Source organism: Amblyraja radiata, chromosome 1 (genome assembly GCF_010909765.2).
Source record: "Amblyraja radiata isolate CabotCenter1 chromosome 1, sAmbRad1.1.pri, whole genome shotgun sequence".
Classification (NCBI taxonomy): domain Eukaryota; kingdom Metazoa; phylum Chordata; class Chondrichthyes; order Rajiformes; family Rajidae; genus Amblyraja; species Amblyraja radiata.
This window is the reverse complement of record NC_045956.1, coordinates 167,611,330-167,676,329: the sequence shown is the minus strand read 5'-3', so window position 1 is coordinate 167,676,329 and position 65,000 is coordinate 167,611,330. Positions and strand designations below refer to the sequence as shown.

General features: G+C 45.8%; 1 long non-coding RNA gene across 1 annotated transcript; it reads left to right on the top strand.

The window, feature by feature from the left end:
- Positions 1-42,826: 42,826 nt before the first annotated feature.
- Positions 42,827-61,515, top strand: LOC116976756. The gene is made up of 3 exons (XR_004413050.1): positions 42,827-42,862; positions 54,812-54,816; positions 61,434-61,515. It is a non-coding gene; the product is annotated as an uncharacterized LOC116976756 (long non-coding RNA).
- The last annotated feature ends 3,485 nt before the right edge of the window (positions 61,516-65,000 follow it).

Here is a 65,000-nt window from a genome sequence, read left to right as displayed (position 1 = left end):
GTCATTCTTCTTATGAAAGTCCTGCCATCCCAGGAATCAGTCTGGTGAACCTTCTCTGTACTCCCTGGATGTCCTTCCTCAGATTAGGAGACCAAAACTGCTCCAGGTGTGGTCTCACCAAGACCATGTACAACTGCAGTAGAACCTCCCTGCTCTTATACTCAAATCCTTTTGATGTCTTGAAACATATCTACATTACAAAAGTAATGTTGTAAAGCTCATACAGGTGAATAAATCCATGGGTCCTGATCAGGTTTATCCTAGGATATTGTGGGAAGTCAGGGATGAAATAGTTGGGAGACTAGCAGAGACTTTTCTGTCACTGTTAGCCATGTTCAATTGTTCAACAATGCTTTATTGTCACCTGTGCACAGACCAGTGCAATTCCTTTTACATAAATCATGCATGCACAAGTCATCACAGTCTGAAGAAGGGTCTCAACCCGAAACGTCACCTATTCCTTCCATCCAGAGATGCCGCTTGTCCAGCTGAGTTACTCCAGCATTTTGTGTCTATCTTATCTTTGGTCATATTTTGGCTGCATTTACAAAAATTCCAAAGTCCGGCATACTTGCTCGACGTACTGACGTGGCTCCCGACCCAGGGAAGAAGCCCCAGGCTGATGCAGGGTCTCGTCCGAGACCCTCGACCGGCTCAGCCCGCGAACCGACGTCCCTCTCCTCGCCTGACCGCCTCTGTGTCCCAGGGGCCGCCTCCTGCAGCCAACCTTGAAGGCGCTGGAGGCAATAACCCGGTCTGTCCCTCTCTTGTCTGCCCACCCCACGCGTCTGTTGTCGCCAGCAGACCCCTACTGCTCAGTTCTCTGGTCTTTGGCGCCGAGCTTGGTGGCTTCCGAGCTTCTCCCCACAAGCCACGGCCCGCCGAGCCCTCCTTGTATGGTAAGACACCCAATGACCTCAATGGTGTGTCTTTGTATAAGAAGAGCTGCAAGGAATAGGCAGGGATTTACTGCCCGGTAAGCCTAACATCGCTGACGGGAAAGTCACTGCAGGGAAGGAAGTCTGAGGGACTGGTTCGAGTTGCATTTGGAAAGGCAAGAACTGATGAGGATAGTCAGCATGGCTTTGTGCGCGGCAAATCATTGCTCAGGATTGAGCTTTTTTTGTAGAGGCAACCAAGAAGATTCATGAAAGACTGATAGATTTTGCCTACATGGATTTTAGCAAGGCCTTAGACAGTCCTGCATAGTAGTCTGGTCCAGAAGGTTAGATCTCATTCGATCAGTTTGTGCTAACCAAATAAATAAAAAATTGAAGATAGACACAAAAAGCTGGAATAACTCAGTGGGACAGGCAGTATCTCTGGAGGTGATGTTTCGGCTGAGAAACTCATCCGGAGTAAGTAAGTAAGTTTATTGGTCAAGTATTCACATACAAGGAATTTGCCTTGATGCTCCACCCACAAGTAACAACATGACATACAGTGACAGTAGTCAGGGAAAAGGGAAATGAGAGACTAGTGGGGCACCGCAAGGCTCGGTGCTGGGACCGCAGATATTTACAATATACATTAATGATTTAGAATGATGAAGGGATTAAAAGTAACATTAGCAAATTTGCAGATGACACAAAGCTGGGTGGCAATTTGAACTGTGAGAAGGATGCTATGAGGATGCAGGGTGATTGGACAGGTTGGGTGAGTGGGCAGATGCATGGTAGATGCAGTTTACTGTGGATAAATGTGAGGTTATCCGCTTTGCTGGCAAGAACAGGAAAGCAGATTATTATCTGAATGGTGTCAAGTTGGGAAAAGGGGAAATACAACAAGATCTGGTTATCCTTGTACATCAGTCACTGAAAGTAAGCATGCAGGTACAGCAGGCAGTGAAGAAAGCTAATGGCATGTTGGCTTTCATAACAAGAGGAGTTGAGTATAGGAGCAAAGAGGTCCTTCTGCAGTTGTACAGGGCCCTAGTGAGACCACACCTAGAGTATTGTGTACAGTTTTAGTCTCCAAATTTGAGGAAGAACATTCTTGCTATTGAGGGAGTGCAGCTAGATTGTCATATGTTGAAAGAATGGAGTGGCTGGGCTTGTATACACTGGAATTTAGAAGGATGAGAGGAGATCTTATTAAAACATATAAGATTATTAAGGGATTGGACACGCTAGAGGCAGGAAACATGTTCCCGATGTTGGGGGAGTGCAGAACCAGGGGCCACAGTTTAAGAATAAGGGGTAGGCCATTTCGAACGGAGATGAGCAAAAACATTGTCACCCAGAGAGTGCACCTCAGAGGGCGGTGGAGGCTGGTTCTCTGGATGCTTTCAAGAACGAGTTAGATAGAGCTCTTAAAGATAGCAGAGTCAAGGGATATGGGGAGAAGGCAGGAATGGGGTACTGATTGTGGATGATCTGCCATGATCACAGTGAATGGCGGTGCTGGCTCGAAGGGCCGAATGGCCTACTCCTGCACCAATTGTCTATTGTCTATTGAGATATAGACGATGATGTAGAGAGATAAAGAACAATTAATGAAAGATATGCAAAAAAGTAACGATGATAAAGGAAACAGTAAGCGGTTTGTTGGGTGAGAACGAGAAGCTGGTGCGACTTGGGTGGGGGAAGGATAGTGAGAGAGGGAATGCCGGGGCTACCTGAAGTGAGAGAAATCAATATTCGTACCACTGAGCTGTACGCTGCCCAAGCAAAGTATGAGATGCTGTTCCTCAAATTTGCGTTTAGCCTCACTCCGACAATGGAGGAGACTTAGGACAGAACGGTCAGTTTGGGAATGGGAAGGAGAACTAAAGTGTTTAGCAACCACCTAGGTTCAGGCGGACTGAGCGAAGCTGTTTAATGAAACGATCGCCCAGTCTACGTTTGATCCCGCCTATGTATGATGTTGTATTTCCGGTGGCGCTGGTGCCAGCTGCCTCCACCTTCATCTTTTTGTTTTTTTATTTTTTTTTGTTATGTTGAAGTGTGTTTTTTATGTTTTTTTTAATGTTTTAATGTGGGGGAAGAGGGTACGGTAAGGGGGATACCGTCCTTCAGTCGCTTCCTGGAGAGGACGCGACTATTATTCGAGTCGCGTCCTCGCCCCCCCCAGCGGCCTACCTACTGGATTGGCGCGGCCTTTCCTGCCTGGACCGACCAGAGCTCCAGCAGCGGCGGGACAGCGCTGATACATCGCGGGGCTGGCAATGCCTTATCGGGGATCGCCGTCTGGAGCCCGGAGTGCTGGGCCTGCGGCACCGACATCATGGAGCTGTGGTTCGCGGAGCTCCCAACGCGGGCAGCGCTGACAAACATCGTGGGGTCCTGCGACTCTGCCCGGCTCGGCCTGCGGACTCGGGAGCTGCAGACTCCGGTGGGAGGCGGCTGATCGGGGGGGGTCCGGGCCGCTGAGGAGGATTTTCACCGTCGGGGTTCGGCGTCGGCGTTCCATCAGCCCGGCGAGAGGGCCTGAGCATCGGGCCGCCCGGGGTGGCGACTGCGGGTGCTCGGAAGGCCCCCACCACGGGTGAACATCTGGGAAGATCGGAGGGGAGGCTGGCTGGACTATGGTGCCTTCCTTACCTTGGTGCCATTGTGTTATGTTATGTCGTGGACTTTCTGTGTTTGTGCTTTTTTAAAAATTCTATTTTATTTTTAATATGTTTTATTATTTATTATTTATTTATTTTTATGATACTGACTGTAAAGGGAAATTAATTTTGTTGTCTCTAGTTGAGACAATGACAATAAATTTGAATACAATACAATACAAATGTTTGTGCCCTTGGGAGCATGGCTCTACAAGGGTCTCTTGGGTCCAACCATCTACTGTATAAATCTTATCCTGGTTGAAACCTTACTCAAATACAACACTTTACACTTGTCCAAGTCAGCCCCTGCTACACATTGATGATTGCATGCCTCCAATTTGAAAAAACACCCCTCTTCCACCATTCTCCTACTACCCAGTACATTTTTTAATTTATGTGTAAGAAGGAACTGCAGATGCTGGTTTGCACCGAAGATAGACACAAAAACCTGGAGTAACTCGGCGGGTCAGGCAGCATCTTTGGAGACAAGGACTAGGTAGCATTTCGGGTCGAGACCCTTCATCAGACCGGGAATCATACCTTGAGGAGATTTCACAATGGAGCAGACAAAAAGGTTAAGAAGGAACTGCAGATGCTGGTTTACATCGAAGAGACACAAAATGCTGGGAAAGCACACCTTGAGGAGATTTTGCAGTAATGTCTTTCGCAGTCTGATGAAGGATCTCGACCCGAAACATCAGCTATTCCTATTCTCTTCGACACAAGCACATAGCTTGCTGAAAGTGGTGAGACAGGTAGATCGGATGGTGAAGAAGGTGTTGGGTATGCTTCCCTTCATCATTAAGGGCAATGAGTAAAAAAGTTGGGACCTGTTGTTAAGACTGTACAAGATGCCAATGACGTAAAACATGAATATTGTGTGCATTTCTGGGCCCGAGCTGTAGGAGAGACTAGACTAAGTGAGACCCGTTGGGTCCCAGCATAACACGGGAGGGCTGGTCACCCAATGCAATATTCCACCTCTCCAATATTGCTGGCCCGTGGGAGTGGGGGGGGGGGGGGGTGTTCTGTTGCGCTAGTATGGGTGTTGTGGGCCGAAGATACTGGTTTCCAGAGGGCTAGTATAGACATCATGGGCCGAATGGATTATTGGGCTGGCAGCTCAGTCACTTGGACCTGGCAGGCTGGCAGCTGAGAATGACAGAAATTCTTCCCAAAACAGGTGACAGACTGAGAGAGAAGGGGGAGAGGGTGGACTGAATGACACACACACACACACACACACACACACACACACACACACACACACACACACACACACACACACACACACACACACACACACACACACACACACACACACACACACACACACACACTCACACTCACACACCCAATACTAAAATGCCAAGTAAGTTCAGAACGTGTTGAGTATACAGTGTGAAAAACGATTGTTTAAAGCCTCCTGTAGAGGCTGCTGCTGCTGAAGCAAAAACGTGCTTTAATTAACATCCAACAAACACACTCACCATAGCCAGAGCAGTCAGCTCTCTTTAATTATTCAACGGCGCCTGCACTCGGTGGCATCTTGATGTCACCCTCGCGCTTCTTGCCACGAACCGGAAATGACGCGCTCAGCGCCAGCATGTCGCTAACCGGAAATGATGTCATCGGTGATATCTTGCAACTAAGCGAAAATCACAGAATGAGCGCCAATTTTGAAATTAAAGACAGTCCTGATCTAATAAAATGTTTATTCACGCTTTATCCAAAACTGTTGCAAGCATGCCCTTTAAAAGCCAAGCCAATTGGACAAAAACACTTTGCAAGCCAACAAAACACATTTGCTGAAAGCCCTTTAAAAAGCCAACCTAATTGGGTAAACACTTTGCAAACAACAAACACATTTGCTGAAAACCACATCCCGGGGACTCACCGTGGAGTAGACGTGCGTTCAGTGTTCTTCGCAGTTCAGAGAGCCGTGACCTTCTCGCTTCCTCCGTCAGGCAGAGACTGAGTGAGCCACAACACTTCCGGGTTTTATACTCCCTCCCCCCTGCCGCCAGCGGGGGCAGCGGGGAGAATGGCAAATTAAAAAAAAACATTAATATCTCTCCGATTTTTCATCGATGGGAAAAATCCTCCTGTCCAGTCCGGCGGAGGGGGGCTCTGAGCGAGGTGGCCAAAAATGACAGCCGTAAGTGGCGGTGTTCTCTCGGATATCACATCGCAGTGAGTCAAATGCGGTCAAGATCTTACTTTTAGTAATATAGATGTCATTAAGCTGGTAGAGGTGCAGGGTGCTATTGGGACTTGACGGCTTGAGTTATGAGGAAAGTTGGGAGATTTGTTTTATTCCCCCTGGAGCAGAGTAAGCTGAGAGATGACCTTATAGAGGTATATAAAATCTCGAGGGGCATTGATATGGCCACAGCATTTTTTTAAAGGATAAGGGAGTCGAAAACTAGAAGGCATAATGTAAGTTCAGAGGGTAAAGATTGAAAGTTGATCTGAGGGACAATCTTTCACACAGAGGGTGGTGGATATGTAGAACTGCCAGAGGGAATGATAGCGGCAGTACAATTAGAACATTTAAAAAAACATTTGACAGGAAGGCTTTGGACTGATATGGGCCAAATGCAGACAAATTGGACTGCTCTGGTAGACAATTTGGTTGGCATGGATGTATTAGGCCAAAGGGCCTGCTTCAGCATTGTATGACTCCATGACTGCATCTGCTTCTCCCACTCCCCCCAGCAGCACGTTCCAGGCACTTACCACTTTTTTAAAAAGTTTAGTTTTAGTTTAGGGATACAGTGCAGAAACAGGCTCTTCGGCCCACCGAGTCAGCGCCAACCAGCGATCCCCGCACATTAATACTACCCTACACACACTAGGGACAATTTACACTTGTACCGAACCAATTAACCGACAAACGTGTACATCTTTGGAGTGTGGGAGGGAACTGAAGATCTCGGAGAAAAACCCACACAGTCATACAAACTCCATAAATACAGCACCCGCAGTCAAGCCTAGGTCTCCGGCGCTGCAAGCGTTGTAAGGCCGCAACTCTATCGCTACACCACTGTGACGCCCTCTCCGAGTTAAAAAAACCCGTCTCACAAATCTCCTCTAAATCTCCCCCCCGCTCACCTTTGCACTTTGGTATTTGACATTTCTACAAGGGGAATAAGTATCGCACAATCTACCTCTCGTCATTTTATACATTTCTATCAAGTCTCCCCTCAACCTAGCGTTACGGTGAGGGCATACCTGCAATGTGATCGGGGTGGGGGTTGGGTAAAATTTAAAAGAGATGCGCGGGGAACGTTTTTTTTACACAGAAGGTGGTGAGTGGCTGGAACCCCGCTGCCAGGGTTGGTGGGTGAGGCAGATATCATAGTGGCATTTAAGAGGCTTTTGGATAGGCATTTAGACATGCAGGGAATGGAGGGATATGGATACACACAGGTAGATAAGAGATGTTCGGCACAGTACTTTGTGGGCTGAGGGACCTGTTCTTGTGCTTTACTGTTCTATGTTTTATGTTCTATGTTCTAACCTCCAGAGAAAACAATACATGTTTCTCTAAATGAGTATGAAGGAACTGCAGATGCTGGTTTAAACCGTAGACACAATATGCTGGACTGGAGTAACTCAGCAGGACAAGCAGCATCTCTGGGGAGAAGGAATGGGTGACGTTTCGGGTCGAGACCCTTCTTCAGACTAATGTCAGGGGAGAGTTCCTCAAGTGCTAGCCTATCTTGCATCAATCAGAGTATTGAGTATAGAAGCTGGGAGGTCATGTTTCAGTTACATAAAATTTGGTCTTGACCCGAAACGTCACCCATTCCTCCTCTACAGAGATGCTGTCTGTCCTGCTGATCTACCCCAGCATTTTATGTCTATCCATGTTTCTCTTACTTCTTCTTATGGCTAATATGCTCCATTCCAGGCACCATCCAGGTAAACTTTGTTAGTCCTAGTCGTGGAAACAGGCCCTTCAGCCCAACTCCTCCAGGCTGGCCACGTTGCCTCACTAGGTTCAGCCTGTTTGCTTACATCTAGCAGCCCGCAAGTCTTCCCACCCCGTTGAAATAGACTTTGATTATTCATCTTTTCCATGCCTCATGATTTGAGGTCTTCAGGGCAAAAAAGTCCTAGCCTATTCAGTCTCTCCATATAACTGAAATCCTCTAAACCAGCGTTTCTTAACCTTTTTACCCTTGTGGAACCCTTGAAATAATTTTCATGTCTCAGGGAACCCCTAGATAAAAATTATTATATATCTTTATTAATCTCTTTCTTTCTCTTTCATAAACTTAGGAACTAATTGTCAGCTGTTAATTGGATAATAATAATAAAATGTCCTGATTTTGTCCAATTAACAGCTGACAATTATCCCATTCCTTAGCTTGCATCTGAGTAAAATTCATTTCAAAACACATTTATGGTTTACAATTATTTAAATGGTAAATGTAGCTTCAGAAGCATTTTCTTTTTGCATGTTAAAACCCACCTGAGAACCATGGAAGATTTTGCAATTTTAATGATGGATTTTTCACTTTAAAAACTTTTTATATAACAAATGAATAAAGATAAAACATAATGCCTTACTTTTGATGAAATGCAGTGAGCAAACGCGATAATTCCCGATATTTTCTATCTTTATATCTCCACGGCCAATGTTTGCTAACCACTTCCGCTGTTGTTGCCACTTCAGCGCTCTCTTGTCTTTACCTTCGTTTTTCTTTATCTTCTGGACTCTAAAGTAAGATAACTGTGCCTCACGGTCACCCCGACTGGCACAGTTATTTACAGCTCAAAAACGGGCCGTTTTCGCGGTTTTTAACAGGTGTGAAAGTCCACGTTTCCAGCATCAATAACATGTACCGGAAGTGACGTTTGTACCCCAGTTAAATTTTGCGTCCACGTGGGTGAGGATCTATGATCCAGTGACCTTTCGTGAAATCACCCTATAGTTGAGGCTCTCGCTAGGGTCTCCTCGATATCCCGCAGCTCTGCTCTTGCTCCCCCTCCCCCCATTCGTAACTAGGACAGAGTCCCCTTTGTCCTCACCTTCCACCCTATCAGCTGTCGCATACAGCATATAATCCTCCAACATTTTCCCCACCTCCAATGGGATCCCACTACTGGCCACATCTTCCCATCTCCACCCCTTTCTGCTTTCCGCAGAGACCGTTCCCTCTGCAACTCCCTGGCCAACTCGTCTCTTCCCACCCAAACCACCTCCTCCCTAGGTACTTTCTCATGTCCCTTTACCTCCCCCCTCAACTCCATGCAAGGACCCCGACAATCGTTTCAGGTGAGGCAGAGGTTCACTTGAACCTCCTCCAACTCAAATACTATATCCTCTGTTCCAGGTGTCAGTTCCTGTATATCGGCGAGACCAAGCGCTGGCTCGGCGATCGTTTCGCTGAACACCTCCGCTCAGTCTGCCTAAACCTACCTGATCCGGTTGCCCAGCACTTTAACTCCTCCTGCCATTCCCAATCTGACCTTTCTGTCCTAGGCCTCCTCCTTTGTCAGAGTGAGGCACAACGCAAATTGGAAAACTAGCACCTCATATTTCACTTGGGTAGCTTACACCCCAGCGGTATGAACATTGACTTCTCTAACTTCAAGTAGCCCTTGCTTTCCCTCTCTCTCCATCCCCTCCCCTTCTCAGTTCTCCCACCAGTCTTACTATCTCTGACTACATTCTATCTCTGTCCCGCCCAACAATACAATACAATTTATTGTCATTTGAGCCTCAGTGAGGCTCAAACGAAATTCTGTTTCCACAGCCATACAAACAAGACAATTTCCTACAGACATACACACAATTTAATTCACACAAACACCATCACAGTGAACCCACTGTGATGGAAGGCAAAGTCTTTTCTCTCCCCTGTTCTCCATTTCTCTCCCGATGTCCAAGCCCCAGGCGGGCGATGCTAAGTCCCACGGCCATTTTAGGCCGTGCCGGGCGATGTACGGCCCCGCTCCCGGTCTAAATGTCACAAAGTTGGAGCCCCCGGCGGGCGCTGTAATGTCCCACGGCCATGAAGCCGTGCTGGGCGATGTACAACCCCGCTCCAGGTCGTTCCAACCCCGCGACACGGGCTGGAGAAGTCGCGTTGCGGGAGCTCCGGGAAGCGGTCTCTCTCTCCCCCCGGACCCGCGAGCTCCCGATGTCCCAGTCCACCGGACCTGCGGCTGCGTTGCTGGAGCCTCCGAGCCCCAGGAGTCGAGTCGCAGCAGCGAGTCACCACCACTCCCCACGCTCCGAGGCCGGCCAGCCCCACGATGGTGAGTAGTCCGCAGCTCCGCAGCTCCGCAGCTCCGCAGCTCCGCAGCTCCGCAGCTCCGCAGTCTCTCGAGCCCCCGGGTCGTTCAGGTTGGAGGCCGCTCCACGGTGTTAGGCCCCAACGACAACGGAGACACGACAGGGGAAAGGTCAGGTCTCCCGGACAGGGAAGCGATTTTAAACGGTTTCCCCCTCCCCCCCCCCCCCCCGCCCCCCACATATACACATTTAAAACTAGTATTAAAAAAACACCAACACTACATTTAACTAGACAAAAAATAAAAAAAGACAGACAGGCTGTAGGGGCCGCTGCAACGGGTGAGTCACTCTGCCACTCCCCTGACATCAGTCTGAAGAAGGGTCTCGACCCGAAACGTCACCCATTCCTTCTCTCCAGAGATGCTGCCTGTCCCACTGAGTTATTCCAGCATTTTGTGTCTACCTTGTGTCAAATGCTTTCTTTACCAACCCATCTACCTGTGTCGCCACTTTCATTTAACTTTCATAATGAGGCTATCTGTTCTAAAGGGTCCTACCATTACTGTATGTCTTGCCCTGGTTTGTCTTAAATGCAACACCTCACATTTACCTGAATTAAACTCCATCATTGGAGACTTCAGGGACATTAGATAAGGAATGAACATTTAGCGGAGAAAGAGACATCATTGCTTCTTTTTGTGGAGATGATCAGGTTGTCCATAGTCCTTTGCCCTTACTTCACCAGTTCCGATTGTTTCTCTGAGCTGAAGCACCCTGCTTGCAAAAGTACCAACTGCAGTATATGTGTGCGGCTTCTCCATCTGGTCTCTTGATAAGAGTCAGGGGATATGGTGAGAAGGCAGGAACGGGGTACTGAATGGGGATGATCACAGTGAATGACGGTGATGGCTCGAAAGGCCGAATGGCCTACTCCTGCACCTATTGTCTAGTGTCTATTATCCATTGAAGCAAGAGTGTTTTATCGTCATACAGTATGTCTTGAAACTGCACAATGTAATTCTTACTAACAGCAGCATCTAAACAGGTTTGTAAACACGGTACTATATAATAATGTAAAGTAACAAAATGGCAAGTTCAATGAATGAAACTCCCAATATAGAGCGAAAAAAACAATACAAAGCCCAAGGTACTTTGTGCAACCCAGGAATTCATAGTTCAGAAGGTTCACATAAAAGCTGGAGAAACTCAGCGGGTGCAACAGCATCTATGGAGCAAAGGAAATAGGCAACGTTTCGGGACGAAACCCTTCTTCAGACGGTTTCTTTTTCTTTTTCTTTTTCTTTTTCTTTTTTTTTTTCTTTTTTTTTTTTTTTTCTCCTTCTCCTTCTCCTTCTCCTTCTTCTTCTTCTTCTTCTTCTTCTTCTTCTTCTTCTTCTTCTTCTTCTTCTTCTTCTTCTTCTTCTTCTTCTTCTTCTTCTTCTTCTTCTTCTTCTTCTTCTTCTTCTTCTTCTTCTTCTCCTTCTTCTCCTTCTTCTCCTTCTTCTCCTTCTTCTCCGTCTTCTCCGTCCCTCCCGCAACCTAATTCCCTGACTAGTTTCACTGTCCTCCTGATTAATTTTACTGTTTGTATCCCTCCTTGTCACCTCCCGCACCGCCACCGATGAACCATTCTACATTTCCTTGATCATCGTCTGCTTTGATCTGTTGTTTTCACACCTTATCCTTCCACATCTCTAGTTTTCCTCTCTCCTGACTCTCAGTCTGAAGAAGGCTCTCAACCCGAAACGTTTCCCATTCCTTCCCTCCAGAGACACTGCCTGTCCTGCTGAGTTACTCCAGCATTTTGTGTCTATCTTTGGTGTAAACCAGCATCTGCAGTTCCTTCCTACACATTATATATTTCCAAGTTCAGCTTCCCTCTAAAACCTCAGTCTATAATCCCCTATGGTACTTATTGTGAAGTTATGCAAGGTTTGCCATTAATAAAGGTAATTATGAATATTATCTAGGGAAAGCATGTTGGGGGATTAATATTTTTTTGAGATTTCCTTTCAGTTTCACTTGCCTGAACCCTCCTCATTTGGCTGATGCACTGTTTGGATGCTGGTCTGCTTCTCGCTATCTATAACAGCCTCCAGATCCACAGCAGGTCTACATGTGCCATATACAAGACCCTTCCTCACACCTGGGTCTTACCCATTTCATTGTTTTAACTGACAAAGGGATAATAAAGTCCAATTCATATACACAGTAAATAGGGGCACGGTGGAGTCTGTACTCACATACTGCATTAACATGTGGTACTCCAACTGTAACTGCTCAGACAGGAAGGATCTGCAGAGGGTAGTGAGGGGTGCAGAGAGGATCATTGGTGTCTCCCTACCCTCAGTACAAGAACTGTTCCAGAGCCGCTGCCTGAAAAAAGCACTGAGCATAGCTAAGGACAGACTGCACCCCCTCCACACACATCTGGATCTCCTGCCATCAGGCAAGAGATACCGTAGCATCAAAGCCCGGACTACCAGACTGCTAAACAGCTTCCTGCCACAGGCTGTGAGGCTGCTAAACAGTCACCCCACCTGATTCTGCTGCTTTTTTGCACTGACAATTTAGTACCAACTCTGGCACTGGCCACTTAAATCAGCTGCCCTGGACAATTTATGGCTGTTTTTACTTGTATTTGAATGTTGCTGTTTTTTACCTGCACTTTTTAACTATTCGTATTGTTTTTATCAGGGACTGGATTGTTTTTATTGTTTTTATTTATGTGTGAAATGTTTAAGTTTTATTTGCGATGCTCTGGTATTCCCTGGGAAACGTCTTCTCATTTTGCACTGTACAATTGTTGCTTTGCAAGATGACAATAAAGGTTGATTGATTGATTGATTGATATGACCAACAGAACAAACAATATCAGCCCTGCACGAGAAGCAGCAACAAGGAACACAAAAAAACTAGTTAATGACTTGACATAGGAAATTGGAAATTCACAAACATTCTGCAATAAAGAAAACAATTTTATTACACACGGTTTGACTTTGTAGTTTATGGTAGCCTGTTACTTGGTCGCTATTATTTACATTTTACATGGAAACAGAGAGGGAGAGACAGAGAGAGACAGAGAGAGGGAGGGGGAGAGGGAGAAGGAAAGGGAGAGGGAGAGGGAGAGGGAAGGACAAGGAAAGGGCGGGAGAGGGAGAGGGAAAGAGAAAGGGAGACGGCACAAAAGAGAGAGAGAGAGACACACAGACAGAGTGAGAAAGAGAGAGATATATATATAGAGAGAGTGAGAGAGAGAGATAAAGAGTTCATTAACTGCTAATTTGCTTTTCATGCAAAATTGCCCTTGCTAAATGACTTTTGGTTCATGTTGTAATTTGAGTACATGGATTTACATGTTCACATTAACATTGATTCACCTCACAATTACATTAGAAAATCACTTTATTACAGTACTCTGCTCCACTCATTCAAACTGTTCAATGACTCTCCCGGGACTCGAGAGAGAGCCTTCTGTTTGCTCTCAGCAGTCTTGCACAAACACCAATTAAAATTTATGAATATTACCCATGGGTGGAATTGACATGTCTGCTTGTAAAACGACATATCCTTGCTGTACGCCAGGCAATATGCAGTGAACACTTTTTAAAGCAATTTTGAACTGCATTGAGATTTACGGAAGCTCGTTACCGAGAGCCCAGGAGCAGAGTTTAGGCCACACTTACAGCTGGTGAAATAAGAAACAAACAGAAAGCAATATTGTAGAAGGGTCTCGAGCGGAAACGTCACCCATTCCTTCTCCCCAGAGATGCTGCCTGTCCCGCTGTTACTCCAGCAATTTGTGTCTAACTTCCATTTAAACCAGCATCTGCAGTTCTTTCCTACACAGAAAGCAAGATTGCCCAATGTCAAGGGGAAACAAGGAACTGCAGATGCTGGTTTACAAAAAAAGACACAAAGTGCTGGAGTAACTCAGCGGGTCTGGTCTGGAGAACATGGATAGGTGGCGTTTCAGTTTGCGACCCTTCTTCAGACTCAATGGTGTTTTGAGTCTCTCCCTCTTTTCCCTGTTTCTCCCCTGGTCTTCCAGTCTGAAGAAGGCTCCCCACCCTAAATTGTCATCTATCCATGTTCTCCAGAGAAGCTGCCTGACCTGCTGAGTTACTCCAACACTTATTTTTTTACAAAACAGAAGGTAGTTGAGGTCAGTTCATTGGCTATATTTAAGAGGGAGTTAGATGTGGCCCTTGTGGCTAAAGGGATCAGGGGGTATGGAGAGAAGGCAGGTACAGAATACTGAGTTGGATGATCAGCCATGATCATATTGAATGGCGGTGCAGGCTATTTTCTATGTTTCTATGTTTCTATGAGCATGAAACATTATTAAAGGCTGACCTGTTTCCTTTCCTGTCCTACCATGAAGACAAAAGAAACTGCAGATGCTGGTTTACCAAATAAAACCCCACAAAGTGCTGGTGACAGGCAACGTTTTGGATCAGGTTGATTCTCGGGAAGCCATTTAGTTGTCATGAAGGTGAGCGGCACGGTGGCGCAGCGGTAGAGTTGCTGCCTTACGGTGCTTACAGCGCCAGAGACCCAAAGAGGGAGAGACTCAAAACACCATTGAGTCTGATAAAGAACACACAAAAACACAATAGAAATTTAACACAAACATCCACCATAGCATTCATCACTGTGGTGGAAGGCACAAAAATTTGGCCGGTCCTCCTCCATTTCCCCCCGTAGTCAGCACGGTGGCGCAGCGGTAGAGTTGCTGCCTTACGGTGCTTACAGCGCCAGAGACCCGGGTTCGATCCTGGCTACAGATGCTGTCTGTACGGAGTTTGTACATTCTCCCCATGACCTGCGTGGGTTGTCTCCGAAAACTTTGGTTTCCTCCCGCACTCCAAAGGCGTACAGGGTCATAGGTTAATTGGTTTGGTATAAATGTTTCAAAAAATGTGTCCCTAGTGTAGGATAGTGTTAATGTACAGGCATTGCTGGTAGTTGGGGGTTTGGTGGGCACATGGGACTGTTTAAAAACTAAAAAACGGTGGTTATTAGTTTATTAGTCCTTAAATCAACACAATACAATCAGTTTTATTCGTCACATTGCACATAAAATGCAAGTGAAATGAATTTGCCAGCAGAGGTACAATGATAAAGAACACACAAAAACACACTAAAAATTTAACACAAACATCCACCACAGCATTCATCACTGTGGTGGAAGGCACAAAAATGTGTGCCTTACACCAAAAATTCGGCCAGTCCTCCTCCATTTCCCCCCGTGGTCGTGACCTTTATAAAGGAATTATTCTGGAAAGAATGCAGTGAAGAATTACGAGGATATTGCTGGGACGTGGGACTGAGCGACATGGAGAGGTTGGAGGATTTTATTCCTCAGAGCACAGGAGGCTGAGGGGTGATCTTTTCGAGGTGTATAAGATCATGAGGGAATGAGGGTGAATTCACAGTATTTTAGAGTTGGGATATCAAGAACCAGGGCACATCGGTTTTAGGTCAGAGAGGAAAGATTTAATAGGAACCCGAGGGGCAATTTTTTCCCACAGAGGGTGGTGGATATATGGAACATGCTACCAGAGGAGGCCATTTCAAAGTCATTTGGACAGGTTCATGGATAGGAAAGGTTTAGTGGGATATGGGCCAAATGTGGGCAGATGTTACTAGTGCAGAAGGCACTAAATGGGACTAGTCTTTGTCTGCATCAGCACAATGGGCCAAAGGGCCTGTTTCTGTTTTTATGACTATGATTCTATGAATATTGGCAATGGGCAATAAATGGTGGCTCTGTCAGAGATGCCCACATCCAGTGAATGAATTCACATGTCCACTGACTAGGTATAACTGACAAGGTAGACTTGGAAAAAAAAGTTGGAAAGGGTGCAGGAAGGATTCACCAGGATGTTACCAGGATGGGCTCTTTGGTTTGAGTTATAGGTTGAGATTGGATATGCAGAGAATATATCCTTTACAGCGCAGGAGGCTGAGGGGTGACCTTATTGAGGTCTACAAGATTATGAGGGACATGGTTAAAGTGGAAAGAGCATAAGCTTAAGGTGAGAGGGGAGATGTATAAGAGAGACCTCAGTGGCAACTCTCACTCAGAGGTCCATACCTGGAATGAGCAGCAGGATGAAGTTATAGAGCAGGTGCAATTATGACTTTTAGGAGTCATTTGGACCGATGTTGTTGTTCGTCCTTCGCAGTCGAAGAAGACCATGACTTCAGTGTTTTTGTTTGTGGGTCTGGAGGTGACTGGTGAGACCGGTCCGGGCCAGGAAGGCTCGCCTGCATATGGGACACAGTTGAGTGGGTGTTGCAGTAGAAGTGGCTCGAGCCTTGCACGTGGCGCATGGCGCGTTTCCTCTGAGTTTCTTCTCGGCTGCACGTGCTCCTGTGGTGATCTTGCTTTGCCCAGTTGGGCGGTACGGGTCCAGAAGTCATGTATTGTGCTTGGCTTGGATTAAGGTGAGGGAGAGTTGCGCAAATCGACAACCTCACTCTCTCGTCCCGGCCTATCTGGATCCAGTGACTAGACATAGTCGGAGACGGCTGGCGATAGGTCAAGATGCTGTGGATGGCCACCAGTGTTCTACGTGAACATTGCGCACTAATTGCGCTCCACGTCGCTTTGCTGGGTCCAGCTTCTTACCCGTTGGTGGTCTCCTCCGCGTATTCCACCTGATCCAGCCTTCACCTTTCCTGAATAAAGTAATAGCCACAAGGCAGTGGAGGATTGCATTTGGTGTTTTTCTTCACCCCTCCAGGGTGCTATATGGGGGGAGTTCCGGGACCGCTGGGCTCCGCAGGGTGTTGAATGCATCCTCAATAAGGATTGTAACATAGTTGTATAGTAGTTTATTAAGGGTATATGTTTGTATTGTATTATGGTGGTGGGTTCTGGTTTGTTTTATTGCAGTGTAAATATTATCTTTTAATAATTTAATACATTTTTTGAAAAATAAACAAAACAAGGGTGCTATATGGAGTACGCCAGGTGCGTGACTATGTTTAACGTGGGGAGACTGGTGCACAGACAGCCATCCCACAGTCCTTGACAGATCTGGGGCAGGATCCAGTGGCATGGAGCCCAAGACGACCGGAGACCCTTTTCTGCTGCAGCCTTCATCCGCCTTCCCAGCCGTCATGACGCTCCACTAAGGTCAGCCATCGTCCTCTGCCTGTTCACCCGTTGAGGTCTTGGTTGGATTACTCTTTATCAGAGACCTTCCCCTCGACCTCCCACTGGACAGATACTGGATATAGATTACACAGCTGGAGGTCCTGCAGACAGGACAACGGGTCTTTATACAACTTGGACTTTGAAACTGGTGGCAAAACCTGGCGCCTATGGTTTCAGTGGGCTATTTCGAGTCATAGAATCATAGAGTGTGGATGGCACAAGATGGGACAAGTCTTGAGCAAGTTGGGCCAAACGGCCTGATTCTGTGATGTACGAGTCATCAAATGAGTTTGATTGCTTGATTGAAGGACACAGTATGGAAACACATCCTTCGGCCATCAACGTCCACGCTGACCATCGATCACCCATCCACACTGTTTGTATGTTATCCCACTTTCACATCTGTTCCCTACCAACTGGAGGCAGTTTTATAGTGGGCAATTAACCTACAAACACACACGTCTTTGGAATGTGGGAGAAAACCAGAGCACCCAGAGGAAATCCACATATTCACAGGAAGAACGTGCAAACTCCACACAGCCAGCATCCAAGGTCAGGTCTCTGGCGCTGTGAAACAGCAGCGCTACCTGCTGGACCACTGTGCTGCTTTAAATTAGTATAGGGAAGAAGTTCCATTGAAGATCAGTAAAGATCTTGGGTTTTTCATTTTCATTTTTACTTTTATTTATTGGGTGATAGACTAACATTATAATCATGGCCAATTTATTGAATTTGAAATCTAAAACAGGCAAATTCTTTCTCAATAGATGAACGCTAAAGAAATGAAAGCACAAGTAAATATTGCACAAGCACAAGATTGTTAAGGGTTTGGACACGCTAGAGGCAGGAAACATGTTCCCGATGTTGGGGGAGTCCAGAACCAGGGGCCACAGTTTAAGAATAAGGAGTAAGCCATATAGAACGGAGACGAGGAAACACTTTTTCTCACAGAGAGTGGTGAGTCTGTGGAATTCTCTGCCTCAGAGGGCGGTGGAGGCAGGTTCTCTGGATGCTTTCAAGAGAGAGCTAGATAGGGCTCTTAAAAATAGCGGAGTCAGGGGATATGGGGAGAAGGCAGGAACGGGGTACTGATTGGGGATGATCAGCCACGATCATCGTTGTCTCTGTACTGTACACTGCACAATGACAATAAATTTGAATCTGAATCTGAATCTGAAAGATCATATTGAATGGCTCGAAGAGCCGAATGGCCTACTCCTGCACCTATTGTCTATTATCTATTGTCTTTCATAGCAAAAGGATTTGAGTATAGGAGCAGGGAGGTTCTACTGCAGTTGTACAGGGTCTTGGTGAGACCACACCTGGAGTATTGCATACAGTTTTGGTCTCCAAATCTGAGGAAGGACATTATTGCCATAGAGGGAGTGCAGAGAAGGTTCACCAGACTGATTCCTGGGATGTCAGGACTGTCTTATGAAGAAAGACTGGATAGACTTGGTTTATACTCTCTAGAATTTAGGAGATTGAGAGGGGATCTTATAGAAACTTATAAAATTCTTAAGGGGTTGGACAGGCTAGATGCAGGAAGATTGCTCCCGATGTTGGGGAAGTCCAGGACAAGGGGTCACAGCTTAAGGATAAGGGGGAAATCCTTTAAAACCGAGATGAGGAGAACTTTTTTCACACAGAGAGTGGTGAATCTCTGGAACTCTCTGCCACAGAGGGTAGTCGAGGCCAGTTCATTGGCTATATTTAAGAGGGAGTTAGATGTGGCCCTTGTGGCTAAGGGGATCAGAGGGTATGGAGAGAAGGCAGGTACGGGATACTGAGTTGGATGATCAGCCATGATCATATTGAATGGCAGTGCTGGCTCGAAGGGCCGAATGGCCTACTCCTGCACCTAATTTTTATGTTTCTATGTCTATGTTTCTATGTCTATTGTCTAAATCTCATCACTTTCGGCAAATAATTGACATTTCTTTGTGCAGATTATTTAGTGAAGTATGTTTGAGTGATCTTTCACCATGGGGACTCAGGCCCCAACTAGTGAGAGACCCTTTGAAGTGCATCAACAGTAATCCCAAGCCTCATTTACAGTTGTACACTATTTATAAGTAGTGAGACAATGCTATTTTATGACTAAAAGCAATCAGGAAATAATGTACAGATGTAGAACCTCTGGTAGTTTCCTGTTTTCGCATCTGTTTAAGTTTGTTTATTGTAACCACATTATTTGCAGAGTAATATCTTAGAAGAAATTAAAACAGTGTAAGTATGAATTTGGTTGATTTTGAAGAGCAGAAGATATCATGGGAGTGATTTTTACCCAACTTGCTGGTGGGGTGAAAGGGATAGGATCACATTGACCAATTCGCTGCATGCCTTGAATGATTTTTCACTAGTGGGAGAGTCTAGGACCAGAGGCCTTAGCCTCAGAATAAAAGGATGTACCTTTAGAAAGGAGATGAGGAAGAATTTATTTTGTCAGAGGGTGGTGAATCTGTGGAATTCATTGCCACAGAAGGCTGTGGAGGTCAAGTAGATATTTTTAAGACGGCGATTGACAGATTCTTGATTAGTTCAGGTGTCAGGGGCTATGGGGAGAAGGCAGGAGAATGGGGTTGAGAGGGAAAGAGAGATCAGCCGATTGACTGACAGAGTAGACTCGATGGGCCGAGTGGCCTAATTCTGCTCCTATAGCGTATGAATTTATAATAATTTCAAAAGGAAAAATAATTAGACTGCATGTATATAGTGGGGCTGAGTTAATCCTGCTGCATTAGGATTGAATCCTACATCACAGAGCAATGTTATGCAGCCCAGCAACTCTTTTCCAGTCTTAAATCAAGCTCCCTGATCTGATGAAATTCCATCACCTTGAGATCTCTTCTGATCTAACTTGATGAAGCTACACAAGGAGCTTCATTTTCCTGCCCCTTTCCATCTGAATACAGCATTATATTCCTTCCAACCTATCACCCAGTTCCCTGTCTCTTCTGGCAATTAGGGTGGGAAGTTTGAATTCATACACTCATACAGGCCCTTTGGCCCAACTTGCCCACACTGGCTAACATGTCCCAGCTGCACTAGTCCCGCCTGCCTGCGCTTGGTCCATATCCAAACCTGTCCTATCCATATACTTGTCTTAAATGTTGGGATAGTCCCAGCCACAACGACCTCCTCTGGCAGCTTGTTCCATACACCCACCACCCTTTGTGTGAAAATGTTACCCCTCAGATTCCGATTAAATCTTTTCCCCTTCACCTTGAACCTGGACCTCTGGTCCTCGATTCCCCTACTCTGGGCAAGCGACTCTGTGCATCGAATTAGCCAAACACTCGTGTTAACGAGCAAAAACGACAAAGCTACATGGCAGCATCTCTGAGAGTTTGGAGTTTAGTTTATTGTCACATGTACGTTGTGCCCTAACCAGTCAGTGGAAAGATAATCCATGATTACAATCGAGCCGTCAACGGTGCAGAAATACATGGTAAAGGGAATAATGTATATAACGCTTAGTGCAAAAAGTCCAGTAAAGTTCAATTAAAGATAGTCCGAGCATCTCCAATGAGGTCGATGGTAGCTCAGGACTATTCTCCAGTTGTTGGTAGGATGGTTTAGTTGCCCAGTTTGAATGGTTTTTCTAAAAATCCACATTCTTTCTCTTTTTCCATCTTTCCTAACTTTTCTTGATTCATCTAATTCTTCTTTCTCCTTTCTATTGAACTTCTTGTTGTTCATTATGTTATCTACTGTGTACCATGTTCACACACATGTTGTGGTGCGGCTGCACGGATGAATTTCATTGTTCTGTTTTGGAACATATGACAGTAAAACACTTGACTTCTCTCTTTTCGTTACATTGCATGATGACACTCTGTACTCTGACTCATCCAAAAGTCATTTCTCAAATGAGATGAGAAATGGTTTATTTTTATTTTTAAATTCTATTTGTCAATTCCTGAAGAAATTACTGTACACGCTCTAAATCCAAGAAATGAGTAGTTGGATTTTAAGGCCCAGAAGCCAGACAAAGCCGTTCTGAAAAGACTTGCAGTCCCTGTTCACTTTTTGCTCTTTTTACTCTTGAAATAGGCCACTTATACGCTGATAGGGTCATAGAGTGTGGAAACAGGCCCTTCAGCCCAACTCACCCACACCGGCCAACAATGTCCCAGCTACACTAGTCCCACTTGCCTACGCTTGGTCCATATCCCTCCAAACCTGTCCTATCCTTGTATCTGTCTAACTGTTTTATAAACGATGGGATAGTTCCAGCCTCAACTCCCTCCTCTGGTTCATCCACCCACCATCCTTTGTGTGAAAAAATTACCCCTCGGATTCCTATTAAATCTTTTCCCCTTCACCTTGAACCTATGTCCTCTGGTCGTTGATTCCCCTACTCTGGGCAAGAGACTGTGCATCTACCTGATCTATTCCTCTCTTGATTTTATACACCTCTATAAGAACTTCCCTCATCCTTCTGCGCTCCAAGGAATAGAGACCCAGCATACTCAACCTCTCCCTATAGCTCACACCCTCTTGTCCATATACCATGATATAAATATATACACACATGAATAAATAAACTGATAAAGTGCAAATAGCAGAAAGTGGTTATTAATAATCAGAATTTTGTCTGAGCCAGGTTTAATAGCCTGATAGCTGTGGGGAAGTAGCTATTCCTGAACCTGGTTGTTGCAGTCTTCAGGCTCCTGTACCTTCTACCTGAAGGTAGCAGGGAGATGAGTGTGTGGCCAGGATGGTGTGGGTCTTTGATGATACTGCCAGCCTTTTTGAGGCAGCGACTGCGATAAATCCCCTCGATGGAAGGAAGGTCAGAGCCGATGATGGACTGGGCAGTGTTTACTACTTTTTGTAGTCTTTTCCTCTCCAGGGCGCTCAAATTGCCGAACCAAGCCACGATGCAACCGGTCAGCATGCTCTCTACTGTGCACCTGTAGAAGTTAGAGAGAGTCTTCCTTGACAAACCGACTCTCCGTAATCTTCTCAGGAAGTAGAGGCGCTGATGAGCTTTTTTGATAATTGCGTTAGTGTTCTCGGACCAGGAAAGATCTTCAGAGATGTGCACGCCCAGGAATTTGAAGTTCTTGACCCTTTCAACCATCGACCCGTTGATATAAATGGGGCTGTGGGTCCCCCTCCTACTCCTTCCAAAGTCCACAATCAGTTCCTTGGTTTTGCTGGTGTTGAGGGCCAGGTTATTGCGCTGGCACCATATGGACAGTTGCTCGATCTCCCTTCTATATTCTGACATATCGCCATCAGTGATACGCCCCACAATAGTGGTGTCGTCAGTGAACATGATGATGGAGTTCGCACTGTGGTTGGCTACGCAGTCATGGGTATAGAGTGAGTATAGCAGGGGGCTGAGCACGCAGCCTTGAGGTGCTCCCGTGCTGATTGTTATCGAGGCTGACACATTCCACCAATACGAACAGACTGTGGTCTGTGGATGAGGAAGTCGAGGATCCAGTTGCAGAGGGATGCGCAGAGACCCAGTTCTGCGAGTTTGGTAACCAGTTTGGAGGGGATGATTGTGTTGAATGCCGAGCTATAATCGATGAATAACAGCCTGACATATGAGTTTTTGTTGTCCAAGTGGTCCAGTGCGGAGTGGAGGGCCAGCGAGATCGCATCCACCGTTGATCTGTTGTGGCGGTAAGCGAACTGCAGTGGGTCCAGGTTTTTGTCGAGGTAGGAGTTGATTTACTCCATGATCAGCCTCTCAAAGCACTTCATCACCACCGGCGTTAGTGCCACTGGTCGATAGTCATTGAGGCATGTCACCTTACTCTTCTTGGGCACCGGTATAATCTATGCCTTTTTAAAGCAGGTGGGGACCTCAGACCTCAGAAGTGAGAGGTTGAAAATGTCCGTTAAAACTCCCGCCAGTTGGTCCGCACAGGTTTTTAGAACACGACCAGGTATACCATCAGGACCAGGTGCTTTTCGGGGGTTCACCCCTCTGAAGGATTTCCTGACGTCGGCCTCTGTGACTGAGACTGAAATGCCATCAAAGCGAATGGGGGATCGGGGAGGCACATCAGTATTCTCCCTGTCAAAGCGTGCGTAAAACACATTGAGCTCGTCAGGGAGTGATGTTTCACCGACATTCGAGCTACTCAAATCCTTTTGCTATGAATGCTAACATACCATTCGCTTTCTTCACTGCCTGCTGCACCTGCATGCCTACTTTCAATGACTGGTGTACCATGACACCAAGGTCTCGTTGCATCTCCCCTTTTCCTGATCGGCCACCATTTAGATAATAGTCTACTTTCCTGCTTTTTCCACCAAAGTGGATAACCTCACATTTATCCACATTATACTGCATCTGCCATGCATTTGCCCAGTCACCCAGACTATCCAAGTCATCTTGCAGCCTCCTAGCATCCTCCTCACAGCTAACACTGCCCCCAGCTTTGTGTCATCCGCAAACTTGGAGATGTTGCATTCAATTCCCTCATCCAAATCATTAATATATATTGTAAATAGCTGGGGTCCCAGCACTGAGCCTTGCGGTACCCCACTAGTCACTGCCTGCCATTCTGAAAAGGACCCGTTTACTCCTACTCTTTGCTTCCTGTTTGCCAGCCAGTTCTCTATCCACATCAATACTCCCGGCACTCCCGGCACATATCAACAATCTCCTGGCACATTTGCTCTTCTAAATCCCGTTGACTTTTTGGGGGTCTGTAATACACTCCCAACAAGGTGATCATCCCTTTCTTCTTCCTCAGCTCCACCCATATAGCCTCTAGCCGAAAGTCCGTAATGTCACCTCTAAACACAGCCGAGACAACCTCCTTAACCAACAATGCAACCCCCCTCCTTTTTTTCCCTCACCCCTGTCTCTCCTGAAGCTCCGGTACCGCGGAACATTGAGCTGCCAGTCCTGCCACTCCCTCAACCACGTTTCGGTCATGGCTACCATGTCCCATTCACTCGTACCTATCCATGCCCTAAGCTCATCTGCCTTACCCGTCAGGCCCCTTGTATTAAAATACGTGCAGTTTAAACCAACCCTCCTTCCTCGCTCTCCACCTTTCACCTGCCTTTTCTGTCCACTAACCTTTCCCACAACACCCTCCATACCAACTTCTAGCCTCTCACGTGCCTCTGTCCTGTACAAGATCCCATCCCAGCCAATCGAGTTTAAACCTTAAGGTACACAAAAATGCTAGCGAAACTCAGCGGGTGCAGCAGCATCTATGGAGCGAAGGAGATAGGCAACGTTTCGGGCTAAACCCTTCTTCAGACTGATAGAAACATGGAAACATAGAAATTAGGTGCAGGAGTAGGCCATTCGGCCCTTCGAGCCTGCACCGCCATTCAATATGATCATGGCTGATCATCCAACTCAGTATCCCGTACCTGCCTTCTCTCCATACCCTCTGATCCCCTTAGCCACAAGGGCCACATCTAACTCCCTCTTAAATATAGCCAATGAACTGGCCTCGACTACCCTCTGTGGCAGGGAGTTCCAGAGATTCACCACTCTCTGTGTGAAAAAAGTTCTTCTCATCTCGGTTTTAAAGGATTTCCCCCTTATCCTTAAGCTGTGACTCCTTGTCCTGGACTTCCCCAACATCGGGAGCAATCTTCCTGCATCTAGCCTGTCCAACCCCTTAAGAATTTTGTACGTTTCTATAAGATCCCCTCTCAATCTCCTAAATTCTAGAGAGTATAAACCAAGTCTATCCAGTCTTTCTTCATAAGACAGTCCTGACATCACAGGAATCAGTCTGAACTGAATGATAGGGGGTGGGGGGGGGGGAGGCGGGGAGAAGAAAGGAAAAAGGAGGAGGAGGAGCCCGAGGGCTGTGGTAGGAAGGGGAGGAGACAGCAAGGGTTAACAGAATTGTGAGAATTCAATGTTCATGCCCCCAGGATGCAGACTCCCCAAGCGGAATATGAGGTGCTGTTCCTCCAATTTCCGGTGTTGCTCACTCTGGCCGTGGACGAGGCCCAGGACAGAGAGGTCGGATATGGAATGGGAGGGGGAGTTGAAGTGCTAGTTTAAACCCTCCTGTGTAGCATTAGCAAACCTTCCCGCTAGGATGTTAGTCCCCCTCCAGTTTAGGTGCAACCGTCCCTTTTATAGGTCACCCCTGCCCCAGAAGAGATCCCAATGATCCAGATATCTGAATCCCTGCCCCTTGCCCCAGCTATACATTCATATCCTCTATCTTCCTATTCTTACCTTCACTAGCACGAGGTACTGGAAGCAATCCTGAGATCACTACCCTGCAGATCCTGCTTTTCAGTCTTCTACCCAATTCCATAAACTCATGATGCAGAACCTCCTTCCTCTTCTGACCTATATCATTCTTGCCAACATGCACAACAACCTCCAGCTCCTCCCCTTAACTCTTGAGGATGCCGTGCAGCCACTCCGAGACGTCCTGGACCCTGGCACCAGGGAGGCAACACACCATCCTGGAGTCTCGCATGTTGCAGCAGAATCTCCTGTCCACACCTCTGATGATGGAGTCTCCCACCATTACGGCTCTGCCTGACGTCAGTCACTCTTCCCCGTTGAGCCTTGGCACCAGGGTTGGAATCAGAGCCCTACCTTTCACTCAATCTTGTCATGTCGTCCACTCCCAAGAGGGTGAACCTGTTTTAAATAGGTACAGCCACCGGGGTCTCCTGCACTCCACGTCTACTCCTCTTTCTCACAGTCACCAACCTTCGCTCTTCATGTATCCTTGGTGTGACAACCTCACTGCAGGTCTTGCCCAGGAAACTCTCGTTTTCCCGGATGGTCCTGGGGTCATCCAGCTGCTGCTCCAGTTCCCCAACATGTTTATTCAGGAGCCGCACCTGGACACAATTTCTGCAGGTGTAGTTTCCAGAAGCACAAGCAGTGTCCCTGACTTCCCACATCCTACAGGAAACACACTAGCGACATAGAAACATAGAAAATAGGTGCAGGAGGAGGCCATTTGGCCCTTCGAGTCAGCTCCGCAATTCATCCACAGTCAGTAACCCGTGCCTGCCTTCTCCCCAGATCCCTTGATTCCGCTAGCCCCTAGAGCTCTTTCTAACTCTCTTTTAAATTCATCCAGTGAATTTATCTACTGTGCCAGAGAATTCCTCAAATCCACAACTCTCTAGGTGAAAGTTTTGTCTTATCTCAGTTTTAAATGGCCTCCCATCTATTCTTAGACTGGGGCCCCTGTTTCTGTTCTCCCCCAACATTCAGAACATTTTTCCTACATCTAGCTTGTCCGGTTCTTTTATAACTTTATATATCTGTATAAGATACCCCCTCATCCTTCTAAATTCCAGTGAATACAAGCCCAGCCTTTCCAATCTTTCTTCATATGACAGTCCCGCCATCCCGGGAATTAACCTCGTGAACCTACGCTGCACTGCCTCAATAGCAAGAATGTCCTTCCTCAAATTAGGAGACCAAAACTGCACATAATACTCCAGATGTGGTCTCACCAGGGCCCTGTACAACTTCAGAAGGAACTTACTCCTGTACTCAAATCCTCTTGTTATGAAGGCTGTACCAACTTGCCTGCCATTTCTTTAGTGGACAAAAAAAAAATCACAAATTTGGAACGTTGCCTCAGACTCCTCATGAAAGACTCACACCTTACTCACCAAGGCACTTCACCTCAACAAGGCCACTCCCAACAAGGTCGCTCTGCTACAGCTGCAGTTCCTTATCTGTTACCTAATCAACTACTTTGGGGCTAATTTGTAAATTACTCGAACCTGGGTCTTTGATGTTCTTTTTAAATCTTTGTGAAAAATAGATCAGCCACGATGGAATGGCAGTGAGGACTCATTGGGCTGAATAGCCTAATTCTGCTTCTATACCTTATGGTCTAAGGTCAACATTCCAGGTGGAGACCCTGCATCAGGACCACACATTAGCGGTTCTTGCAATGTTTGTTTTTAGTTCCAAATTCTGGCACCAGCAATCTCTTCTGTCTTCATGAGTCATACCACAAGCTGTTCTGTGTTCAACAGCTAAGGGTGTTGTAACCTGTGAGAGGGCGATGGAGAGATTTACTCAGAGGGTGTAGGAAGGAACTGCAGGTGCTGGTTTACACCGAAGATGGACACAAAATGCTGGAGTAACTCAGCGGGACAGGCAGCATCTCTGAATAGAAGGAATGGGTGGTGTTTCGGGTCATCACCCATTCCTTCTATCCAGAGATGCTGCCTGTTCCGCTGAGTTACTCCAGCGTCTTGTGTCTATCTTTACTCAGAGGGTGTGCAGTTATATGGAGGGACTGGAGGAATTGGGTACTACTCCTACGAGGAAATGCAGTCAACGAGATTGGATAAAGGTGTTTTAAATTCTATCACAACAGATCTGAAAGAGTGAATAAGGAGAAACCATTCCCAGTAATACACAACGACAAGGTCATTTGGCAAAAGTAATTAGGCAGCATGATGACATCATAAGATCAGAATTATCACAGGAGCAGAATTAGGTCATTTGTCCCATTGAGTCTACTCCATTATTCGATCATAGCTGATCTATCTTACCCTCTCAACCCCATTCTCCTGCCTTCTCCCCGTAACTTTTGACTCCATTACAAATGAAGAGCCTATCAAACTCCGCTTTAAACATTCCCAATGACGGCCTCTCACCGTCTGCAGCAATGAATTCCACAGATTCACCACCCTCTGGCTAAAGAAATTCCTCTTCATCTCCATTCAAAGTTTTATTGCTTCTATCCACTCCCTCTACAGATGCTGCCTGACTCGCAGAGTTTAGTTTAGTTTAGTTTAGTTTAGAGATACTGTGTGGAACCAGACCCTCTGGCTGACCGAGCCCGTATCGACCAGCGATCCCTGTACACTAGCACTATCGTACATACACTGGGGGCAATATACAATATTTACCAAAGCCAATTAACCCACAAAGTTGTACGTCCTTGGAGTGTGGGAGGAAACCAGAGCACCTGGAGAAAACCCACGTGGTCACGGCAGTTTACAATGTACAAACTCCTTACAGACAGCGCCCGTAGTCAGGATCTATATTTAGTTTAGTTTAGAGATACGGCGCGGAAACAGGCCCTTTGCCCCACTGGTCCGCGCCGACCAGCGATCCCCGCATATTAACACTATCCTACGTACACTAGGGACAATTTTTACATTTACCAAGCCAATTAACCTACAAACCTGCACGTCTTTGGAGTGTAGGAGGAAACCGAAGATCTCGGAGGAAACCCACATGGTCATGGGGAGAAGGTGCAAACTCCATACAGGCAGCATCCGTGGCTAGGATTGAATCCTGGGTCTCCGGCGCTCCAAGCACAGTCAGGCAGCAACTCTACCGCTGTGCCACCATGCCGCAATTACAACTGTATACTGTTTCTATCCACTCCGTCTACAGATGGTGATAAATGAGCTGATTTACTCCTGTGCTTTCCATCATCTGCAGATCTTTGTACCAACATGATGTTTCTGGTGCAGCAAGCTGTGAGCATGAGGAAACTTGCTACCTATCATTGCTGCAGAAAGTCTGTCGGTGACCTTTGCTCGGAAAGCGGATCAACGGTTGAAGGGGGAAAAAAACGCAGGCCTACGGGATTGGCGGAGATGCGGGGGTGGGGGGGGGGGGGAGTGGGGGAAGGAATGAGGAGTGCGAATAATTGGAACTCTTTCAAAGTGTTGGCATGAGGGGTAAAATGGATTCCTCCTTTGCATATCCTTCAATGAATCTGCCCTGTTGTCCAAAGGCCAGTGAAATTCTTGGAACAGCTTTCTAAAGAGCTTTGTGGAGAGCTCAGCACAGTAGCACAACTCCCCTGTGAAAGGGTCAATGATGATTTCCTTTTTCTTTCCACTCAGTGGCACAATGAATAATGTTGCCCCCACTGCTTCCTTGGCCCTCCTTGGTTGCCTTCCTCTTCAGTGGAGGCCAATGATTCAGTTCGTTCAGCATCGCATTTCTTTCACGACCAAAAACTGGCAGTCAAACAGCAGGCTAAATGCTGCCCTTTATACTTTTTTTTTTCCTTTCTCTCATTCCTTGATGCTCAAATATCCAAATATCTAAAGACCAGGAGCCAAACGCACATCATTGCCACACTGCTGAGCAGTAGTAGCGACTCTGGCGTCTCTGGTCTCAATGAGTCATTAATCCCTCATCCCCACCAAACCTGGCTCTTACAAACCCTTCTTTTTTTTTTTGTTGAGTGGAGGGGCGAGGGGAGGACGGGGGGGGGGGTGGGGGATGTGGGTGGTGAGGGGGCTTCTGGTTAGTATGAAAAATAACAGCTTGGCGCTGGAAAAGGGGCAGAAGGATTCATTCCGTTGCGATGAGAAGGCGGAGTGAATCGCAGACAGTGAGACGGGAGTGAAATGGAAACTCACTGAGCCTGCCTTATAATGAACTTGGATCCAGTGAAACACTATTTGCAGCGGATAAATAAACATGTCTGCGTTCCCCTGTAAAAGAACGGAAAAATCAGGAATATCGCTGTCATGAAATTACTGCCACTTACAGTGGAAATCTGAGTTCCAATCTTCCTCTAATTAAGCCCTTAAGTAGCAGAGGAATGTACCGCATGCAGCAGGGAAACCTGGAGCCTCGAGGCACAGACCACTTTATCTTTGTCGGCCCGGTGTCCAAATCTCTTAATTACACTTTTAATATGTGTTTATTCGAGTTCAACTGCAGGAAATGGGTAATTTTCGGATTGCAGTCTTCTTTATTTTGGTGGGTCTCGGGTCAGGTGGCAACCGAGGGAAGTGGAGGAAATCCCTTTGGGACAATCATCCCTGTTTGCCAACTGCTGCTGGTGGCGCCGTCGTTGGAAGTGTAGCTAAACCGGCTGCTTGTTCGGAACGGTCACCGCACACAGACTGCCGGCTTTACAATGTGGCGGAGTCTTGAAGTGAATGGATGGAAAACAAATTGGATCACCTTTAGGCAGAGGGTGGTGAATCTGTGGAATTCTTTGCCGCAGAAGGCTGTGGAGGCCAAGTCAGCGGATATTTGTAAGGCAGAGATAGATAAATTCTTAGGTACACAAAAATGCTGGAGAAACTCAGCGGGTGCAGCAGCATCTATGGAGCGAAGGAAATAGGCAACGTTTCGGGCTGAAACCCTATGGGTGTCCGAGGTTATGGGGAGAAGGCAGGAGAATGGGGTTAGGAGGGAAAGATAGATCAGTTATGATTGAATGGGGGAGTAGACTTGATGGGCTGAATGGCCTAATTCTACTCCAGTTCCTGATGATCTTATAACCTTTTGACCTCCAGATTCAAACAAATCATCTCCAGATTCAGCGGACAGTTTCTTCCCAGCTGTTATCAGGCAACTGAATCATCCCACCACAACCAGAGAGCAGTCCTGAACTACTATCTTCCTCATTGGTAACTCTCTGACTATCCTTGATCGGACTTTACTGGCTTTACCTTGCACTAAATGTTATTCCCTTATCAAGTATCGCTACACTGTAAATGGATTGATCGTAATCATGTATTGTCTTTCCGGTGACTGGAAAGCATGCAACAAAAGTTTTTCACTGTACCACACACTTTCACTGTAGAGGCCAAGTCAATGGATAATTTTAAGGCAGAGATAGAAAGATTCTTGATTAGTACGGATGTCAAGGGTTATGGGGAGAAGGCAGGAGAATGGGGTTAGGAGGAAGTGATGGATAAGCCATGATTGACCGGCGGAATAGACTGATGGGCCGAATGGCCTAATTCTGCTCCTATCACATATGACCTTTATGACCTTTATGACCTTATGTTCCTCATTACACGTGACAATGAACTGAACTGGACTGAACTGAAGCCATGTGAGAGATACTTGGCAAAGGGTTGGGAATTAGGAGCAAATGAGTTCGGGTAAAATGAGCCTTCACGATTGGCATTGAGTTCCACGGTGCTCTCATCGTATGTGTGGAGATACCATCGTAAGGGGTGGAGAGGTGTCCATCACTAAGACTGGAAATACAAACCCGTCTCAGACTGCTTCAGTATCAGTGGAGAAAGGAACTGCAGATGGTGGTATATACCGAAGATAGACACAAAGTGCTGGAGCAACTCAGCGAGTCAGGCAGCATCTCTGGAGAAAAAGGATGGGTGACATTTCTGGTCGAGTTTGAAGTGGTGGATGTCAGTGTCATCGTCATCGGCAGTCCCCGGGAGGGGGTGAGAGTAGGATTTTAAGAGGTGAGGTTCGGCGGCAACAGCCATCTTTCTGATTCAACATCAGCCTAGGGTAAGTCAAGTCCAGAGGCCAGAGCACACCTAAAAAGATTGACAACACAGTGGGCTACAGTCTGGAAGGAAATATATGAGGAACTATCAACATTGACCATGAATTCCATGCTATCTCTGGGCACCAGGGCCAAACACAGGCAAAAAAAAACCCTGATGATTGCCACTTACTACTCCACTCAGCTGATGAATCAATATCTCTCCATGGATAATCCTTCACTTTGAGACCCATGTCCTGCTATCATTGAGTTAGTTACTGAAAGTATCCATGATCCAGCATGTACTCTGGGTGGAAGACTTCACTGCCTGTTACCTGCAGCAGCTTGGTGGTACCATCACTGAGCTCTACCAACTTGGATAGATCAGAGTCAGGCTCAAGATCGATCAAGCTAGCAGAAATACTATATATGCTAGATGTATTTGAATCATAATTTGTAGGAGCAGAATTAGGCCATTCAGCCCATCAAGTCTACTCCGCCATTCAATCATGGCTGATCTATCTTTCCCTCTCAACCCCATTCTCCTGCCTTCTCCCCATAACCACTGACACTCTTCCTGATCAAGAATCTATCAATATCGATCTTAAAAATATCCATTGACTTGGCCTCCACAGCCTTCTGTGGCAATGAATTCCACAGATTCACCAGCCTCTGATTAAAGAAAGTTCTCCTCATCTCCTTTCTAAAGGTAAGTTATTTTATTCTGATGCTATGGCCTCTGTTCATAGACTATCCTACTATCTCCAATCTATCCAAGCCTTTCACTATTCGGTAAGTTTCAAAGTGATCTCTCCTCATTCTTCTAAACTCCAGCATGTACAAGCCCAGTGCCTTCAAATGCTCCATAGGTTAACCCAATCTTTCCTGGGATCATTCTTGTAAACCTCCTCTGGTCCCTCTCCAGGATCAGCACATCCTTCCTCAGATATGGGGCCCAGAACAGCTCAAAATACTCCAAATGCAGCCTGACCAGGGCCTTATAAAGCCTCAGCCTTACATCCCTGTTTTTGTATTCTAGATGGTAGGTCAGGATTGCTGTGTAGTTGGTGACAGGACGGTTCAGTTCCCTGGTGACAGCTGGGAAGAAACTGTCCCTGAATCTAGAGATGCGCATTTTCACACTTCTGTACCTCTTGATGGGAGAAGAGGGAGTGTCTGGGGTGAGACTCGGCCTGGTGTTATACTGGCATAGAGCCAGTCTAGCTTCAATGAGGAGCATTAACCATCACGCCAGAAGCTCCACAAAGCATAATTAAAAATAAAACGTGAATCAGCCTAAGCTAAGCAATAAAACAGAACTATATGTTTGCAAAACAGAAAAAAACATGTGATAAAGACAGAGGTAAGCAATTCTAAAACCAATCAATAAGATCATAGCTGATCAAAGATCTAGATCTTTGGCCTCAGATCTACTTTTTGGCAACACTGTGCCGCCACGATCGAGTTGCTGTCTCACCGCACCAGAGTCCCGGGTTCGATCCTGTGACCACGTGGGTTTTCTCCGGGTGTTCCGGTTTCCTCCCACATTCCAAAGATTTGAAAATACCATCTTCCAAGCGTTTTCACCGAAAACAGTCTCCATTGGAGTCAAAGGTACACAAAAATGCTGGAGAAACTCAGCGGGTGCAGCAGCATCTATGGAGCGAAGGAAATAGGCGACGTTTCGGGCCGAAACCCTTCTTCAGACTCACAACCTCCATTGGAGTCAATACTCTTTTTCTTTGCCAAGCCAATCCCACCTTTCTGGAAGACTGTTGTCTTTTCCAATGTTGGCATTTGATGTGCGGTTGCTTTTGATAAAACCAACAGAATCTGTTCATCTCCCGAGCGCGGCACGTTGGTGCAGCGGTAGAGTTGCTGCCTTACAGCACCAGATTCAATCCTGACTGTGGGTGCTGTCTTTATGGAGTTTGTACGTTCTCCCTGTGAGCATGTTGGTTTTCCCTGGGTGCTCCGGTTTCCTCCCACACTCCAAAGACGTACAGGTTTGTAGGTTAATTTGGTAAAGATGGTAAATTGTCCCTAGTGTGTAGGATAGTGCTAGTGGTCAGGGATCGCTGGTCGGCACAGACTCGGTGGGCTGAAGGGTCTGTTTCCATTCTGTGTCTCTAAACTATAAACTGAATTAAACTAAAATTCTTGCCCATAACCTCATCTCCCACCTCAACCACGTTCCCCACCCCTCACCTGCCATCCTTGCTAACTATTGATTTCTGGTTTTGTTTTACATTAGATCAGTTCTGGCATTATTGAATTAGCGGTTCCTGCATTATAATAGTCCAATATGTTTAATTAGCTATAAAGTGCTTCAGGACATCCTGAGAGCACAATATAAGTGCAAGTTCTTTGTTTCTTCTTTGATGAAGGAGAGCATTTACTGATAAAAACATGGCATAGCCCCAGTAGCAACTGTAGAAACTAGGAACTGCAGATGCTGGTTAATAAACAAGAGGACACAAAGTGCTGGAGTAACTCAGCAGGTCAGGCAGCATCTCTGGAGAACATGGATAGGTGACGTTTCGAGTCGAGAACATTATTCCATTTATTATCTATCGGTACATTGTGGATGGCTCGATTGTAATCATGTATTGCTTAGTTTAGTTTAGAGATACAGCGCGGAAACAGGCCCTTCGGCCCACCGACCAGCGATCCCTGCACCCTAACACTATCCTACACACACTAGGGACAATTTACATTTATATCAGGCCAATTAACCTACAAACCTGTACGTCTTTGGAGTGTGGTAGGAAACCGAAGATCTTGGAGAAAACCCACACAGGTCATGGGGAGAACGTACAAACTCCGTACTGGCAAACACCCATAGTCAGAATCGAACCCGGGTCTCTGGAGTTGTAAGGCAGCAACTCCACCGCTTGTGCCACCATGCTGCCCTGTCTTTCTGCTGACTGGTTAGCACTCAACAAAAGCTTTTCGCTGTACCTTGGTACACGTGACAATAAACTAAACTAAACTAAACTACGGTCTGAAGCAGCAGTAGCAACAGGCCGTATACATATTCTAATCTACATTTAATCCAAAATTGTTAACTCCATGTCTCACCGGAGGACCAGAGTACACATTAAGGAATGGTCTAATGCGTAATTTTATAATGACGAGAAGTCATTTTACAATTGGAATGAAATGGAATGGAGTATTTTATTGTCACATGTGACAAGGCATTGTGAAATTCTTTACTTGCATACGCAATGTATACAAATAGCGGCCAACTAAGGCGCTGACAAAGTTACAAAGCACGCCGGCTCCTAAAGTATACCAGCACCAACAAACATAGAGTCATGGAGTGAAAAAGGCCCTTCGTCCAACTTGTATATGCTGACCAAGACACCCCCATCTAAAAATTATTATATCAATGGGGTTAGGTTAAGTAAGGGGGGGGGTGCAGCGAGACCTGGGCGTCCTTGTAAACCGGTCACTGAAAGTTGGCTTACAGGTACAGCAGGCAGTGAAGAAAGCTAATGGAATGTTGGCCTTCATAACAAGAGGATTTCAGTAGAGGAGTAAAGAGGTTCTTCTGCAGTTGTATAGGGCTCTGGTGAGACCACATCTGGAGTATTATGTACAGTTTTGGTCCCCTAATTTGAGGAAGGACATCCTTGTGATTGAGGCAGTGCAGCGTAGGTTCACGAGATTGATACCTGGGATGGCGGGACTGTCATATGAGGAAAGATTGAAAAGACTAGGCTTGTATTCACTGGAGTTTAGAAGGATGAGGGGGATCTTATGGAAACATATAAAATTATAAAAGGACTGGACAAGCTAGATGCAGGAAAAGTGTTCCCAATGTTGGGCGAGTCCAGAACCAGGGGCCGCAATCTTATAATAAAGGGGAGGCCATTTAAGACTGAGGTGAGAAAAAGCTTTTTCACCCAGAGAGTTGTGACTTTATGGAATTCCCTGCCACAGAGGGCAGTGGAGGCCAAGTCACTGGATGGATTTAAGAGAGAGTAAGATAGAGCTCTAGGGGCTAGTGGAGTCAAGAGATATGGGGAGAAGGCAGGCACGGGTTATTGATAGGGGACGATCAGCCATGATCACAATGAATGGTGGTGCTGGCTCGAAGGGCCGAATGGCCCCCAGCTGCACTTATTTTCTATGTTTCTATGTTTCTAAAAAAGACCCATTTATCCATTTTCTATCCATGGACCTGTCCAAATGTATTTTAAATGTTGTTATGGAACCTATCTTCCTTTTGTATCCTCGGGATGTCTCAATTGACAATCAATGAAGCATTGAAAAGTGGACCTATTTTTGGTATGTAACATTGCAAGTAATAAATAATTTTGTCTATTTCAGACTAATAATAGTGCCTAATAATTTAGATGCAGCCATTGATTCAAAACAGGAAACGCATAAATTGGGTAGGAAAGAACTGCAGAAGCTTTTTTATACTGAAAACAAATTCAAAATGCTGGAGTAACACAGCGGGTCAGGCAGCATCTCTGTAGAAAAGGAATAGATGACGTTTCGGGTCGAAAAGAAGAGTTCCGACCTGAAACGTCACCTATTCATTTTCTCCAGTGAAGCTGCCTGAGGCTGCCTGAGTTACTCCAGCATTTTGAGTAAATATGGATTAGAGTTTGTTTCCTATAGTTAACATAGAAACATAGAAAATAGGTGCAGGAGTAGGCCATTCGGCCCTTCGAGCCTGCACCGCCATTCAATATGATCATGGCTGATCGTCCAACTCAGTATCCTGTACCTGCCTTCTCTCCATACCCCCTGATCCCTTTAGCCACAAGGGCCACATCTAACTCCCTCTTAAATATAGCCAATGAACTGGCCTCAACTACCTTCTGTGGCAGAGAATTCCACAGATTCACCACTCTCTGTTTTTCTCATCTCGGTCCTAAAAGACTTCCCCCTTATCCTTAAACTGTGACCCCTTGTTCTGGACTTCCCCAACATTGGGAACAATCTTCCTGCATCTAGCCTGTCCAACCCCTTAAGAATTTTGTAAGTTTCTATAAGATGCCCCCTCAATCTTCTAAATTCTAGCGAGTACAGGCCGAGTGTATGAGTCTAACGATTCAGCAATATGTTGGCATATTGTATATTGTATAATTTATGCCGATGCACACATGTAATATGTACAATATTGAAACTCTTATATTGACTGTGTGAGACAAGTGAACTCTGAACTTCACTGCCTCACATTTTACTTTAAACATGGGGATCGGCATGGCAACATGAAACCGTTTTGGAGAAGGACACTAAATTACTGGAGTGCATAGACTGTAGCAGTGTGTCTGAATCAGCTGGGTGACCAACGTGTAGACAGAGCGGAGCGGGAGTGCAAATCATAACCAAAAACTGAAGGAAAATAGAGGGATCATATTGCAGAAGTGCAGGAAATAAAGTCACCATTTCTCAACCCGACTACCTCAGCTCTGTTTAATAAATCTTTCACCACCGGTATATAAATTGACCAGGAGCGCCATGCTTGAGCTACAGCATAATTAAACAAAGTCTAACAACGTTAGCCTCAGCTACCTTAATGAGATGATGGGCAGATGCATCAGTGCCTGGCTGGACATTGGGTCTATGATCATGACTGCTCCATGGAGACAAAGACAAGTGCAAAGTGCTGTAACGGCGTGACTTCTTACCATTAAGGGGAAGGAGGAACCGACAGTGCCTCTAGTTACGCAATCTCTACCTGTGGCAGCTCAGGAAATGATGTAATTTGAGAACCCTCAATAAAAACTGCAGGTCGTATACTATTCTTTTTGGGGGAAATCTATTGGCTTTCCTGGATCCAGTAGTCGACATAAACAGTTGCTCTGAACTTTGCAGTCAGCATTTTTGTCTTGGCTGAAAGAACCAAGAATACCTCCAGATTCAGGGACAGTTTCTTCACGGCTGTTATCCAGCGACTGAACCATCCTATCACCGACTAGAGAGCGGTCCTGACCGACCATCTACTACATTGGAGATCCTCGGACTATCTTTAATCGGACATAGAAACATAGAAACATAGAAAATAGGTGCAGGAGTAGGCCATTCGGCCCTTCGAGCCTGCACCGCCATTCAATATGATCATGGCTGATCATCCAACTCAGTATCCCATCCCTGCCTACTCTCCATACCTCCTGATCCCTTTAGCCACAAGGGCCACATCTAACTCCCTCTTAAATATAGCCAATGAACTGGCCTCAACTACCTTCTGTGGTAGAGAATTCCACAGATTCACCACTCTCTGTATAAAAAATGATTTTTTCATCTCGGTCCTAAAAGATTTCCCCCTTATCCTTAAACTGTGACCCCTAGTTCTGGACTTCCCCAACATCGGGTATAATCTTCCTGCATCTAACCCCTTAAGAATTTTGTAAGTTTCTATAAGAAAATGACTGGACTTTAGCATATACTGAACATTATTCCCTTTATCCATGTTATTCCCAGTGTATCTGTACATTGTGGACTGCTTGAATGGTCATGAATAGTCTTTCCGTTGTCTTTCCATTTTAATGTCTTTCCACTGGCTGGATAGCACGCAACAAAAATGCTTTTCACTGTACCTTGGTGCATGTGACAATAAATTAACTAAATTAAACTAGTGATTAACAAATCTGCCTGGTTTAAGATGTCCATCTATTGCAAGAGAAATGGTAGAGGAGACGAGAGAACTGCGTTTGAAACTCACCTGTTCAGTTCAGTTTCAGTTTAGTTTATTGTCATGTACAGTGAAGAGCTTTTGCTGTGTGCAAACCGGTCGGTGGAAAGACAATACATGATTACAATCAAGCCACTATCAGTGTAAGGGAATAATGTTTAGTTCAAGGTGCAGCCTGTGGTTTTCTGCTGGGATTGCACAGATTGCACAAGTTCCAGGTCGGAGAGAATCCTGCAGTTTCCATTGATGGTGGAAATTTGATTTTACCTTAAAAGTGGAAACTCTCTTCTTCGTCTTCTTGCGTATGGCGTGCACAGCCTAAAGTTGAGGGACAACTTGTTCTATTTGATCTTATTTGATTGTGCATGCCAGGTTGATTGCATTTCGTCAATACAGGGTGGACCACGTGAAGGTTGCAATCTTCTCTCTGTCACAGACTTATTGAAGTCAAGTCAGAAAGAACAGTCAGAACAAGTTAGATAGACCTCATGGGGCTAGCGGATTCAAGGGGTATGGGGAGAAGGCAGGCACGGGTTGCTAATTGTGGAATGATCAGCCATTATCACAATGAATGGCAGTGCTGGCTCGAAGGGCCAAATGGCCACCTCCAGCACCTATTTTCTATGTTTCTGTGTTTTTAAACAAATGCTACAGTCAGGACAGTCACTCCAGTCAGAACAAAGTATTTACAGTCAGAACAGTGTGACCGCAGTCAAGGCAATATAACTACAATAGGGACAGTGTAACTACAGTCAGGAGAGAGTAACTACAGTCAGGATAGAGTAACTACAGTCAGGATAGAGAGATAACTACAGTCAGGATAGAGTAACTACAGTCAGGATAGAGTAACTACAGTCAGGATAGAGTAACTACAGTCAGGATAGAGAGATAACTACAGTCAGGATAGAGTAACTACAGTCAGGATAGAGTAACTACAGTCAGAATAGAGTAACTACAGTCAGTCAAAGAGTCACAGAGTCATACAGTGTGGAAACAGGTACTTCGGCCCAACTTGCTCATGTCAACCAACATGCCCATCTACACTAGTCCCACCTGCCTGAGCTTGGCCCATATCCTTCTAAACCTAACCTATCCCAGCACCTGTCTAAATTCTTCTTAAACATTGCAATAGTACCTATCTGAACTACCACACTATAGTTACACTGTCCTGACTGTAGGTACACTGTTCCATACCCATTGTGTAAAAATGTTACCACTCAGGTTCCTATTACCTCTATGGGCCAAACACAGGCAAGGGGGTCTAGTGTCGATGAGACATGTTGATCGGTGTGGGTAAGTTGGGCCGAAGGGCCTGTTTCCACACTGTGTTAAGGGCCTGTCCCACGAGCATGCGACTCCATGCGGCAAGCGCGACCTAAAGCCCGCATCCGCCTCGACGCCGTATGCACGGAGGTCGAGTGAGTGACGTGAAGTTCGAAGGAAGTCCGACGGGCGTACGGCGTCGAGGTGGCTGCGGGCCGGCAGGCCGTTGCTGCGCGGAATTTTTGAACCCAGTCAGTTTTTTTGGAGCCCCGCGCGATGTCGGGACCAGCTCCGCACAACTCCATACGGTTCCGGTGATCGAAGTGGGACCGGCCCCGCGAGGCCGTACGGCTCAAGCGACCACGTTAGGTCGCGCTTGCTGCATGCAGGCGCATGCTGGTGGGACCGGCCCTTAACTCTATGAATCTTTGTCCTCTGGTTCATGATTCTCTTGCTCCAGGCAAAAGACTCTGTGCGCTCACCCGATCTATTCCTCTCACGATTTTGTACACCCCCTCGTGGTTTTATACATGATGAAGATGTCTCCAGAGTCTGGCTGCGTCTGACTGGGAAAATGCATTAGAAGTGCATGTCTTCAGAAGAAAGGAGGATGATAAACAGAAAGATGCAAAAGAGTCAAAGGCAGTACAAGACATATTAAAGCCTCTGCATTTTGATCCCACAGCCTTGTCAAGCTACAAATCAGTTACTCTTCTTTGAACCACCATGAGCAGGTTGCTCTTTAAGACGACTGAGAATCCGGGTTTATATTCTCGGCACATGGTCCGGGACTGAAAGTCTTTGAAAGATTCCATTCATTAGCTTTAGTCTCTCTGTATTCACTGTCCTGATTACAGCACTTCACTGAAACAGAAGGGTCATCTTGAAGTGGAATTCAAGCTTTATCCGCGTGACATTATAAACTTCCTCGTGGTCAGTGGGGAAGTGGAGGAGGGAGGGTGGTAAAGAAAGCAATGCTTTCAGAACAAAAATTTAATTCGGGGTGTCACCTAGCTTGTTCCATACACCCACAACCCTTTGTGTGAAAAAGTTACCCCTCAGATTCCTATTAAATCTTCTCCCCCTCACCTTCAACCTATGTCCTCTGGTCCTCGATTCCCCTACTCTGGGCAAGAGATGCTGTTCGTCAACCTGATCTATTCCTCTCATGATTTTATACACCTCTATAAGATCACCCCTCATCCTCCTGCGCCCCAAGGAATAGAGACCCAGCCTGCTCAACATCTAGCTCAGACCCTGAAATCTCAGATACAATGTCCTCGTAAATCTTGATATTGCCAAGTTGCAATGCTTGGAAAGGCATTGAAACCGGATTCACTGGCAATTTTCAAAAGTGAATTCAATGCAGCCTGGAAAAGTGGATAAACCTGTAACAATATCGGGGGAAGAGCAGGAGAGTGACTAAAAGGCCAGTCCCACTTGCCGATTTTTTCGGCGTCATATCAGTGTCACCAAAAGATTTTGAACATTTCAAAATCCAGCGGCGACAAGAAAAATGTTGCGACACTTGAAATAATACTACACGTCATACGTCATCACGCCGTGTCGCCGCCACGTCTCGCCGCATCACGCGGCGTATTATTCGGTGTTCTGATACATCAGTCAATGATGCCGGCAGTTGCCGAAAAAATCGGCAAGTGGGACAAGCCCTTAAGTCCAGGAGTCACGAGTGGAGTGTGTTTAATTGGCACGTGTACCGAAACAGAACAATGAAATTCTTACCTGCACAACAGGTGTAGAAACATAGAAAATAGGTGCAGGAGTAGGTCATTCGGCCCTTCGAGCCTGCACCGCCATTCAATATGATCATGGCTGATCATCCAACTCAGTATCCTGTACCTGCCTTCTCTCCATACCCCCTGATCCCTTTAGCCACAAGGGCCACATCTAACTCCCTCTTAAATATAGCCAATGAACTGGCCTCAACTACCTTCTGTGGCAAGTACCTTCTGTGGTTTGTAAATAGAGTACTCAATAAATAACATAATAAACAAACTAAACAATGTTCAATGAATAAAAACCCAATATAGTGCAAACCAAAACAAAGCCCAAAGTCCCTAATGCAACCAAGACAGTTTGTAGTTTGTCGCAGTTGGAGTTTGTTGTGTTCAATAGGCTGACAGGTTGGGAAGAAGCTGCTCCTGAATCGGGAGGTCACAGGTTACAAACTCCTACACTTTCTTCCCGATTGGGAGGAGCGAAATGAGAGTATGGCCAGGGTGGTGAGGGTCCTTCATGATTCTGGCTGCCTCCGATAGATCCTTTTGATGGTGGGATGAGTGGCCGTGATGGACCGGGCAGTGTTCAACACTTTTTGTAGTCTCCTATGTTCCGGGCGTTCAAGTTGCCGAACCAGGCTGTGATGCAACCTGTCAAAGAGCTAGGACTGGTTCAATGGACCAAATGGCCTTTATAATGCAGGTTTCTACAACCTCCAGCAGCAATGTGGTACTGTACTATGCTGTCAACCAAGACTAGGCACATGAACCCTTAAAACAAAGTCTCAAACCCCATGACATAGAAATAAGGAACTGCAGATGCTGGTTTATCCATGTGCTCCAAGGATGCTGCCTGACCCGTTGAGTTACTCCAGCAGCATCTCTCTCTTAAACTAATGTTCTTCTTAATCTCACAAATCATTATTCCCTTTATTCTGTATCTGTATACTACTGATGACTCAATTGTAATCATGTATAGTCTTTCTGCTGCCTGGATAGCACGCCACAAAAAAGCTTTTCACTGTACCTCGGTACACGAGACAAGCCCATTATAAAGGATGAGGTTGCAGAGTACTTAGATGCTCATGATAAAATAGGCTAAAGTCAGCATGGTTTTGTGAAGCGGAAATCTTGCCTGATGAATCTGTGGGAATTCTTTGAGGAATAAAATAGCAGGACGGTCAAAGGAGTGTCAGTGGATGTTGTTTACCTAGATTTTCTGAAAGCCTTTGATAAGGTGCCACACCTGAGGCTGCTAAAGAAGATGAGAGCCCACGGTATCAAAAGGAAGATACTAGCATGGATAGCAGGTTGGCTGGATGGCAGAAGGCAAAGAGTGGCAATAAAGGCGGCTTTTTCTGGTTGGCTGCCAGTGACTAGCGGAGCTCCGCAAGGGTCGGTGCTGGGGCCGCTACTCTTCACGTTGGATATTAATTATTTTGATGTGATTGAAGGCTTTGTGGCCAAGTTTGCATATGATACGATGATAGGTGGAGGGGCAGGTAGTGTAGAGAAAGCATGGATTCTGCAGAAGGACTTGGGCAGGTTGGGAGAGTGGGCAGAGAAGTGGCAGATGGAATATAGTGTAGCAAAGTGTGGAGTCATGCATTTTGGTAGAAGGAATAAAGGTGCAGACTATTTTCTAAATGGGGAGAGAAGCCAGAAATCGGACATGCAAAGGGACTTGAGAGTTCTGATACAGGATTCCCAAAAAGTTAATTTGCAAATTGGATTAGAAGTAAGGAAGGCAAACACAATGCTTGTATTAATTTCAAGAGGATTAGAATACAATAACAGGGATATAATGCTGTGGCTCTATAAGGCACTGGTCAGATCGCATTTGAAGTATTGTGAGCAATTTTGGGCCCTATATCTGGCTGGCTCTGGAGAGGATCCAGAGGAGGTTTACAAGAAATGATTCCAGGAATGAGTGGGTTAGCATATGATGAGCATTTGACAGCACTGAACCTGTACTCGCTGGAGTTTAGAAGGTTGAGGGGGGACCTCGTTGGAACTTACAGAATAGTGAAAGGCCTGGATAGAATGGATGTGGAGAGGTGGTTTAACTAGTGAGTCTAGGACCAGAGGTCACAGCCTCAGAATTAAAGGATGTTCCTTTAGGAAGGAGAAATCTGTGAAATTCATTGCCACAGAAGGCTGTGGAGGCCGTCAATTGATATTTTAAAGGCAGAGATAGATATATTCTTGATTAGCATGGGTGTCAGGAGTTATGGGGAGAAGGCAGGAGAATGGGGTTGAGTGGGAAAGATAGATCAGCCATGATTTAATGGCAGAGTAGACTTAGAAACATAGAAAATAGGTGCAGGAGTAGGCCATTCGACCCTTCGAGCCTGCACCGCCATTCGATATGATCATGGCTGATCATCCAACTCAGTATCCCATCCCTGCCTTCTCTCCATACCCCCTGATCCCTTTGGCCACAAGGGTCACATCTAACTCCCTCTTAAATATAGCCAATGAACTGGCCCCAATTGTGGCAGAGAATTCCACAGATTCGCCACTTTCTGTGTAAAAAATGATTTTCTCATCTCGGTCCTAAAAGACTTCCCTCTTATCTTTAAACTGTGACCCCTAGTTCTGGACTTCCCCAACATCGGGAACAATCTTCCTGCATCTAGCCTGTCCAACCCCATAAGAATTTTGTAAGTTTCTATAAGATCCCCCCTCAACCTTCTGAATTCTAGCGAGTACAAGCCGATGGGCTTGATGGGCTGAATGGCCTAATTCTTCTCCTATCACTTATGAACTTGAACTAATGACAATAAACCAAACTAAACAAAGCAACTAAACATTTGATGCCATTCCTTGAACCCATGACTTTTGGATCTGTAGGTGAGGGTGAGAATACTGTCACTGACCAAAACTAACGTGCTGGAAGCAAAGGGATTATTTCAATGATGAAGGCCACTTGGAACTGAACAAATGATTTGCATTCAGATTTGTTTATTGTCACATGCACCCAATTTCCTTGTTCGCATTCCTTGCTTACTTTAGACTTCTCGACTTTAGAGATACAGCGTGGAAACAGGCCCTTCGGCCAACTGAGTGCGCACCGATCAGCAACCTCCCCAGACACTATTTTCTAAATGGAGAGAGAGTCCAGAAATTGGACATGCAAAGGGACTTGGGAGTGCTGATCCTAACACTGTCCTACACACTTGGGACAACTTTACAACTTACCAAAGTCAATTAACCTACGGACCTGCACGTCTTTGCAGTGCGTGAAGAAACTGCAGCAGCTGGAGAAAGCCCACGCAGTCACAGGGAGAACGTACAAACTGCATGCAGACAGAACCAGTAGTCAGGATCGAACCCGGGTCCCAGGCGCTGTAAGGCAGCAACTCTACCCCAACGGAGACCTTGTTCCAGGTCTCCAGTCTGTCTAGACTAGTGTGGGGTAGTTCTTTGCCGTTTCAACGGTGCAACGTCAGTCATTTGGAGGCCAGACCCTACTCTACCCTGTAAAACTGGTTTGTTTTGAAATGTGACCACACAGGTGCAGGGAGCAAACCATACGACACACGCATTAGCACAGCTGAGAAAATAACTCAGCCCACTGCTTTCTTGCAGTTCAACACTGTTCAGCTTCCTTCCAGGAACAGAGCTTTTTCCTCTTCTGCTGTGTGTTGTTTATATCGTTTGTCAGCAGCTGTCCATTCTCTATATTATATTTAACCATACCAGGTGTCCACCAGTTACATTCCATGAAGCACGGCCCTTGGCAAGCTCTGAAACCCAATTTGTACAAACTGACAAGATGATTTTCCACGGTTTTTAAAATAGCTTTGAGGTTCTTTATAGATGTGATCCTTGAGAGAATGGGGCATTGTCAGAGCGGCCCTCCCCCTGTTTAGCACAAGTGGAAAGGGCCTAAAATAACAACCCTGGCGTTCCGTAGAAACGCCAAGAAACGCAGCCACGACAGTCAGAAATAACACCAGTCCCAGAAGCTAATGTGAAAATCAGCAGTAATGGTGACTCTAAAAACAAACTGCACCATGTGTAGAACATAGATCCGTACAACACAAGAACACGATATCTGTCTGAACATTATACCAAGACCATCTCCCATATGTCCCAGAGGGAACGATGAAATTCTTATTAATATATATATATGCATATATATATGTATATATACAAACATATGTATATACACACATATATATATATACATACATACATACAGACACACCCACCCACACACACACACACACACACACATCTATATGAGGGGACAGAGTCTTTTCTGTTGCTGCTCCGGCACTTTGGAACACCTTGCCATTGCACATCAGACAGGCCCCCTCACTGTCCATCTTCAAATCCTCCCTAAAAACTCATTTTTATTCTCTGGCTTTCGACACTGGCTGAGACATTGCTCCTGTTCTTAGTGCTTTTAATGTCTTTTAATTTTTACTGTTTTTAGTCCTTCGTTTTACGGTTTTTAATGGTTTGTAATAACTTTTTGTCCATGAGTTCTCATGTACAGCACTTTGTGGCAACTGCGGTTGTTTAAAGCAGTTAAAACGTTAAAATACTTTGGAAATATAGGTTGGAATGCGACGGGAAGATGTCTATCTCGTCGAGGGGAAAAAGTGTGAGTAGAATATGTGAAAATGGGAAGGCTGTGGCCAAGCGTTTGGAAGAAGATACAAATTAAGGAGATTAAAAGAGAGCCAACACAACCCTGGCCCACACAGACATTTGGAATGTTAAGAACAAAGGGAAGAGTTTTAGTATAATTGAGATATACTTTTGTATGTGTGTGTATATTTATACACCTACATACATACTGTACATACACATAAAAACAAACAAGGTGACTGGTAAACTTGCAACAAAAGCTTTTCACTGTACCAGTACACATGACAATAAACTAAACTAAACAAACAATAATAGTGCAAAAAGACAAAAACAATGTCAGCTATCATCTGCTTGCACATACTCTTTATTCTTCCATTCCCTGCATATTATAATCCAAAAGTCTTTTAGAAGCCACTATCGTATCTGCATCAACCACCACCCCCGGCAGCGTGTTCCAGGCACTCACCACCCTCTGTGTAAAGAACTTGCCCTGCACGTCTCCTTATAACTTTTCCCCTCTCGCCTAAAAGCTACGCCTTCCTGGGAAAAACGTACTTTAAAGCTTGACCAACCACAATACTGAAAAGGGTGAAGCTCTACAAGACGGATCCCTGGGCAAGAGCCAGTGGTTATAGGTTCAAGTCCCACCTCAGCCACGTGAGGACAGACACTAGGCTGACACTCCAGTGGAGTGCTGCATTGCTGGACATGCTACCTTTCGGATAAGACTAAAAGTTGTCCTCTGAGCCTGATACAACTTTGAAGAATATTTGTAATTGTTTCTGAAAACAGATGAATTGGTCGCAATGTAATCATTATTTTTGGGGCATTGTTGTGCACCAAAAGACCAACTGGTTTTTGTCAACAGCATCTACACGTCAAATGAATTGCTATTGGTTTATTATTGTCATGGATCAAGATACAATGAAAAACGTTTGTTTGTGTGCTATCCAGGTAAATCATGACTACCCCAGGTAGTGCTAAAGAGAAAGTAAGCAGAATGCAGAATATAGTGCAAGGGCGATAGAGAATGTGAGATAAATAAGAGCAAGGGCCACAGTGAGGTAGATTGGAAGATCGGGATTACATCCTTTGGACTTTTGTTTATTAAGCACTTGGACAAATCCTGAGATCTTAAGAGGTGCCACTTATATAGAAGTCATTTACTTCATTTCAGTTCTGGATTAAATGAGGCTGAAGTTGACTTTCCATATTCTATGTGCTTGTGGGTGTGTGCACGTGTGAGTTGAGTGTGCATCGGTGAGTACGCATGCACGTGTGTGTGACAGAGACTGAGATCCACATGTGCGGCAGCACCACTTGTTCATCGTATTGCAAGCAGAGGAAATTCCATTCACTCCTTCCTGCACTAGAGTGCTTCACTGGGATCTTCAAAGTGGGTCTTCACTGACTTTGCTCCTTGCTGTCCATGCTGGCTGCAGTCAAGGTTCTGCACTGACAAGTCATAGTCATAGAGTGATACAGGGTGGAAACAGGCCCTTCGGCCCACCTTGCCCCACCGGCCAACATGTCCCAGCTACACTAGTCCCACCTGCCTGAGCTTGGTCCATATCCCTCCAAATTTGTCCTATCCATGTACCTTAAACGTTGGGATAGTCCCAGTCTCAACTACCTCCTCTGGCAGCTTGTTCCATACACCCATCTCCCTTTGTGAGAAAAAGTTACATCTCAGATTCCTATTAAATCTTTTCCCCTTCACCTTGAACCTATGCCCTCTGGTCCTCGATTCCCCTACTCTGGGTAAGAGACTCTGTGCATCTACCCAATCTATTCCTGATTTTATACACCTCTATAAGATCACCCTCTATAAGTGGTGAAGTGGTGAATTTAACGCAACTCTAGATTGCTGATGGAAGTTTTTTTTAATATACTCCTGCTCTAACATTCCAGAAACATCTGTCAGCTTGTTCAATTGGATGGCAAGGGGGAAGGGCCCCAGCTAGTCCATTCAAAGGCTATTGAGTTTTGGATGAGCTTTGAACACAACCCTCCCAATGACCGTTTGAACACAATCTTCCATATCTTACAGCCATTTTTCAACTTGGTTCCGTAGCCCTGAATAACATAATGTTATCCAAGATACAATCAGTTTAGTTTAGTTTTGTTTATTATTGTCACGTGAACCAAGGTACAGTGGTCAGTGACTGAAAGCTATCTCAAGGACAATCCGTTTAGTCTAAGGTAGACACAAAATGCTGGAGTAACTCAGCGGGTGAGGCAGCATCTATGGAGAGAAGGAGTCTGAAGAAGAGTCTCGACCCCAAACGTCACCCATTCCTTCTCTCCATAGATGCTGCCTCACCCGCTGAGTTACTCCAGCATTTTGTGTCTACCTTCGATTTTATCCAGCATCTCTAGTTCTTTCTTACACATCAGTTTAGTTTAGTTTAGTTCAGATTATTATTGTCACGTGAACCAAGGTACATGGTCGGTACACGTGAATAGCTTTTGTTTGCGTGCTATCCAGTCAATGAAATGACTATCCATGATTACAATCAAGCCATCCACAGTGTACAGATAAGGATAAAGGGCACAACATTTTATGTAATGCTGCTGCTGAAATAAAGATTTGAAAGAGTGGAGCCATTGTAATGGATCATAGCAGATCATCTTCTGGGACCAGCATGCAAAGAGTCACTTAAATCTGGCACCATCTTGCTGTAGTCATTTAAAATCCCATCATAAATACAAGGGATTAAATCTTATTATATTAGCAGCTGTACAACACAAAGACACTTCAATTTCCCTATGAATTGTAGTACGGGAGTTTCAGTAGTAGATTGAAATTATTAATCAACCACCATCTCAACCGGGTCATCACCATACATTCAGTTCAGTTCAGTTTTAGTTTATTGTCACTTGTACCGAGGCACAGCGGTAGAGTTGCTGCCTTACAAGGCTTGCAGCGCTGGAGACCCGAGTTCGATCCCGACCACGGGTGCTTGTCTGTACCGGGTTTTTGCGTTCTCCCCGTGATCTGCGTGGGTTTTCTCTGAGATCTTCGGTTTCCTCCTACATTCCAAAGGAATACAGGTTTGTAGGTTAATTGGCATGGTAAATATAAATGTAAAGTTTGTCCCCAGTTTGTGTAGGATAGTGTTAATTTGTAGGGATTGCTGGTCGGCGCGGACCAAGTGGGACGGAGGGCCTGTTTCCGCGTTGTTTCTCTAAAACAAAAGCCATTCACAGTATATAGAAACATGATAAGGAAATAACGTTTAGTGCAAGATAAAGCCAGTAAAGATAGTCCAGGGGTCCCCGATGAGGTAGATAATAGTTCAGGATTGCTCTCTAGTTGCCGTAGGATGGTTCAGTTGGAGATAACAGCTCCGGGTGTGACCTTATAGAGGGGTGATCTTATAGTTGTGTATAAAATAATGAGAGGAATAGATTGGATAGATGCACAATGTCTCTTGCCCAGAGTAAGTTAATTAGTTTAAGGTGAAGGGGAAAAGATTTAATGGGAATCCGAGGGGTAACTTTTTCACACAAAAGGTGGTGGGTGTATGGAACAAACTGCCAGAGAAGGTAGTTGAGGCTGGGACTATCTCAACTTTTAAGAAACAGTTAGACAGGTACATGTATGGGACAGGTTTGGATGGATATGGACCATAGGCAAGCAGATAGGACTAGTGTAGCTGGGACATGTTGGCCGGTGTGGGCAAGTTGTGCCGAAGGGCCTGTTTCCACACTGTATCACTCTATGACTCTCAGCTGGGAAGAAACTGTACATTGCCCGTGACCTAACTTATTTTCAGGATATTTTGGCCAACTGTCAAGATAGCTTTGCACAAGTGTTTTAATCTAACATATGTTTCTGTTTGGATTTTCAAACAGTTCTGAGCACTGATTTTTTTGTTGTTGTGGGGGGGGGGGGGGGGGGGTTCTAAGCAACGAAAGAGGTAATACAACATGCACAGACATGTGTGTAATGGGGCAGGAAACAGCAGAGAAGTTTACACAATGAAAGGTCTGGTCAATATTGAAGGTGGAACAGGAAAGGGAAAGGGAAAAGGATTTGGGTGTAATTATTGATCATTCCCAGAAAGTGTCCAGTTAAAGTAAAATTGTTATTGAAAGCTGGATGTCACTCAAGCGACTTTTGTTATAATTTTAACCAAGTTATTCCAACTGTAGAAGCGTAGAAACATAAAAAATAGGTGCAGGTGGAGGCCATTCGGCCCTTCGAGCCAGCACCGCCATTCATTGCGATCGTGGCTAATCGTTCCCAATCAATAACCCGTGCCTGCCTTCTCCCCATATCCCTTGATTCCACTAGCCCCTAGAGCTCTATCTAAAGCTCTTAAATCCATCCAGTGAGTTGGTCTCCACTGCCCTCTGTGACAGAGAATTCCACAAATTCACAACTCTCTGGGTGAAAACTTTTTTTCTGACCTCAGTCTTCAATGGCCTCCCCTTTATTTTAAGACTGTGGCCCCTGGTTCTGGATTCGCCCAACATTGGGAACATTTTTCCTGCATCTAGCTTGTTCAAATTAGGAGACCAAAACTGTATGCAACACTCCAGATGTGGTCTCACCAGAGCCCTATACAATTGCAGAAGAACCTCTCTACTCCTATACTGAAATCTTCTTGTTATGAAGGCCAATATTCCATTAGCTTTCTTCACTGCCTGCTGTACCTGCACGCCAACTTTCAGTACAAGGACACCCAGTTCTAGCTGTACCTCCCCCTTACCTAACCTAACCCCATTGAGATAATAATCTGCCCCCTTGTTTTGGCCACCAAAGTGGATAACCTCACATTTATCTATATTTTACTTCGGAGTCACGTGAGTGACTACGTGAAGAACCCGTCCAGCACACATGCGCGACATGAGCGTTCACGCAGTGCAACAGCGACGAACGGGAGTACAAGCGCTCCCGCTACAAGCTTGAAGGAACGGACCGTTAGGTAAGTACTTACCCACAGGTCCAAACTCACAACTTTGCTCCTCTTTGTTGCTCCAGGGGAAACTGGAGAGAGCAAAGCAGCACAGAGGGAAACGGCCCCCATTCGACTCCAGGGAAGGAACATTCCGTCAGTGGAGGGGGCGAGAGGCGGCACCTGGACCGCACACGCTGTGGTCCACAGTCGGGGTACTGAGCCGATGCCCAGTCCGCTAAGAGTTGTCTGACCAACAGCAGCGGACTGGAGGGAAATTCAAAAAACGGCCGGTAATCCATGCATGCTCCAACAAGGAGACTCGCCACCCGAGAACGGCAGAAATGCCGCCCGAGAACGGCAGGCAGCCTGTTGAGCAAAGCTGGCAATCAAACCTCGAGCTGGAGACAGACACGGAAGATGGAACCGGCACTTCAAACTACCGCCCGAGAGCGAGTAAGTGCCTGTTCTCCAAGCCTAGAGAAAGGTCATGGAGTAAAACTCCAGCGAGACTTGCCTCGGGAGCTGGGGCAACCTCGCCAAGGGAGCATAACACTCCCGCTCCAGTGCACTAATAGCACTGGCCTTCTCCCTCATCAGAGGAGATTGATGGTGACCAGGGCTGGGCTGGTCAAGAAGAGGGGTCACTGGCTGAACAACATCGGGAGTATGCTTGAGGTACAGGATCAGGAAGAGCTGCTGGGTGTGAGATACTGCTACGTGGCTACACCACAAGCGAGATGGCCGTTTTCAGTCTAAACTGACGGCCAGCTTACTACCTGTTTTTCCAAAAAACCTCTCCAAGACAGGTAGTCATGAGGCGTTGGACTTTATTACGCCTCCCCAAAATTACATCTGCTCTAAGTGCCTACCATTGTTGGGGGCACATTGAGCAGGGCTTTTAAAACCCAAAATCTTAAATTTGCAATATTGATACCCCTGACATCAGCTATCATTTTGCATGCTCTTTCCAGAGGGGCAGGGTAGTATGGCAAAACACCTGACCCTACTGTTCAACACAGTATGTGATCCGCAACCTCTCGAAGGAAGTCATAGAACCTGCTCTCAACCTAAAAATTCACAGGACTGTGAAAACGCCGACCACATCACCACAGATCCTGCTATCTGACAAAGTTACCAAACCAAGCCTAAAAACTGGACGAAGTGTCCAAGATATTCGGCATCATGAGGGCAGGACCTGGAATGAGCAAACCACACAAAACCAGACAGCAGTACCTCCACGCATCCACCAGTAGGCGTCTACTTTATGGTACTAGTGAAAGCTCAGGGCCCGCATGCCAGACCCCGCAAGCCTTTTCAGGCCAGGGGCCAGAGCGGGCACCATGGAAAATGCGCCACCCCGCAACAACACCATCCCGACAGACAAGGAACCAGAAACCGAAGAAATGAGAACACTATTAAACAACAGTGGAGGTAAGTGAGTATGGTTCCTACCATCACATAAAGGTGAAGGGTTTGTGCTAACAGGGGGGGGACCGCACCTGGGTTTGGAAGCATGAAGAACTGTCACATTTGGTAGTTATACCAAAAGTATTCAAGGACAAAATTGAATTAAGAAAACTTGCCACTAGTTCAGCAAGCACCTCAAAGGGGTTTTTCCCTCCCACTAAAAAGGAAGAAACATGAGGGACAAGCTGAACTGTAGAAGACATATAAAAGGGTCATAAAGAAGTCTAAATATGAACCTTTGGAACCGTATTAAATTTACCAAAAAACCCGAAAAATGGTGAATATCGCACCATCATTGAATTAACCACTTGAATATTTTCACCAGGTATACACACTTTAATGGAAAACTTTGTAACTGCCAAACGTGGATTTCCTTAGGATACTTTATGGTAGTCATCAACTTAAAAGATGCATACTATTCAGTACCCAATTACAAAGATACAATACAATACAATACAATTCAATTTATTGTCATTTGGACCCCTTGAGGTCCAAACGAAATGTCGTTTCTGCAGCCATACATTACAAAACAAAAAGACCCGAGACACAACACAGTTTACACAAACATCCATCACATCATTGTGATGGAAGGCAAAAAAAACTTATCTCTCCACTGCACTCTCCCCCCTGATGTCAGAGTCAGAGTCAAAGTCAAAGCCCCCGGCTGGCGATGGCGATTGTCCCGCGGCCATTAAAGCCACGCCGGGTGATGCAAGGTCGCGCACCGGGTCTTGGTGTTAGAGCCCCGGCGTGCGCTCACAGAGTCCCGTGGCCATTCCAAGCCGCGCGGGGCGATGGTGTAAGGCCCCGCTCAGGTGCTCTTCAACCCCGCAACTCGGGCGGGAGAAGTCGCCGTTGCAGAAGCCCCGAAAAGCGGTCTCCCAGCAGGGACCCGCGGGCTCCCGGTGCCGCCGTCCGCCAAACCCGCAGTTGCAGCCCCCGAATCTCCGGGGGTAGGGTGGCAGCAGCGTCCACCACCGCTCCAGACTCGGCCAGCCCCGTGACGGTGAGTAGTCGGCAGCTCCGCAGCTGGAACCCCAGGTCGTTCCTGTCGGAGGCTGCTCCACGTTGCAGCCCCAACGACAACGGAGACCCGACAAAGAAAAGGTCAGGTCTCCCGTGCAGGGGAAAGATTTTAAAGTTACCCCCTCCCATCACCACACACATACCCCAACAAAAAAAATAACAAAAACTTCATAAAAATGAGACAAAAAATAATAAAACACAGGCGGACTGCAGAGGCCGCTGCTGACAAGAGTCGCGCCGCCCATCTTCGGAGATACCTAAAATTTACCTGGATGGGGTAACTATGGCAGTATCAATTATTGACTACTGGGCTAAATATGAGCCAAAACTGTTTTCCAAGATATTCAAACCAGCCCTGACACTATTAAGGAAACATATTGTCATGGCATATCGCGATGATATTTAACGACAGACGAAAACCATGAAAATAGCTAAATCAGCAGCATTAGCTACTAAAAACTTATTTAGCCTGGGCTCTGTCACGCTATCCAGATAAATCTACATTGACACCATCCACAACTCTGGACTATCTGGTATTCAATAACTCAATCCACTTGTCTATAAAGTTACCAAAAGGAGAGTCAGCGTAATTGGCACAAACCTAACAAATTAATGGTTAACAATCAACCAACCATTCGACAAAGTGGCAAGAGTAATTGGGAAATTAGTAGCAGCATTACCAGCTACTTAACTTGGACCTTTCCATTAGAACTAAGGTACTAGTGTTTAAACAAAATAACCCATATCCAGAACAGGTGGTAAATGGACTAATTTAGAGTCATCATCACTACAGACACTGGATATAAAACCCAGTTGGAAATGTTGGGTGCGTTCTATGGGTTAAAAGCATATTGTTCAATAGTGCACCATTCAGCATGTTCGTTTATAAATTGACTTGACAATATCACGATAGTGGCATATACTAAACTACATGGGCGGAATAAAATCGATATCATGTGACAAATTTGATTAACAATTTGGTAATGGTATGTCGTCAAACATATTTGAATATCAGCAATTTACCTACCAGATGAGCTAAATACTGTGGCAGACATATTAAACCAAAGTATTTGCTGAAATTACAAAGCAATATGGAACACCAGATATCGATTTCTCTGTATTCCGATTGAATCACCACGTACCGACGTATGTCGCATGGGAACCAGACCTTGCAGGCAGCGGCAATGGATACATTCTCGCTGAACTGGGGGTGGGGGGAATCTAATCTCTCTGTTTCTCCCCTCTTTCTACCTCATCAATCAGGTACTACGGCCTCATTAGTCGGGTACTATGCAAAATACAGATGGACTCTGCTTCAGGTATTTTGATAGTACCCGACTGGCCTACACAGCCATGGTTCCCAGTGGTCCTCGACATGGTCATCGAAACCCCAATGACTTTCCCAGTAGACCAGACTACTGGGTTTGCAGATTTTGAAAAGGCCATTTGCTGGGCCTGGGATTGTCAGACAGCACTATCAACACGATGACAACATCCACCGCATGTCCACAAGGAAACAATATTTGTCAAACATCAAGAAGTGGGAAAGATACTGTTCGAATACAGGAACTACATATTCAACTAACTGTACTACAAATAAACAATGTACGAGAGTTCCTGGCAGGCCTTCACCACAATGAAGGACTCAGCTACAGCACCATTAGTGGTAGTGCATGTCGGCACAAACGATGTCGGAAAGAAAGGGATGAATATTCTGCAGCGTGACTTTAGAGAGCTCGGAAAAATGCTGAAAAGCAGGACCTCCAGGGTTGTTATCTCTGGTTTGCTTCCAGTTCCTCGTGCTGGCGAGAGCAGGAACAGGGAGATACGGGACCTGAACGTGTGGCTGAGGAACTGGTGCACGGGGCAGGGATTTAGATTCTTAGATCACTGGGATCTGTTTTGGGGTAAGGGGGAACTGTACAAAAGGGACGGATTGCATCTTAACAGGTGGGGGACCAGCATTCTGGCAGGCAGGTTTGCCACTGCTACACGGGTGGTTTTAAACTGAATAAGGTGGGGTGGGGTGTTGAATGGGATAGTTGAGGGTGGAGTTAAAGGGAAAGGGTTTCTTAAATGTGTGAGCGTAGAGACAGGGGGGTATAAAATGAGGGTAGAAGCAATAGGTAGCAAGGTGAAAAGTAAAAGTGGCAGGCAGACAAATCCAGGGCAAAAATCAAAAAGGGCCACTTTTCAACATAATAGTATAAGGGGTAAGAGTGTTGTAAAAACAAGCCTGAAGGCTTTGTGTCTCAATGCAAGCAGCATTCGTAATAAGGTGCATGAGTTGAATGTGCAGATAGCTATTAATGACTATGATATAGTTGGGATCACGGAGACATGGCTCCAGGGTGACCAAGGCTGGGAGCTGAACATCCAGGGATATTCAATATTCAGGAGGGATAATAATAATAATGGATGGGATTTATATAGCGCCTTTCTAGAATACTCAAGGATGGACAGAAAGAGAAAGGAGGTGGGGTAGCGTTGCTGGTTAGAGAGCAGATTAACGCAATAGAAAGGAAGGACATTAGCTTGGAGGATGTGGAATCGATATGGGTAGAGCTGCGAAACACTAAGGGGCAGAAAACTCTAGTGGGAGTTGTGTACAGGCCACCTAACAGTAGTAGTGGAGTTGGGGATGGCATTAAACAGGAAATTAGAAATGCGTGCCACAAAGGTAAAACAGTTATAATGGGTGACTTCAATCTACATATAGATTGGGTGAATCAAATTGGCAAGGGTGCCGAGGAAGAAGATTTCTTGGAATGTATGCGGGATAGTTTTCTAAACCAACATGTAGAGGAACCAACGAGAGAGCAGGCTATTCTAGATTGGGTATTGAGTAATGAGGAAGGGTTAGTTAGCAGTCTTGTTGTGCGTGGCCCCTTGGGCAAGAGTGACCATAATATGGTTGAGTTCTCCATTAGGATGGAGAGTGACATTGTTAAGTAAGAAACAAGGGTCCTGAACTTAAAGAAAGGTAACTTTGAGGGTATGAGACGTGAATTGGCCAAGATAGACTGGCAATTGATTCTTAATGGGTTGACGGTGGATATGCAATGGAAGGCATTTAAAGACTGCATGGATGAACTGCAACAATTGTTCATCCCAGTTTGGCAAAAAAATAAATCAGGGAAGGTAGTGCATCCGTGGATAACAAGGGAAATCAGGGATAGTATCAAAACAAAAGATGAAGCGTACAAATTAGCCAGAAAAAGCAGCCTACCAGAGGACTGGGAGAAATTCAGAGTCCAGCAGAGGAGGACAATGGGCTTAATTAGGAAAGGGAAAATAGATTATGAAAGAAAACTGGCAGGGAACATAAAAACTGACTGCAAAAGCTTTTATAGATATGTGAAGAGAAAAAGATTAGTTAAAACAAATGTAGGTCCCTTGCAGTCAGAAACAGCTGAATTGATCATGGGGAACAAGGACATGGCAGACCAATTGAATAACTACTTTGGTTCTGTCTTCACTAAGGAAGACATAAATAATCTGCCGGAAATAGCAGGGGACCGGGGGTCAAATGAGATGGAGGAACTGAGTGAAATCCAGGTTAGCCGGGAAGTGGTGTTAGGTAAATTGAATGGATTAAAGGCCGATAAATCCCCAGGGCCAGATAGGCTGCATCCCAGAGTACTTAAGGAAGTAGCCCCAGAAATAGTGGATGCATTAGTGATAATTTTTCAAAACTCTTTAGATTCTGGAGTAGTTCCTGAGGATTGGAGGGTAGCTAATGTAACCCCACTTTTTAAAAAGGGAGGGAGAGAGAAAACGGGGAATTACAGACCAGTTAGTCTAACGTCGGTAGTGGGGAAACTGCTAGAATCAGTTATTAAAGATGGAATAGCAGCACATTTGGAAAGTGGTGAAATCATTGGACAAAGTCAGCATGGATTTATGAAAGGTAAATCATGTCTGACGAATCTTATAGAATTTTTCGAGGATGTAACTAGTAGAGTGGATAAGGGAGAACCAGTGGATGTGTTATATCTGGACTTTCAGAAGGCTTTCGACAAGGTCCCACATAAGAGATTAGTATACAAACTTAAAGCACACGTTATTAGGGGTTCAGTATTGATGTGGATAGAGAACTGGCTGGCAGACAGGAAGCAAAGAGTAGGAGTAAACGGGTCCTTTTCACAATGGCAGGCAGTGACTAGTGGGGTACCGCAAGGCTCAGTGCTGGGACCCCAGCTATTTACGATATATATTAATGATTTGGACGAGGGAATTGAATGCAACATCTCCAAGTTTGCGGATGACACGAAGCTGGGGGGCAGTGTTAGGTGTGAGGAGGATGCTAGGAGGCTGCAAGGTGACTTGGATAGGCTGGGTGAGTGGGCAAATGCATGGCAGATGCAGTATAATGTGGATAAATGTGACGTTATCCACTTTCGTGGCAAAAACAGGAAAGTAGACTATTATCTGAATGGTGGCCGATTAGGAAAGGAGGAGATGCAACGAGACCTGGGTGTCATGGTACACCAGTCATTAAAAGTAGGCATGCAGGTGCAGCAGGCAGTGAAGAAGGCGAATGGTATGTTAGCATTCATAGCAAAAGGATTTGAGTATAGGAGCAGGGAGGTTCTACTGCAGTTGTACAGGGTCTTGGTGAGACCACACCTGCAGTATTGCGTACAGTTTTGGTCTCCTAATCTGAGGAAAGACATTCTTGCCATAGAGGGAGTACAGAGAAGGTTCACCAGACTGATTCCTGGGATGTCAGGACTTTCATATGAAGAAAGACTGGATAGACTCGGTTTGTACTCGCTAGAATTTAGAAGATTGAGGGGGGATCTTATAGAAACTTACAAAATTCTTAAGGGGTTGGACAGGCTAGATGCAGGAAGATTGTTTCCGATGTTGGGGAAGTCCAGAACAAGGGGTCACAGTTTAAGGATAAGGGGGAAATCTTTTAGGACCGAGATGGGGAAAACATTTTTCACACAGAGAGTGGTGAATCTCTGGAATTCTCTGCCACAGAAGGTAGTTGAGGCCAGTTCGTTGGCTATATTTAAGAGGGAGTTAGATGTGGCCCTTGTGGCTAAAGGGATCAGGGGGTATGGAGAGAAGGCAGGTACGGGATACTGAGTTGGATGATCAGCCATGATCATATTGAATGGCGGTGCAGGCTCGAAGGGCCGAATGGCCTACTCCTGCACCTATTTTCTAGGTTTCTATGTTTCTATTACACAGGCAGAAGTGCTCTGTCAGCCTACTTAATTCAGGCACCAGGACAACAGGCCAAAGGGTCCCAACCGCTGGTGATCAAACTCATGAGAGGCATATTCAACTCTAATCCCCCAGACCTAGGTACACCCAAAACTGGGATGTCAGTGTGGTCCTGACATACCTTAGGGGATGGTCACCAGCCAGGTCCCTCCCCCTGGAACAGCTAACCCTGAAGAAGGTCATGCTGATGGCACTTTTCTCAGCACAAAGAGTCCAGTCCATCCATCTACTACGATTGGACAATATGGTTATAACACCAGACCGTGTCTCATTTACCATTCAGGGGCTGGTCAAACAGAGCAGACCAGGAACATCAGGTCTAGTCATGGAATTCCGGGCATACCCACCTGAACCACGGTTATGTGTCATGACCCACTTATTGAATTACATCGACACAACAAGAAATCCCCGAGGGAGAGGAAAAGCCTTATGGGTCAGCCACAAGAAACCTCATGGTCGGGTGACGAGCCAAACTATCTCAAGATGGCTCAAGCAGGTACTGGGAGCTGCTGGAGCAAATACTAACGTGTACAAATTTCACTCCACCAGGGCAGCATCCACATCGGCGGCAAAGAAGATGGACGTGCCTATGGACCACAACTTGGCTACAGCGAGGTGGTCTAGGGAGAAAAACGTTCCAATTTTTTTTTATAACAAGCCGTTGGCAGAACCTGTATCATAGAAACATAGAAACATAGAAATTAGGTGCAGGAGTAGGCCATTCGGCCCTTCGAGCCTGCACCGCCATTCAATATGATCATGGCTGATCATCCAACTCAGTATCCCGTACCTGCCTTCTCTCCATACCCTCTGATCCCCTTAGCCACAAGGGCCACATCTAACTTTGCAGAAAAAGTATTAGAATCTGCAAATATATAAATTAAGCCCGGGGGAGCATTTTTCTTTGTTATTGTTTAAATAACACCATTATTGTTTTACAAACAGATCATGGTTGATTACGATAACATACTTCCTCCCTCGAATGACTTCGGCAGCGAGTGAAGTATGAACGGTTTGAAATCACAGAGCTTTAAAATCTTCACGTAGTCACTCACGTGACTGCGAAGTAAAATAGTAAGATTAAACGAGAACTTACCAGTTCGAAGTTTGATCTGTATTTTATGAGGAGTTACGATGAGGGATTACGTGCCCTCCGATCCCACCCTCAATTATAGAGATCACCTGGTATTTAAGTTCTCCTTTTCTTTACTATGTTTATTTCAATTATTGTGTCTTCTGTGATCCCACACCACTGCTTTGAAGTATGTCGCGCATGCGTGCTGGACGGGTTCTTCACGTAATCCCTCATCGTAACTCCTCATAAAATACAGATCAAACTTCGAACTGGTAAGTTCTCGTTTAATCTTACTATTATACTGCATTTGCCACGCATCTGCCCACTCACTCAACCTGATTGATGCGAGATAGGCTAGCTCTTGAGGAACTCTACATCGTGGTCAACAAACACTAGATGATGTACCCACATGTCTCACTCATCGATCCAAACTACCATCAGCAGATCTCTTGCAGTAGCTGAGGATCAAACGTTCACGCCCACTGCTAGTGTACCATCAAAGACGTCTATCGCTCCATCCCTCACCCGCAGATTGGAAAATTGGACCTGCTGGCTGTGCTTCTTCTTCCTGCATATGGGGAACAGGATTATACGGAGGTGGTCAGGGGAGCTAGAGGGATGACTTTGTGACTGGGTGGTGTTCAAGCATTTGGCAATGATCCTGAACGAACACATCATGGTTGTTATTGACTTCATGGGGAAAGTGTATAACTACCAAGACCATCCGAGCATTCCCTTACCAGAAGCCTTGGATGAACCAGGAGACCTGCAATCCACTGAGGACCAGATTTGTAGTGTTCAAGTCAGGTTTGTACAAGAAATTCATGTACGACCTCAGGAAAGACATCAAGAATGCAAAAGGCCATTTCTGGACGAAACAGGAGGCTCAGATGGATGTTTGGGAACAGTGGCAGGGTCTGCACGCTATCACTCCCTGGGTTAATTGGCCTCTGTAAATTGTCCCCAATGTGTCTGGAGTGGATGAGATGACCGAGAACCAGGGTGAATGGTTTGTGTGTTGTGGGAGCCCCTTGTTGTTGGGAACAGGGCAGGTATTAAACAAATTCACATTGGAATTAATCGATACCCACGTACCGCAGATTACTGCAGTTAAGCCTGAGCAAGAAACAATGTGCTGGAGGAACCTATGTAGGAAGGAACTGCAGATGCTGGTTTATACTTAAGATAGACACAAAGTGCTGGAGTAACTCAACTAGCCAGGCAACATCTGTGGAGAAAAACGCTGGGTGACGTTTCGGGTCAGGACCCTTCCTCAGACTGAAGATGGGTTCAGAGTCTGAAGAAGGGTTCCGACCTGAAATGTCACCCATCCTTTTTCTCCAGAGATGTTGCCTGACCCACTGAAGTTGCTGATGGAACTTAGTAGGTCGGACAGCATCTGTGCAGGGAATAGACTGGTTGCATTTTGGGTCGGGACACTTCTTTTCACTGTACCTCGGTACACATGACAATAAACTAAACTCAACTCCTCAAATTCATTGTGTAGGAAAGAACTGCAGATGCAGGTTTAAATTGAAAGTCGACACAAAATGCTGGAGTAACTCAGCATCCCTGGAGCTAAGGGATGGGTGACGTTTTGGGTCTGAAGAAGGGTCTCAACCCGAAACGTCACCGATTCCTTCTGTCCAGAGATGCTTCCTGTCTTTACTCCAGCATTTTGTGTCTATCTTCATATTCATTAATGGAGAGTCTGTTTTAAATGTTGAGTGAATTTCTCAAGACTTGGGAAAACGAGCAGTGAGTTCAGAGGTGAGGGGGTCGAGGTTACAGGAGTTGAACAATCCAGTCGGTAAAGTGGCAGTGAAGGGCAGGCGTTCCCTCAGATTGCTCACAAATGCCTCTGAACTTCCCCTTATCGAGCTTTTCTGCCCTTTACTAAACTTCTCCTCTCACCCCCCTCATGACCCTGCATCCCAGGCCAGACTGATCTAAAGCTCCCTCCTTTCCAGTTGTCAAAAATCATTAATAAGCTCCTAAATAATCCAGGCCCTGGTCTTATCGAGCTTGGTTACAAGCAGCTGCCATCAATGAAGTAAAGGGAAAAAAATGAAAACTATATTCTGTTGACATGAGGCTCAAAATAAGAACTTTACAATGAATTTTGGGCACCATATCTGAGGAAGGATGTGCTAGGTCTGGAGAGGGTTTAGAGGAAATGCACAAGAATGATCCAGGAATGAGTAGGTTAACATATGATGAGAATTTGACCGCACTGGCCAGTACTCGCAGGAGTTTAGAAGAATAAGGGGGGACCTCATTGAAAGGTACAGAATAGTGAAAGGTTTGGATAAAGTGGATGTGGAGAGAGTCTAGTTCTAGAGGTCAAAGTCTCAGAATAAGGGATGTTCTTTGAGGAAGGAGATGAAGAGATTTCGTTAGTCAGAGGGTGGTGAATCTTTGGAATTCTTTTGCCACAGAAGGCTGTGGAGGCCAAGTCAGTGGATATTTATAAGGCAGAGATAGATAGATTCTTGATTAGTACGGGTGTCAGAGGTTATGGGAAGAAGGCAGGAGAATGGGGTTAGGAGGGAGAAATAGATCAGCCATGATTAAATGGCGGAGTAGACTTGATGGGCCGAATGGTAATTCTGATCCTATCACATGAATATAATGCAGTACATGAATACAATCACGCCAGCGCAGGGGCGCAGCAGGTAGAGCTGCTGCCTCACAGCGTAAGAGGCCTGTGTTCGATCCTAACCTCGGATGCTGTCCGTGAGGAGTTTGCACGTTCTCCCCGTGACCCAGTGAGTTTCCTCCGGGTGCTCCAGTTTCCATCCACATCCCAAAGATGTGCGGATTTGTAGGGGAATTGGCCTTTGCCCCATAACCCCTGACACCCATACCAATCAAGAATCTGTCAATCCCTGTCTCAAAAATATACATTGATGGCCTCCACAGCCTTCTGTGGTAATGAATTCCACAGATTCACCACCCTCTGACAAAATAAATTCCTTCTCATTTCCTTTCTAAAGATACATCCTTTTATTCTGAGCCTATGACCTCTGGCCTTTGGCACTAGACACTCCCACTAGTGGAAACATCTTTTCCACCGTCACTCTATCCAGGCCTTTCACTATTCAAAACTTTTCAATGGGGTGGCCCCTCATCCTTCTAAACTATAGCGAATGCAGGCCCAGTGCCTTCAAATGCTCATCATATGATAGATAACCCAATCATTCCTGGGATAATTCTGGTGAACCTCCTCTGGACCCTCTCCAATGCAGTCTCAGATATCCTTCCTCAGATATGGGGCCCAACCTGCTCACAATACTCCAAATGTGGTCTGACCATTGCCTTATAAAGCCTCAGCATTACAGCCCCGTTTTTGCATTGTAGGCCTCTCGAAATAAATGATAGCATTGCATTCGCCTTCCTTACTACTGATTCAATTTGCAAATTAACTTTTTGGGAACCCTGCATCAGCACCTCCGATTTCTGAATTATCTCCCCCTTTAGAAAATATGTGCCTTTATTCCACCTACCAAAATGCATGACTCCACACTTTGCTACGCTGTATTCATAGAAACATAAAAACATAGAAACATAGAAACATAGAAAATAGGTGCAGGAGTAGGCCATTCGGCCCTTCGAGCCTGCACCGCCATTCAATATGATCATGGCTGATCATCCAACTCAGTAATAATAATAATAATAATAATAATAATAAATTTTATTTATGGGCGCCTTTCAAGAGTCTCAAGGACACCTTACAAAAATTGAGCATGTAGAGGAAAAACATGTAAGGGGAATGAAATAAATAGTAGAGACATGACTAGTACACAAAGTAAAGACAGAATTCAATACAAAACACAGTATGAGGCAATTAATGCACAGAAAAGGGACGGGGACGTGGGGCTAAGGATAGGCAGAGGTGAAGAGATGGGTCTTGAGGCGGGACTGGAAGATGGTGAGGGACACGGAATTGCGGATCAGTTGGGGGAGGGAGTTCCAGAGCCTGGGAGCTGCCCTGGAGAAGGCTCTGTCCCCAAAACTGCGGAGGTTGGACTTGTGGATGGAGAGGAGACCGGCTGATGTGGATCTGAGGGACCGTGAGGGTTGGTAGGGGGAGAGGAGGTCAGTGAGATATGGGGGGGCCAGATGGTGGAGGGCTTTGTAGGTGAGGACCAGGATTTTGTAGGTGATCCGGTGGGAGATGGGAAGCCAGTGAAGTTTTACCTGGGAGATGGGAAGCCAGTGAAGCCAGTATCCTGTACCTGCCTTATCTCCATACCTCCTGATCCCCTTAGCCACAAGGGCCACATCTAACTCCCAATGAACTGGCCTCAACTACCTTCTGTGGCAGAGAATTCCAGAGATTCACCACTATTCTATCTGCCACATCTCAGGCCACACTCTCAACCTACCCAAGTCCTTCTGCAGAGTCCCTGCTTGCTCTACACTCCCTGCCCTTCCATCTCTGCATCTCTGGAGAAAAGGAATAGGTGACGTTTTAGATGGATACCCTTCTTCAGACCAAAGGGTCTGTTTCTGTGCTGTATGAGAAAGGGTGGTGGCTGTATGGAACAAGCTGCCAGAGGAGTTAGTTGAGGCAGGGACTATCGCAACATTTAAGAAACAGTTAGACAGGTACATGGATAGGACAGATTTGGAGGGATATGGAGGTGCACTAATCCCACCAAACGCAGGCAGATGGGATTAGTATAGTTGGGACATGTTGGCTGGTAGAAGTAAGTTGGGCCGAAGGGCCTGTTTCCACACTGTATCACTTTATGATTCCATGAGAAAAGATAGAGAACTTTCCCTTGCAAAATAAGGGCATGATGGAGTGCATGACATGACCCAGTTTCCCCGCTCTCAATCAATGGACAATTAGCTTCACAACTTAAGGCTATACAGAGCAATCCAACAAAAAGCAGGGAGAAGCAAAGAGCAATTGAAACGGGCTCATGACAAACAGAGGAGCATTTACAGCTTTGTACAACGCGACAGCTCAGGTAGGGCCTGGCTCGTTGCCGTGGTAATGAGACCAGCCCGGAGAGGTTGCCGCCGAGCCCGGCCTCTAACTTGCCCCGTGGACTGGAGGGAAGGGAGTCGGACAGACGGCTGGGAAACGGACTGGCGTTTTTTTAGCAAAAATAAATTGCATCAATTATTGCAATAATATATACAATACAAAACAATACCAAACAAACCAACCACCACAATACAAAATCACCCAATTATATAAACAAATATTCTTATATACTTATAACGAAATATACTATTATACAACTATATTACAATCCTTGTCAAGGGTGCATTCCAACCCGCGCGGTGCCCAGCGGTCCCAGAATCCCTCAGGGTGCCCGTGGACAGAGCGCAGTCCCTCTCTAACACCACCCGGGCGTGGATATAACCCCGGAAAAGGGGCAGGCAGCCGGCTTGGGCAGAGCCAGCAGAGTGGCGGTGGGGTGCAGGGCAGGGCCTCGACGGTGGAGAGGTCCGCTGGAGGCCCTACAGCAGCCTGGGGCTGGGCCCAGGGGCCCGGCGAGCTGCGACTGTTTCCCAACCGCAGGCCGGCCTGACTCATCCAGAGAGTGTCGACCGCTGCTCGCCCCACGGATCGCGAATCGGAAAAGGGGGCGGAAGGAAACGACAATGGATGCTGGACAAAGGATCCGGTGTGAAGAATCAGGGGCGTCTTGCCTTCCATACTCTCGAGGTTGGCTGCGGGAGGCACCCATCCCACCCTCGGGGAACATAGAAACATAGAAAATAGGTGCCGAAGCAGGCCATTTGGCCCATCGAGCCAGCACTGCCAATCAATATGATCATGGCTGATCATCCAAATTCAGTACACTGTTCCTGTTTTCCCCCCAATATCCCTTGATTCTGTTAGCCCTGAGCTATATCTAACTCTCTCTTGAA